This window comes from Mytilus trossulus, chromosome 4 (assembly GCF_036588685.1).
Source record: "Mytilus trossulus isolate FHL-02 chromosome 4, PNRI_Mtr1.1.1.hap1, whole genome shotgun sequence".
Taxonomy (NCBI): domain Eukaryota; kingdom Metazoa; phylum Mollusca; class Bivalvia; order Mytilida; family Mytilidae; genus Mytilus; species Mytilus trossulus.
The window spans coordinates 17,247,703-17,319,791 of NC_086376.1; the positions used below are offsets into that span (position 1 = coordinate 17,247,703).

The 72,089-nt window shown below is 32.0% G+C and overlaps 7 protein-coding genes across 8 annotated transcripts in view; 1 reads left to right on the forward strand and 6 right to left on the reverse strand.

The window, feature by feature from the left end:
• Positions 1 to 2,046, reverse strand: part of LOC134716459 (kielin/chordin-like protein) — a 7,275-nt gene extending 5,229 nt beyond the window's left edge. The window contains exons 1-2 of the mRNA XM_063579458.1: positions 1,751 to 2,046; positions 105 to 268 (exon numbers count right to left, since the gene is read on the reverse strand). Of these exons, the coding sequence (XP_063435528.1) occupies positions 105 to 268; positions 1,751 to 2,009 (423 nt within the window). The 5' untranslated portion in view covers positions 2,010 to 2,046. The remainder of the gene's footprint in view (positions 1 to 104; positions 269 to 1,750) is intronic.
• A 9,654-nt stretch (positions 2,047 to 11,700) lies between these two features.
• LOC134713768 (von Willebrand factor C domain-containing protein 2-like) lies at positions 11,701 to 13,350 on the reverse strand. The gene is made up of 2 exons (XM_063575055.1): positions 13,000 to 13,350; positions 11,701 to 11,890 (listed from the first exon to the last, which is right to left on the reverse strand). The coding sequence occupies exons 1-2, from the start codon at positions 13,256 to 13,258 to the stop codon at positions 11,724 to 11,726; spliced, it is 426 nt and encodes a 141-aa protein (XP_063431125.1). The 5' UTR covers positions 13,259 to 13,350; the 3' UTR covers positions 11,701 to 11,723.
• Positions 13,351 to 15,892: 2,542 nt separating this feature from the next.
• LOC134713769 (brorin-like) lies at positions 15,893 to 17,028 on the reverse strand. Its single transcript, XM_063575056.1, has 2 exons — positions 16,728 to 17,028; positions 15,893 to 16,079 (listed from the first exon to the last, which is right to left on the reverse strand). Exons 1-2 carry the CDS (start codon positions 16,978 to 16,980, stop codon positions 15,907 to 15,909), a joined length of 426 nt encoding a protein of 141 aa, XP_063431126.1. The 5' UTR covers positions 16,981 to 17,028; the 3' UTR covers positions 15,893 to 15,906.
• A 1,879-nt stretch (positions 17,029 to 18,907) lies between these two features.
• LOC134713770 (uncharacterized) lies at positions 18,908 to 37,447 on the reverse strand. Its single transcript, XM_063575058.1, has 6 exons — positions 37,326 to 37,447; positions 33,092 to 33,382; positions 31,898 to 31,978; positions 21,089 to 21,379; positions 19,910 to 19,990; positions 18,908 to 19,445 (listed from the first exon to the last, which is right to left on the reverse strand). The coding sequence occupies exons 1-6, from the start codon at positions 37,399 to 37,401 to the stop codon at positions 19,009 to 19,011; spliced, it is 1,257 nt and encodes a 418-aa protein (XP_063431128.1). The 5' UTR covers positions 37,402 to 37,447; the 3' UTR covers positions 18,908 to 19,008.
• A 1,127-nt stretch (positions 37,448 to 38,574) lies between these two features.
• On the reverse strand, positions 38,575 to 38,973 carry LOC134716460 (uncharacterized). Its single transcript, XM_063579460.1, has one exon. It carries the CDS (start codon positions 38,971 to 38,973, stop codon positions 38,575 to 38,577), a length of 399 nt encoding a protein of 132 aa, XP_063435530.1.
• Positions 38,974 to 44,698: 5,725 nt separating this feature from the next.
• LOC134714793 (uncharacterized) lies at positions 44,699 to 50,610 on the forward strand. Of its 2 annotated transcripts, none has more exons than XM_063576355.1 (5): positions 44,699 to 44,808; positions 45,505 to 45,575; positions 46,984 to 47,325; positions 47,649 to 47,810; positions 48,291 to 50,610. In XM_063576355.1, the coding sequence occupies exons 1-5, from the start codon at positions 44,777 to 44,779 to the stop codon at positions 48,341 to 48,343; spliced, it is 660 nt and encodes a 219-aa protein (XP_063432425.1). In that variant the 5' UTR covers positions 44,699 to 44,776; the 3' UTR covers positions 48,344 to 50,610. The 2 variants fall into 2 exon arrangements, with proteins under 2 accessions (XP_063432425.1, XP_063432426.1); XM_063576356.1 differs by lacking the exon at positions 44,699 to 44,808 and adding an exon at positions 45,113 to 45,298.
• A 12,539-nt stretch (positions 50,611 to 63,149) lies between these two features.
• On the reverse strand, positions 63,150 to 68,203 carry LOC134716461 (plasminogen-like). Its single transcript, XM_063579461.1, has 7 exons — positions 67,942 to 68,203; positions 67,092 to 67,118; positions 66,154 to 66,390; positions 65,664 to 65,752; positions 65,048 to 65,150; positions 64,363 to 64,579; positions 63,150 to 63,177 (listed from the first exon to the last, which is right to left on the reverse strand). Exons 1-7 carry the CDS (start codon positions 68,201 to 68,203, stop codon positions 63,150 to 63,152), a joined length of 963 nt encoding a protein of 320 aa, XP_063435531.1.
• Between the last annotated feature and the right edge of the window lie 3,886 nt (positions 68,204 to 72,089).

Here is a 72,089-nt window from a genome sequence, read left to right on the forward strand (position 1 = left end):
CTCGCTTCTTGATGCACTCGGTAGCTTATATACATCAGTGTGGTTTAATTACTATCCGACATGTTTGAAACAGAATAATTGTTGATAAATTTTAATCAGTTTACATTTACAACTTTAGCTGTAACGGTATTGACCCTGATTTCACACACAGCTCTTAGTGCGGTCATTCCAAATCCAAATCTGGTCGGACAGTGGCATGTGGTGTGGTCATCTATTTGTACAGACTTTCCTGCCTGAATAATTGTGTCTCCTGCGTAACAATTTCTACCTGCAATCACAAGAGTTAAGCTTGAGTAGAGACAATCAGTAGATTTAAATGTAAAAGGAAACGTACACAAAATAGCATACACAAGTAACTAGAGTTAAACAAGAAGAAAACAGATGAATGTCTATATACCCAAGCTGCAATATAATTAATTTTTGACAATGTAGTCCCTACAAATGTAATCAGACGACTATATAAACGTAACAGAACATGTAACGTTAGAAGAGCTCACAACGAGTAACTGAATATATAAAACGCACAGTCAAATGCATTGTTGCATTTATCTAATTTTAGTAAGGTGCTTTATCCATTGATACTATAAATAAATCATCTTATATTTTAACAAAATTGCTCATATATACATTACTATGACACATACATTACGTTACTGTAATCACATGTGAATTAATCAAATGTCTTTACAGTATCTAAAATTGAAATAAAATTTAGTCAAATCAAAAGAGTGAAACGAAAATTGTAAGGAATTGAGACAACATCCTAGGTAAGGTAAAAAAAAACCGGAACCTAACATGCTGTTGTTTATCATGCTGATGACTCAATGACAATGAGTTAACATTACAATCTTTTTAATATATAATATATCTTTGATTTCGTTATACTCATATGAGTTTCGTCGCAAGTTAGTAATTCGTATTATTTTATTTAGATTGTGCACATTTGATATCATACGTTATCACACTAAATCACAGGAATTAGATTCACAGAAATCACACGTAAGTATATATATACTGAATTTTGCAAAACTTTCATCGCAAGATTATTTTTGTGAAGCTCATCATTGATACACGTCTTGACACCAAATCAGACGTAGAATCGCACACAATATGGGCTTGTTCTGAAATGTATTTTTCAGTTATTTAAAACATTCTAATTAATTCATTTTACATAATTTTCACTACATTGAAGCTTCACTTTCTCATCTGATAACCTTTTAGTAACCTCAAGTACAACTTAATTGGAAAGCTTAGACCAAAGTATATAAATCATAGTCATGTGTGCTACCGTCAAAACATTATCATTTTCGTAGAACTGTTGTTTGACGTCAATAATCAAAATCTTACTGACATGAATACTTACATGATAAAGATTTGTAAAACCAAAACAATATCGCGAAGTCGTTAAAACCAACTGATTGAAATAAGTTTTAATATTAAATGGTATCCTTCATTTTTTGCTAATTTCTACAAACATCTAAATAATTTAAATCTTATTTAAATCTAAATTATTGATTTGATAGATAGTTAGAACCTAATAAAAAGATTTTTTAAACAATCGGTTGAAACTATGCACAGATAAATATTGCAATTACCCTGCTAAATAATGAACAAAAACTGTTTTAAACTGGTCTTGCATAGTACTGTATTTACCGTCGAAAGAAAGAAAACTAATAATAAATGAGCATGTATCTTCTGCAATGGTCATTTTAACTGTTGTTTTTCGGATGTATTAATGTTTGTAACTTACCATTTGGACAAACAGAGCAACATTTAGTAGGATCATGCACAGCGTCCACACACGTTGGCATGAAACAGTCTGCAATCGCGCATATTACTTTGCCTCCATTACAAAAGCAATGCTCGCATGGGGTTGGTTGGAAAGATTCGCCTTCTTTGTATAATTTACCATTCTTACTACATCCAGACGCGACACTAATAGACGGTAAAGGATCAACAGCATACACAAGTGGAAGAATAAGGACACTGATTAACAAGAAGTTCGCCATGTTCCCGAAAGGTTTCAATGTAATGTACTTGTGAAGTACGAACAGTCTTATCAGTTGAACGTGATCCACAATAAAGTTCTCTAGATACTATCTTTGTGATTTATTTGTTTTATTGGATATAAATATTAATTGTAATCGACAAATTGCTAAATGGCTTATTTTAAAAACAAAGAGTTCGTGGGGTTTACAGTTCGATTATTTTTTATTACTGGTTACTGATCCCCACAGCCCTTTCCTTGAATACTGATATCACAACAAAAGAAGGTCTGACAACACAAAAGAAAAGCTAGTGTTGTATGAAAACAAGACATAAAGTGTTGCAAATTATCGGGTCATGTCTCGCATAATCATAAAACTGCGATACGAACTATTTATGATGCCTGGTTTTTTTTTAATGTTCTGGTTTAACTTCTACCATCCTCTGTTACTACTTTGAAGGGTAAAACAGAAGGCAAATATGTGAAGGGACAATACAATAAAGAATTTCATTTTAAAGAAAAAATGTCATTTAAAAGAAGGCCACTTGAAAGATTTTAGTTATCATATACTTTGACTAAATAACATATAGTTTTTACCGTATGATAATAGCATTAAATTAAAGTATTTTCCATATTTTTCGAATTGGTGCTTAGCGGGCTGATATGAAAATTTTATCACATGCTTTGATTGTTATCACATGCTTTGATTGTTATCACATGCCTTTCCGTGACGTTATCACATGGCGTTCCGGTGATACTCGGCAAATTCCGGAAAATACACCTCAATGCTATGTTTTCAGTGAAAAACATTACAAAGTAGTGTACAAAACAATTATTTGAATACTGGAATGTATATTGTGAAAAATAATTAAATCAAATTAAAAAAAAATTTAAATTAAATAAATGCATTTTTTATAGTTTTTCTGAAACATGATTTAGAAAGTTACTTTAAAAAAGTTGACTTTTCCATACAATGTTCACTATGTATATTGTTGAATTATTTTGTGGTCGATTCGTCCATATAAAAATATGTTTTTTTTCTCTGTTGAGGAATATGATAGAAAGATTTCATATTGAATGTATCAAATTTTGGGTCCGACGTCCGTGAACTTTTTACTCTTTAAACTTCTTTTCGGGAACCTCGTAAAAGGATCAATATATGAATCTGTTATTGTTCCCTTCTGTTTAAGCATATGATAAAAAGATCATAACATGTCATTTTTCATATCACATATTATCAGCCCTCGGTCAATATCAGCCCTCGAGCCATGCGGCTCTTGGGCTGATATTGAACCGAGGGCTGATAATATATGCGATATGAAAAATGACATGTAATAATCTGATATTATCATATACTTATACTAAATAACATATGAATTTTACTGTATGATAATAGCATTAAATTAGCCTAAATTCCATATTTTTCGAAAGGGTGCTTAGTGAGCCAATATGAAAATGTTATCACATGCCTTTCCGTAACGTTATCGCATGGCATTCCTGTGATACTCGGCAAATTCCGGAAAATACACCTCAATGCTAAGTTTTATATGAAAACATTACAAAGTAGTGTACAAAAACAATAATTTGGATAAAGGAAAGTATATTGTGTAAAATAATAAAAAAAAAAACACTAAAAAAATTACAAACAAATTATCAAATGAATGCATTTTTAAAAGTTTCAAAAATAATTTAGAAAGCTACTTAAAAAAGTTGACTTTTTCAAACAGTGTTCTTTTGTATATTTTTGATACTGATGAGTCTTTTGTAGAATAAGCGCGCGTCTGGCGTACTACATTATAATCCTGGTACATTTGGTATCTATTTACACCACTGGGTCGATGCCACTGCTGGTGGACGTTTCCTCCCCGAGGGTATCACCAGCCCAGTAGTCAACACTTTGGTGTTGATATGACTATCAATAATGTGGTCATTTTAATAAATTTCCTCTAACAAAAATTAGAATTTTTCGAAAAAATAAGGATTTTCTTTTCCCAGGCATAGATTATCTAAGCCGTATTTGGAACAACATCTTGGAATTTCGGATCCTCAATGATCTTCAACTGTGTACTTATTTGGCTTTATAAATATTTTGATATGAACGTCCCTTATGAAACTTTTGTAGACGAAACGCGCGTCTGGCGTACTTAATTAAAATCCTGGTACTTTTGATAAATATTTGTCGATGTGTCCATGTTAAAATATGTTTCTTCTCTGTTGAGGCATATGATAAAAATATTTTATATCGAATGTTCTAATTTTGGGGTCCGACATCCATGAAGTTTTCACTCTTTTGAAATTCTATTTGGGAACCGCGTAAACGGATTTCCCATATGTAAATTTTCTCCATTGTTGAAGCCTATGATAAAAAGATCATAAGATGGCATTTTTCATATCGCATGTATTATCAGCCCTCGGTCAATATGAGCCCTCGAGCAATACAGCTCTTGGGCTGATATTGATCCTAGGGCTAATTCCGAGACCCCCATATCAGCTCGAGACGGAGCCATGATACCCAGGCTGATATGGAGAAGGCCATGTATTAATCGCTTTATCATATACTTATGATAGTTTTATGTAAGGCAAATAAACAAGTAATAACTAAAACAAGTCAAAAACTTTATAAAGAAGTTAAATTATGAATCAAATATACTAAAATTGTCCAACAACTGCATTACTACCTCCGTATATTTAGGTATGGTAACATTTCCTATAGAGGCATTTTGAAACATTGAAAATTTTGGAGAGTTTTATGACCATTATTACTCCCTGTGTGTTGTACTATAAAATGATTAATTGCCAATGGCATTTGTTACCAAGTACTAAACTATCCCCACAAAAGTTCCCGTTAATTTTGACGTCGTCATCAAAATATTTGACGTCACAATGGAAAAGTAAACAACTGATACCGGAAATACCGGAAGTAACTTGCACGAGAGGCACTATTATGGGTTTTGTGCACGAGATGCCCCGCATATTACATATTTCATATATGAACAAGGTGATTATATATAGCGGGATCCCAGTCTACTGATATGGGTTATAAGCCCGGTGGGAAATTATGGCTTGTGTACTTCCGCTCATTACACATATACAAAAGCTATTATATCAATGCTAAGTATATAATAAAAAACGCTGAATACGGGTATTTAAATCCAATAACAAAGCGGTCAGTTTGATAAAAGACATTAACCCTCTTGCTGCCGACCGTTTTTCAAGGTTGCATTTCATATGCCGGCAAATACGACAGCTCGACGTCTGTGACGTAACATGCCAAACAACGACGTCATTCGATATATGACGTCACGACATAATGACCGTTACTTTTGGCACAAATTGGAGAAAAACATATCACTGTTTAATCTTCCGTTTTTTAATTGAAAGAAATATAACATTGATGAGAAGCTTACATAAATTAAACCATGGACATATGTGTCTCTCCGGCTCATCTAGTAGTAAATATCTAGTAAACAAACTGCATTTACCCTTATACTGCCAACTGGCCGATCTGGACCAATTGACGTTACCTTTAACTGCCAATGGGCCGATCGGGCCGATCGGGCCGATTGACGTTGTCTTTAACTGCCAAAGGGCCGATTGGGCCGATTAAGTTGTTCTTAAACTGCCAATGGGCCGATATGGCCGATGGGTAAGGTTAATAAATACATATTGATTTTAAGCTAGAAAAGCGTAATATAATGATGTTCTGTCAATGCCATTTCATTCTCGTTTCATTTTTTCATGACGTCATTTAGCCATTTGTATGACGTAACAATGATGTCATATATATTTCGCTGTCATACCTTAATTTTGTTGTACGTTAATCAATCCGTTGTTTTTTTGTTGTTGTTGTTGTTTTAACTGTTTTACATTTTGTCATTTCGGATTCTTACTATACGATATGGGTTTTGCTCATCATTGTTGAAGGCCGTACGGTGGTTTACGATTTCATATTTCACGTCAATTGGTCTCGAAGAAGATATTTGGTAATTGCTACATTAGTAATCATACCATATCATACCTGGCCAATTGAAATATCCTAAAAATGTTAAATATTGGTAACAACATACTGAATTGATATAAAACATTTCCATATATTCGTTTTACCGCTTTCTGTAATGAACGCAATATAACCGATTAAAAATGAGACAACGATCAAATAGTAAATAAATGATATACTAATGGGGATGGCTAGAAGACAACATTGCGTTTAAGTAGCTGCAGTTGGAATCTCAGATGCCCCGGAAGAGTAAGCAGATCCTGCTCCACATGTGGCACCCGTCTTGTTGCTTATGTTATTACAAATCCAGATAAAAATTATAATTCGGTAGGTCACAGTCGTGAAAAGGAAATGGTATTGTTGTTACGACATAACAGTCGGAAACCAGGTTGTAATAGAACAAAAGAAACGAAGCTCTTTGTTAGAGAAGGCGATAATTGTTTAATGTATTGTTAACTATAGTGACAAAAGTTAATATAAACAAGCAAAATTACAATCTTCTTCTTAATTACGAGGTATTTTATGTTAAAACACCATTTGCATAAGTTTTCAATTTATCTAGTACATAGTTAAGGTTTATGTACCCTTCTGTACATATTTTTGTACGAATTTTTCAAACCTCAATTGTATCAAAACTACAGATATAATGAATAATAGAGATAGGCCATTTAGTACATATTCCAAGGGGAAACTTAATGCAAAGCATTATTTTTTTTTATTTCATTGCATTTGACAGAAAAAGAGGACTTTGTGGCAAATAAATCGAGATTTTTATAGAAAATCCATAGCCTTTGATACAGAGATTTTTGTTATAAAATTTGAAACATACATTACTCACTTGATTTTCTATGATGTGCTAGTGTCTATTTTTACAAAAAGTTCTAAGCAACCTGTAAAATCCAAAACACCTCGTGCTGAGTCACTAAAGTCGAGCGCACCCTAAAAGGTTTACTTGATTTTTGCCATATTTATATTTGTTATAACCAATAACTACATTTATAAAATTGTTTTAAGGAAATGAATGCTAGCACTGCATGCAATAATCCTATATCTATCAGTCATCAAATTGCCAACTATGAGCGTACAAGGATAAAGGCTGTGGATTTTCTATAAAAATCTTGATTTATTTGCCACAAAGTACTCTTTTTCTATTAAATGCAATGGAACAGTAAAACATAATGCTTTGCATCAATTTTCCCCGTGGAATATGTACAAAATGGCCTATCTCTATTATTCATTATATCTGTAGTTTTGATACAATTGAAGTTTGAAAAGTTCGTACAAAAATGGCTACAGAAGGGTACATAAACCTTAAGCAGAACAATTAAATATCAAGTCCACGACATGGGTATCTTTCAAGTTGGATGAAGAAAATGCATAACCTCTGTTTTAAAAAAAAAATGACCACGGACGGAAAACATATCAATCTATGAGTTCAGTTATTTTCGTGTCTGCCCTTCCATTATATGACTAAAACAAAATCCTCAAAATGGGTAACAAGTGTATCGAAAAGATAAAATCGAGTGCACCTTATTATGTTAGGGCGTGCTTGAGTTGAATATTTTGTCTTAAATATCGTACAAAGTAAGAATATTTCATACATCGTCTCGCTTCAGATTCTATCATTTTATATATTAAAGCTACAGGTTGATTTTATAACACAAAAAATCACAGTACTAAAAGATGAAATATATGGGTCAAGTGAAATACCTGTCTAATGAGTCAAAAAAAGAGAGAAGGTGTGTTCGAATAGCTTTTTTTTTACTGAAAGTATTTGACGACAGTCTTTCAAGTTGGATGATGAAAATGCATATCTTCGAAAAATTATTTATTTTCTGTGTATGATAACTAAGGTTTATAGTCTTCATACACTAAAAAATCTAGTCTGCCTTCCATGAAATATTTAATTAGATTTTTTTTCAATATTTATGAATTTTCGAAAATTCCACCTGACAACCGATTAGACAATAGTTTCAGGTTGAATCAATGCAGACAAGATCATTAACTGATGCTCATTAACTAGTTGATACATTTGTCTTTTTAAATACAACTGACATATAAGGATCGTAATGGTGCAATGTGGATAGATTTATCGGTTTCCAAGAGCAAAATTCGAAGGGCGTGTCATCCCTACAATGGCTTCCATTTCTACGATTGTGAAAATGAACTGGCGTAATGGGGAGATAGTTTTGAGGAAGTAGAATCCTGACTGGTATTGAATATATCTGATATCATCTATTAATTACCTGCAAGTTGATATATCTTACAAATATTGCATATTGGCCACACCATATAAATCAATTAAGAAACATTTTGATATAATCGTCCCATCGCTTCCTTAAAAAACACCCAAAAAGAATCATTAAAGATGAGACCACGACAACTTTATATTCAGATGAGTACGCAATAAAACAAAAAGGACGGTGAGTAGGCAACAATGTATACTTAGTATTCGATTTTTAATTTTAGTTTCTTGTGTATTCTAATCGGATTATTGTATGACGTCCAATATCACTGAATTTGTATACATACTTTTTTAGGGGCCAGCTGAAGGACGCCTCCGGGTGCCGGAATTTCTCGCAACATTGAAGACTACTTGGTGGCTTTCGGCTGTTGTCTGCTCTATGTTCTGGTTGTTGTCGCTTTGATACATTCCCCATTTCCTTTCTCAATTTTAAGTTGCTTGTAATTATAATTTAGCACAAAAGTATTTATCAATTATGTGTTTTGAGGTGAAAAAAATAAAATCACAAAAATACTGAACTCCGAGTAGAAAGCTCACACACACTGAAACGAATGGACAACAAATGTCATATTTCTAACTCGGTACAGGCATTTTTATAAACAAAAAATGATGGATCAAACCTCGTTTTAAAGCAACTAAACCTCTCAATTTTAGACAGTAGCATCAAATTTCATTATATTGACAACGGTGTGTGAACAAAACAAACAGACAAAATAGGTAAAAATGTCAAAATTAGAGGACTAGTAATAGATTGTTATATCTCACCTACTCTACCAGCTTTGATAAGTGTTTGGAATTACTATCATTTTTCAAATCTTCGTACTATGAACATCACAATTATTTCCTTTCTCTTTGTAAACTGTATATATGTTAGCGGCAATAAGTGAAATTAGGCATTAAGCTTAAATCATAGGCAATAAACTAACGCCTAGACAGTAAGTCTAGTGCCTAAATGATGTTAGGCTTCAGTCTTAAATTCTAGGATTTAAGATTAAATGTTCAGGCATTAAGCTTAATGCCTCAAATATAAATGGTAGTAAATGCAATGCATTTATTGATACAAATAAATATCTATTTGTTTCATAGTAGCACAATGAAAACTGAAGTTTAAAATGTCATCCATCGGATGACGGGATTGTGTTATGGAGCCTGTGAATGTCTGATTAACGTGTATCCCATATCTATTTAACTGTGTAATTAGTAATCTCTATTAGTTTATAAGATATCTCTATTAGTTTATAAGATATCTCTATAAGTTAATAAGATTTCTCTATTAATTAATAAGATATCTTATAAAGTATATAAGATATCTAACTTCTTTATAAAGATATCTTTTAAATACATACTTTATAAGATATCTTATTAATTAATAGAGATATCTTATAAACTAATAGAGATATCTTATCAACTTATGGAGATATCTTATATATTAAATAAGATATCTTTATAACCAATTTAATAAGATATATCTACAAGTTAATAAGATATCTCTAAAAGTTTATAAGATATCTCTATTAGTTTATAAAATATCTCTATAAGTTGATAAGATATCTCTATATGTTAATAAGATATCTCTAAAAATTTATAAGATATCTATATTAGTTTATAACATATCTCTATTAGTTAATAAGATATCTCTATTAATTAATAAGATATCTTATAAAGTATATAAGATATCTTACTTCTTTATAAAGATATCTTTTAAATACATACTTTATAAGATAGCTTATTAATTAATAGAGATATCTTATAAACTAATAGAGATATCTTATTAATTAATAGAGATATCTTATACACTAGTAGAGATATTTTATTAACTTATGGAGATATCTTATTAAGTAAATCAGATATCTCTATAATTAACTATATAAAAGATATCTTATAAATTAATAGAGATATCTTATATTTTAAATAAGATATCTTATATATTTAATAAGATATCTTTATAAACATTTTAATAAGATATCTTTATAAACATTTTAATAAGATATCTTATTTAATAAATAAGATATCTTATTTAATATATAAGATATCTTTTTTAATATATTAGATATCTTATTTAATATATAAGATATCTTATTTAATATATAAGATATCTTATTTAATATATAAGAAATCTTATTTAATAAATCAGATATCTCAATTAACATATAAGATATCTTATTTTGTTATTAAGATATCTCAATTAGTTTATTAGATATCTTATTTAACTTAAATAAATATAATAACGGCTTGCCATAGATATGTTCCTTACGTCGTAACTACAATTTCCTTCCCTCTCATGAATGTGATCTACAGAATTAGACTATTAACCGGGTTTTTAATAACATGAGCATCACGACGGGTGCCACATGTGGAGCAAGATCTGCTTTCCATTCCGGAGCATTTGAGCCACCCCCAGTTTTCGGTGGGGTTCTTGTTTCTTAGTCTTTAGTTTTCTATGTTTTGTCATGTGTAGTATTATTTGACTGCTTGTCTTTTTCATTTTTAGCCATGACTTTGTCAGTTTATTTTCGATTTTTTTAGTTTGTGCCTTTGGTATCTTTCGCCCCTCTTTTACACTTATTTAGTTATGCTGTTTCTTTTTAGGGTTCGGCTATGTATTATTGTTTGTGGTTTGAATTCTGTATGTGTGGTTATTTTACATATGTCATTATTGTTAGTATGGTCAAGCTAATTTACATTTTCCAGGATAAAGTATCGTGTTAGTCTTATAATTATATCGTGGCCACGAAATAAAATAAACTTTGAAACCTTCATATTTATGATTATAAATTAAACTAATATTCATTATTATGAAAATAATTGTGAATTTCTGAATTTCGTTTCATATCAATTTCAAGATTCACGTACATCACAACAAAACGTTAATGATTGTGATGTCCATTGCTGTCGTTAATGAAAGTCGTTGGTTGGTATTTTGCCGTTTACATGTTGTAATGTACTAATATATTATTTATTCATGCGTGTTAGTGCTTAGTTTTCATGAGTTTGTGTGTACTATATTCCTGTCATGTAGTATTGATATTTTATCGGTATATTTTTTTAACATTGCTATATATATGCGAGATTTTGCTAGCCATAAAACCAAGACTTTTGTAAAATATCATGTACCAAGTCAGGAATATGGCAGTGGTTATCAAATATACCATTTCTATATTTAATAGCGGTTGTTTTGTTGCACTTCAGTGTTTCTGTTGTTCCGTTGTCTTCCTCTTATAGTTGATGTGTTTTTTTTTCGGTTTTAGTTTGTAACCCGAATTTGTTTTCTCTACATCGCTCATGAATTTTGAACAGCGGTATATCAACGTTGCTCTTTTTAATTGCATTGTGAGTGCAGCTGGTAACAAGGGCTGTAACGCACGATTTCGGGAAAGATTGTATGGTCGACGAACGTTTCTTGATGCACTCTATAGTTAAATAAAGCTGTGTTGTTTAATCACTAGGCAAATTAATGAAACATAATAACTATTGATAAATCACAGCTATTTTAATCAGTTTACACTTTTAACAGTTACACTATCGACCCTGGTTGCACATACGGCTCTCTGTGCGGTCATTCCAAATCCAAATCTGGTTGGGCAGTGACATGTCGTGTGGTCATCTATTTTTACAGATTTTCCTGCCTGAATAATTGTGTTTCCTGCATAGCAATTTCTACCTGCAATCACAAGAGTTAAGTTTGAGGAAAGACATTGCGTTAACGTCGATGCTACAGCAATCGAAGAAAACATATCATACAAACAGGTTAACAGAGTACCTTTCGCATACATTCAAGAAACGCTACAGCTATAAAATGGAGAGTACGTCGAAGAACGCACTAAGGGATACCAAAAAGTAGCTGTTAGGTTTTTTTTTTGCAAAAAGCATGCATACCATGAAAAAGCAGTCTGTAACGTGATTTGAAAAGAATTAAGACAATAACAATCAAAACCAAGGAGTAAACAAAGACTCACAAAACTAAAAAACATTTACATCAGAAATTAATAAAAAGAAGCGTAAATTGTACAGTAAATTGAAGTGAGACCAGTCACCTAATAACTTAACCAGTGGACATCTATATTTTATTATCGTCATGCTGCTGATGCATAAATGACAACCCATCATACTCATACAATACGAAATATCTGTCTTTACTCAAATTCAGATTCAAAGTCGTCAAATCAATATAAATAGTTTTATAAAATGTACAAATTACTTTACAAGTGTTGTAGACCATTTTCTAAAAACTGTTGTATACTTGACTTCAGCATTTAATTATTTTATTGATTAAGATATTAACATGGTTAACATTGAAAGGGCATTAAAGTGTTTGGAAGAATTTCTTGTCTTTTGCATCAAAGGAAAGCTAGAACAAAAAGTTCAAAACTTTTATATCTTTTTTAATAAAAAGATTCTCAGACAGTTTAACCAATTTCCCTGTTTTTTTCACGAGCAACACGACGGTTACCACATGTGACACAAGAACTGTTCATCCTTCAATAACAATGAATTCAACCCGGTGTTTATTGGTGTTTATGTTGACCCCACGCTATGTCGTAGTTTTTAGATTTGTCTTTCTTTTTGGCGTTTTTTAATTTTTGCCATAGCGTTTTTTTTTATATATATTTGTGAGTTTTGAATGTCGCCATGATATCTCCAGTCACCTTTATAATATTATTTCAAATGTTTGAATTATTTGTATACAAGCTTAGAGTTATACGGTAGAACGAATGAAAAATAAACAAAATGATGATATGTACTTGATGTCATATGATGTTTGCAACTTACCATTTGGACAAACGGAACAACACTTTGTAGGATCACGCACAGCGTCTACGCACGATGGCATAGCACAGTCTGTTATTGCACATAATACTCTGCCTCCATTACAAAAGCAATGCTCACACGGGGTTGGTTGGAAAGATTCGCCTTCTTTGTATAATTTACCATCCTTACTGCAACCAGACACTACGGATATAGACGGTAAAGGATCAACACAATAAACAAGTGGAAGAATAAGAACACTGATTAATATAAAGTTCATCATGTTTTCGATAGATTCCGATGTTCGTCTATGTATTCGTGGAGTACGTATATATGCTTATCAGTTGAACGTGATCCACAGATAATATCGTTATATTATCTATCACAGTTACATCGGATTTAAATAATAATTGTAATCTACAAATTCGCTGAAATGGCTTATGTTGAATAAAGAGTCCATCGCGGGATAAAGTGCGATAAGTTTATAAGAAATTAAAAATAATTAAGCTTATTCTACAAAGGGGGTTTTGGAATACAAAAAAGTGTAAGAACAATACATGGTATTTAGACCTGATAACAATTTATCCACAATTACTGGAATTTACAGCCGTTCCTGGTAAATGTCACAACAAAAAATGTCGGATACCACAAAAGAAAAAGTCATTGTTGTATGACCACGCTGTCGCTAATGATCGGATCAGGTATCGCAAATTTCCAACGGAGTTCTGGCCTTACTCATAATAATTACAAGAAAATCTTGAATATTTATCAAATATGAAATTTCAAATTATGAAAATGAGACATACAAATTACAAATAAAAACTGATATCATTAACCCAAATGAATAGGACCTCCACTATGAAGGGTCATGTTTCAAACAACAATGTCAATCGATCGTATATATATATATACAGATGAGTACACACAGTGTACAGTTACGCCAACCAAGTATAGAGTCTTCACTATAAAGATTCATAATTCGAACAGCACTGTCATATGCGCAATCGTGTATCCAAGATGTACATTTACATTAATCAAGTATTGTCGTCACTGTATAGTTTCATGATCGTAACATCAATGCTAATATTAAACGTCAATCAAGTAGGAAATTCGATTTCTTCATTACAAGGTTTTATATTTCAAACTGTTTATACACGAAATATACTTTTATATATGCTATCACTTCTGTGTTCACTAGAAAAAAAACTCTGTTTACCAAAACAATTACCATGGTGCAAAAGTGTAAAACATTCAGACAGTTGTCTAAAATTTTATTTCATTGGCACCAATTACCCGTTTTCCATACGTTCAGCATTTTAATCCTATCTAAGTTTCGTTTTGCCTGATGTCAAATTTGATGAAAAAAGTGTTATCTTTAATATTAGAGTAAGTTAAGTTTGAGCGTTTCTGATGAAGGTAAACGAAGAAAATAGATTTGGACGCTAAGTGTTTTTTTACAGCATTATATCGATACTGTTGCTATTGAACTATTAGCATATATGGTATATTCAGGTCAAAAGTCACTGCTTTTATACTGAAATGATGTACAAGAAATCGATCTTAAATTGTGTCTACTCCATCGGAAAAGTTTCTTTAGACGGATTTGATTATTCTTTTTACTTCTTTTGTGGTCATATAGCTCTTCGACTGTTTCGGTTCTCGTTTAACCTATGGCTTCTAAAAGAGGAACGAAAGATACCAGAAGGACAGTCAAACTCATAAATCGAAAATAAACTGACAACGCCATGGCTTAAAATGAAAAAGACAAACAGACAAACAATAGTACACATGACACAACATAGACAACTAAAGAATAAGCAACACGAACCCCACCACAAACTAGGGGTGATTTAACACTCGGCTTTGGGTATTCATCCCCAGAAAGGAGCCTCGGACGCATGTAACTTGTAAAGTGTTGTTTTCATTTTTATATAGTGACTAGTGGCATTTCAATCAGAATTTGTATTTGATAGAAAAGAAAATATATGGTCATTCTTTCATTCTACAAAATCTTTACAACCTATTGACGAAACAAATACAAAACTGCTGTTATCGTTGTCTCCATCTTAAATTCACAGTGTTCAATGCTTGTTTAAAAGAGGGACGAAATATACCAGGGAGACAGTCAAACTCATAAATCGAAAATAAACTGACAACGCCATGGAAAGGACAAACAAACAAACACCATGACACATGACATAACATAGAAAACTAAAGAATAAACAACACGAACCCAACCAAAAACTAGACGATGTCTACCATCAATTGGAGTTTAATTCTTAACTAAATATCGAGCCTCGTCAATACAATTGTGTACAAAAGCATCTTGTCTAAATGCTACGATCATGATATTTGTATGAACTGTATGAATTATCAAAGCATTTTGAGTTTTTGAGAAAAAAAAATAATTAAAAAAAATTCCAAATTAAATACCAAGAAATCTTTATATTATGAAACAGCAAAAGAGGTCGGACCAATATCAATTATGTATAGTCGTTTATAGTGAAATTCAAGTATGTTTTGGTACTTTCGATTTTTTTGCTCAATAGTTATTTGAATTCAGAAGAAGTATATCTTTCATCTACATTTGTGCAACACGGTTACATACATCATTGGTTTAGCTGTACTCACGGTTTGTCGTCCGTCATACCGATATAAGAGTACAGTGCTTATCTAAACTGATTTTTAACGAATGCACTTTGCTATTCCACTGATCGTGGTAAAAACAGAAAGGCTAGAATTAAAAATAAATTCGAGACCATGATGGATATGTTTTGTTATACCAACAAAAAGTCGATGATCGGCAACATGACCCTGACATTAAAATATGACCAAAATAAAACAGTTATACATATGCAACCAATTAAAAAAAACTGTCCTGATAATGACTGATAAAACAAATATACGAAGACATAAATTAAGTTTTTATTTTTATTTCCCAACAACCTTGTGAATAGGAAGACTGTCAACTGTTTGATAACAAGTTGCCACCAACACTGTCATGTCGAGCGATATTCTGTCTGGACACTGACATATTGTATGCTCATTCAGGTAAACCTTCCTACCAGCTGGTATGATTCTATCTCGCGCCAAACAATTACGTCCTGGAATTAAAGATACATATAATAGTTTACAGAATCCTTACGAGTTTGTTGATAAAACTACTCATATGAAAGTATTTTTTCTGATGTTTTTACAAAATTGATAATTTTAGGTACTATTTAAACTTAAATTCCATCATGTAACTGTATTAAACCGCATTGTAGTATGTTATTTTAACCTATCCCCAAGTGTGAACTTATAGGTTCTTCCAACACTACCGAAGCACATGATATTACCCCCGGTTTTGTTGGGTTTCTTCTGGCTCAGTGTTTAGTTGTCTAAGTTGTGTTTTGCAGAATGAAGTTTGTCTTATGGTTATTTAGTGTTATTTTTTTGCTATGACGTTGCCAGTTTGTTGGACTTATGAGTTTCAATACCCTTTTGGTATCTATGCATCTCCAGTTTTTATTTTGAAAAGAAAATTCTTGATGGAAGAAAACAGTCCAGGTAGGTTCGCTTTATACTATATAATAAACAAGAGAAGTTCTTGTATACTTTCGGGTGCTAGATTTATTCATATATCTTACCTTCTTCCGCAATTATAAAAAATCAAGTACCCTGTACTAAATGGTAAATAAAATTTTGAAACTACAACTACCAAGGCACTTCTTAACCATATATACGTTGACACACATAAGGAATACACTTACCGTTCGGACACACAGGACAGCACATGTTCGGGTCATTAATTGGATCAACACAAAGTGTCACCAAACACTCAGCTACGGTACAACTAACGTTTCCTTGGTTACAGCTACAATGTTCACATGGTCTGGGTTGAAAATTGGATCCGTCTTGGTAATATTTTCCATCCTTAAAACATCCCGAAGTTTGTGGTATAGCATTCACGATTAGTACAGGAATTATACAACAAGACGTTAGAATGAAGAAATACTTCAACATTTTGTCTAAATGTAGTTCATTAGATATAGGTAACGAAAGATAAGAATAACCAATAATTGTATAACACTACTGTTGACTTATTATGAGAAATTTATCCCAATCTTTAGAATAAACGAAAGAAAACAAATTGTATGTAGTTCTTAATTAACACGTGTATGTATGATACATATGAATAAAACAAACTGTTCATAATGAATATATTTTTTTAATGATTAAAAGCGGATCGGAATAAAAATTAATACAACACCGTTAATTAAATTTCATGCGAACTTTGCGGTTATCATGAATTATGGTAAATTTAGTTATATGAATAAAATCATAGTTGGGTCAATATGACAGAAACACAACAGATCAACATACAGTTTTCCACAAAAGACATGTGACTATACTATAAAGCATACTCTAAATTGCCAAGAAACTACATGTAGAAGTGAACAAATTTACAAAGTTTGTAAAATATTTATTGTTTATACCAGATACTCAAAATAGTAATAATTACACAGAAATGTCGAAAGATGAACAAAGCCCATTTAGCATAGTCCTCTATAAAAGACAACGATATAACAATGTAAAACAATTCAAACGAGAAAACTAACGGCCTTTTTTATATAAAAAATGAACGAAAAACAAATATGTAACACATACACAAACGACAACCACTGAATTATAGGCTCCTGACTTACATAAATAATGTGGCGGGGTTAAACCTGTAACACCATATACAGTAATTAAATAAGACATCATGACATAAATACAACACCCAGAATTTCAAAATATTTGCAGAAAAACAAGCCACCGACTTAACAAGAAGTTATATCGTTCAATAATACATAAGAAAAGTGTAAATCTAATTAAAAATAATATATATACATTTGATTGCGTTATTATTCAATAAGTAAGCAAATTGCTATAGAACTGTCCGAAATAATCAGTTTGGAAAAGTGGGAAGACACCAATTGACGGACAAGGGGATTCGTATTCGGGATACAATAAATTCAAGTATAAACATTTAATTCAATATCATTAAAAACCAGAGGCTCTTAAGAGCCGGTGTCATTAACCTTGGTCTTTGCGCATATTAAACAAAGGACACAAATGGATTAATGACAAAATTGTGTTTTGGTGATGGTGATGTGTTTGTAGATCTTATTTTACTGAACATTCTTGCTGCTTATAATTATCTCTATCTATAATGAACTCGGTCAAGTAGTTACAGTGGAAAAATTTACAAAAATTTACAAAATTTATGAATTTTGTTAAACATTGACTATTATGGCAATTACTCCTTAAGGGGTCAATTGACCATTTTGATCGTTCGACTTATTTGTAGGTCTTACTTTGCTGTACATTATTTCTGTTTACAATTTATCTCTATCTATACTAATATTCAAGATAATAACCAAAAGCTGCCAAATTTTCATAAAATTACCAATTCAGGGGCAGCAACCCAACACCGGATTGCCAGATTGGTCTGAAAATTTTAGGCCAGATAGATCTTACCTAATGAACAATTTTATCCTGTAAGATTTGCTCTAAATGCTTTGGTTTTTAAAAAAATGAGCCAAAAACTGCATTTTACCCTACATACTATTTTTTAGCCATGTCGGCCATCTTGGTTTGTGGGCGGGGTCATCTGACACATTTTTAAAGATACCCTAATGATGATTGTGGACATGTTTGGTTTAATTTGGCTCAGTCGTTTCAGAGGAGAAGAGTTTTGTAAAAGTTAACAGACGACGCCGGACGACGACGACGACGGACGCAAAAAGATGAGGAAAGCTCACTTGGTCCTTCGGGCCAGGTGAGTTAAAAAGGAAAGAGATTACATTGTTGAACGTTATTCGTCCTTGATCCATGATTTTGATTTTAAGAGGTCATGAATAATACAATAAACACTAACAATTGTAACAAGTACTTGAAAAACAAGTAAATTTAATAATTTTAATCAACTAAAAGGAAGAAACAAATATATAACAAAACAACAATGAAAACATTATTTAGTACAAACAGTTTAAAAGTGTATGTAGATTATGTACACATGCTATAATGATTTGGTTCCGCCAGTCGGGTGTCTTGTAATAGTAGGTACGAATTCCCGGTACCATCCTGATTTACATTAACACTTCTCATTGGTAACATTACATTGTCTGGTGTCATTTCTAAGTATTCCTTGACCTTGGTATTGTCAGCGATCACTGTAGTGTCAACAGTGGTGTCATTTAATTTCTTTTCGGCTCTGTTTTCTACGTCTTGGTTTGTAACGGTGGAAACATTTCTTTCAATAAGCTCATAAGCACCTATTCTGTTGTCGCTATTTTCTTCGCTGTAATTATTTGACATCTTTAAGAAATATTTTCTTGTATGCCTTTTTGTAACGCCAAGATGTATGACTGTTGCGATGAATATCACCAAAATAATTACACTTATAAATGTCACATATGCCAAAATTGTACCAAGCGTTATATCTGAAAACAAAATTATCGAGAAGCATTACCGTGAAATATGGTTACGCCGTGTAATTTTTGCAAATATCGTGAAGTCTTAGAAAAAAAAAAGTTTATTCCATTTTTTTTCTAATTTCGCAGACAAGTAAGGAATAAAAAATATTGATATCAACACGAGGTAATGTGGTGTGGTATGGTTGCCAATGAAACAACTACAATGTATCAACAAAACGGACTAACTATTATAGGCCAGCGTACGTAACAATGAGTAAACCGTATAGTTAGAAGCTATAAAAGGCTTTAATGGATTAAGTCTGATTTTATTCAATTTTTTACATTTCATCGCAATCTTGTATATTTGATGAATGTTTTTTTTCAAAATTGCCTAGCTGTGTTTCTAGATAACATTCGAATTCATAATCAATCAAATGTAATTTAGTTTAGAAAAACACGCCCTATTCATAAAACCTAAAGAATATCACTACCTGCATCAATATGGGATTCTGTTGATGATGTTTCTGTAACAGTATACAGTGTGTTTTTGTCTGTCCCGACACCCATGCCATCTATTAAAACAATGGCAAAATAATCATTATAAAATTATGATAATTTTCATATTTCAATGCAATTGACATAACTCCCAGTTTTTGTTGGTGGTCGTGTTGCTAGTTCTATATACTGTTCAATGAAGATATACATATTTTAGTCGAACTTATATTTTGACCATAACGTTGTCAGTTTCTCTCGACTAATGAGTTTGGAACATTCGAATTGTAAAACTCTTTTTTTTTTATTACACTCTCTACCTAGGAGAAACATTTGATAAACAAAATCTGAATTCAAGATTTTATTGTATTTTTTTACGTTTAAAAAGAGCAACACCTTTAACATGTTTAAGCCAGAAACATTTTTGCTTTTTCTTTAGTCTTTTTTATTTTTATCACGCCACAGTTTTTAAGTTTACAGTATAAAACTTCATGGTCAAGGTCGATGTTCGTTCGTATCCATTGACAATTCTAAAAGTCCCGTTAAAATATTGTCATAATGTACCGAAGACGTGGTAGTTTCTGCGATTAGAAGAATGGGAAAACGAACTAAAGTTGCAATTTGATGTCCCAAATCTTTCTGAAAATTAAGATTTTTGCTATGAAAAATGAACCCTGGATTTAAGTATTTAAAAGTTGACAGAGTTTTGTTTTATAACAATAGGGTCAGTAACAGAGGGTATAGTATCAAGAACTAAACAAAATAGAGAAAAAACTCATACAATGCTTTTTTTCTCAAAAATAAGACTCACATTCAAAGTGGTAATTTTCGCACAAAGACGAAATACTCGCAGAATTATGCTTCTTTGTATCAGTAGACATATATCTTTTATAGTATGGTGTTGACAATTTGTTTTTAATGTAAGCAATTTAGTATTTTAACAGTAATATATTGTTTGTTTATTTACAACTTATGTCGATAACAACATTTTTTACATTTGTAGTAAAACATACCAATAATTATGACAAGCATTCATCATATAACGAGACAGAAACTGATGTGAATTCAAGTGCAACGCAATTGTTAAAGGCATATGTAAATGTATGTATAACTTTCACATTAAACAATGCATTAGTACTTTCAAATAAAAACAAATCAAAATATGCATATATACAAACCAACGATATTTAAAAGGACTTCGGTAGTATTAACTTTTCCATCTATAGTTTTGATACATTTGTATACTCCTGCGTCTGCCCTTGAAACATTCTCTATCTGCAAATTGTATTCTCCCCTTTGTATGTTACCCACTATCTTTAACTTGTGTTTGTGAGGTAAATTGATATTAATAATGCCTCGATCACCGTAAACTGTATTCTCCCGTATCCATTGACTTCGGTTCTCGAACGTCTGACAATGTAAGATAACTGTTTCTCCCACTCGTCCTATGATTTCTGTCATTGCATGCACTAGTAATAAGAAAAATGAAAGATTTCAAATATGTGTGAAAAAAAAGGAAAATCACAAAAATACTGAATATTCAAGACTGAAAGTTCAACTCAAATAGCAAAATCAAAAGTTGAAACACAACAAACGAATAAAATAACAACTGTTACATTTCCAACTTTGTACAGATATTTTCTAATGTAGAAAATGGTGGATTAAACCTGGTTTTAAAGCGTTTAGCCTCATCTTGTTTGACAGTCGCAAACTAAAATATACAACTCGTTTCATACACAATCAGAATATGCCGATTTGTCACCCACACAAATAAGGTAATTGTCTTTAATATCAAAAGTTTAGATAAATGAGATTTTCATATCATATAAATTCTGAGGAAGAGTTGTCAATGGCAGTAAACTATTGGATAAAAACTTGACTCATATCTAAGTACCCGGCCACGTCCACTTGCATTTTTGTCCATCTGATGAGTTAAGCCTTTTTCAACTGATTTTTATAGTTCGTTCTTATGTTGTTTTGTTATATCAATGTCCCAGGTTAGTGGGAGGGTTGGGATCCCGCTGATATTTTTTACCCCGCCACATTATTTATGTATTTGCCTGTCCAAAATCAGGAGTCTGTAAATTCAGTGGTAGTCGTGTAGTAGTGTCATTTTTACGCCTATAAAATAATAGTAAAAATATCTTTAAAATTCTTTAATTAATTGCATTTATTATAACGTTTAAATCTAGAATTTTGATAAAGGAATATTATTATTTAAATCAAATCTACACTTTACTTTTTATATTGAGTTCATGAATATTCAAAAGGTTCTTACTTTAAATTACGTATTTGATTGGTCATTGTGATTTCGCGGTCAATTTATATTTTGTATTGACCAGGTATAATTTGCACGGGAACTTGACAATTACAGTCGCATTATATTGTATCCCGATTTATATAACTGTGTTATGGTTTTAATTCATTGTGGACACAACATATTACATATTGATGTAAGTTAACTTCTTTATTGTATAATTAGTATTTTTCACATGTAAATGATAAATTTAGCAAAGTTTCTATTGTATGACTTCGTTCTCCTCGTAAAGTTTGGTTATTACATAAGTATGATAGATGTACCCGAGAATCTTTTATTTAGCTTCGTGCTACATGTATTTTATTATCTACCGTTAATTTGTCACGGTAGAACTAGATAGTTGCTTAGCTATTTGATTATTGACACAGATAATTTATATTTCATAAATGGCGGCATATTAGACAAAATAAGGAAAAGAGATAAAGTTGATATTTATTTGTACATTTATATTATACATTGTAATGATAGAAGTATAACTATAAATGAACTTGAGTTATTTTGTCATATCGTATGTTTTAATATTTTATGAGTCCGAATGTTTATGATTGCATTTTGGTTTTAGGACTCCATTGATGTAATTATATACAGAATATACATTGTGAACTGTGCCTTGTCCTTGCCAGTAAAAACTCACTCCACAAGTGGTAAGAGTCAATCTATTTTTAACTATGTAATGTTGTAAACAAGACGTTATGAATTATTTCCCTTTAAATATGCGGTTTTAAGCATATTTAATATATTGGCTTAATTAGTCTTTATGAAAATAGTATTTACAATTCGACGATTGTTGTAACGTAATTGTATGTAAAGAACAAACAATATATTATGTTCCGATCAGTTAAATGTTATATTTGCAGTTTTAACTTTAGTTTTGTACCGTACACATAGTAAACCAGTAAACACTATATAGTACATTATTTACGATAATGGGTTACATTCTTGTGTAGTGTTTCACAATGAGAAATGAAAGTACATGTAACATCAGCTCACTGATAGTCTATAATATGTAATAGCTGTTTAGTACACAGTATTAAAGTGCATTGTATTTTACCATAACTATATGTGATAATGTATAACTTAGGGTACTTGAGTTTTATAATAGATCTGTTATTTATAATTGTGATATTGTTATTTCAGAGTTTATTTGTATACTACTGGTATAATAAATAATCCGAACCCTAAACAGAGTTTGTTATATCTTTATCCAAGAATCGAACCTGTTACAAAATGGCGCCCAACGTAGTTTAATGGATTGATGGCACAGTCGAATTAGGGTACCAGTGTGTGTGTGTGTGTGTGATCACCGAAGCAGACGACAGACGAGACCACGTGATGTTTGTTTACCAACAATGCGCAGATGTCCGAAGATGCACGTGCCAGTGTTTACATCCGTTGATGTCCACATGTGTTTATTTACATTAACATTTTATACCGTGTTCCAGTTATGAAGATTTGTGAAACCGGAAGTTACTTTTAGTAACTTAGACTTTTAGATTTTCTTAATTGAAAATAGAACTTTTGTTGTTTAAATTAATTCTTATTTTTGTGATTGGAATTGGAAAAGTAACTTAGCTTTATAAGGTAGGCTTTTTACTTATATATATATTATAATTGTATACTGAAATAGTTTGCTTACACACTTTGAAAAAACATTTTACACATACATTAATTTGTTTACATAAAGAAGACTTTAATTAGATAGCATACATTGGTCCATTACTATATCGTATTGCAACATCAACACTTATTACAGCAACATACATTGATAGATAGCATACATACATACATACATGTAGTGTTATTGGTATACCACAGTTCAACTTGAACTTAGTCACACTTAAACATTTTTTACACATTGACATTGTTCATTCATTCATACACTTTTGGACTTTGAATTTTTTTTGTTAACGTCCTACATATTGACCTTTCATACTTAAACATTTTACATTCGAACATTATTTTTTTTTATTTTTGTTTATTGAACATTAGCATCACTTGGTGATTGATTGTTTACATTTAAAGGAGAGTGCAGATGTACTTGTAGAATTTATTGACTTATATTTTTACACATTAAAAGTACATTTTATACAGAAAGCAACACTATCGTATACAGTTATAGTATATAGTACCTTTACTCTGTGTTGAACTTAGACAGAGTTTGAAAAATCTATAGTTTGATTAAATAGATTTAAAATAAGTGACTGTTGAATTATTTTAATTTATTCAATTACAAATATAATTTGATTGAGGTGCACTCATTTGCATATGAGGCTAAATCATTTTAATATTTGGTAGTACTTATTTATCAATGCATACTCATGTGTATTTGATATAATTTGTTTGTATTTTAGTAATTGTAGAATTGAGTATTAGTTATTGATTAAAATTTACCATTTTGATTAACTGTAATTATGATACTCTAGTGTGGTGGTTATGTAGTTTATAGTTGTATTACATAATTTTTGTTTTGAAACACCTTTGATAGACATAGGCTTTTGGAAGTGAAAGTATTTTGTTTTTCATTTTCGGTTTTGTTGTTGGCATTTATTAAGTAAGGGGCTACTACATTCTTCCAATTAGTCATGGAACAGTATGGTCCAAAGAAGAAACGCCATCGTCGTAGACGTAGACAACGACCCTACTGGGACAACGACTTTGACAACCAAGCCAACCAAAACTACTCACCTACTGCAACTCCTATTCCAAAAGATCCTATTGTATGTTATAGATGCGGAGGACTTGATCACATAGCCATTGGTTGCCGTATACGATTAGACCATTCACGACAAGCCTTTAACTTCCAGCAGATCAACACTGAAGATAGAACATATGCATACCAACAGCAACAGTCAACACAAGATGTCACTGACCAACTAATAGGTAACACCAACGAAGTCACTGTTAAGATACATGGTATTCCAGCTACAGCTTTATTAGACACAGGTTCCACAGTTAGCACTGTCAGCGAGTCATTTCATCGAAAATACTTACCTGATCATACTATACAGACACTTAACCGTATTTTACACATTGAATGTGCTGATGGAGAGAACTTACCGTATCATGGTTACATCACTGTCGACTTAGAATTACCTGGAGCATCACCATCAGATTTACCACAACCTTGCTTACTACTAGTAGTTCCTGATAGCAACTACAACAAGGCCGTGCCTTTGCTACTTGGTACCAACGTATTGCATAGAGCTATGGATGATGTGAAACAACGTTTTGGTCATCGGTTTTTGCAAAACGCCAACTTGATTACACCATGGTATATGACGTTTCGATGCCTTTTACTCAGAGAGAAAGAACTCAACAAGAGAAACAACAGGTTAGCATTGATTAAATGCGCAGAGGGAAAGACTGTTCGCATTCCACCGAATAAAGATGTTATGCTTCAAGGCTATATGGACCATGAGTTGCCGTACCACCCTGTATGTGGAATACTTCAACCAACACATAAGGCAGCAGTACCTGAAGACTTAGACATAGCTCCAACTCTTGTCAACTACCAATACAGAGATAACAGATTAGTACCTGTACATATCAGCAATGTTACAACGAGAACCATAACAGTTTCACCGAACGCTATCCTATGTGAGCTGCAACCTGTCTCAATTGCTGATATAGAAACACCAGATGGTACAGATTATGATGTTTTGAATGACGTTCACTTACCAACAGACGTACTCAGTGATGAACAGTTAGAGAAAGGTAAACAACTACTTAGACAGTATAGAGATGTTTTTAGTATGTCAGACACCGACATTGGTCATACAGATGCAGTTCGTCATAGAATTGATCTCACTGATGATACACCGTTCAAGCAGAGACATAGGCGTATACCACCAGCCATGTTTGATGAAGTTCGTACACATCTACAACAACTACTTACAGCTGGAATAATACGACGTTCACACTCACCTTGGTCATCTAATGTGGTACTTTGTCGAAAGAAGGATGGGAAACTCAGAATGTGTATTGATTACAGACAACTTAATCAAAGGTCCGTGAAGGATTCCTACGCTTTGCCACGCAGCGAGGAGATACTAGACGCTCTTGGAGGTAATACGCTATATACTGTACTGGATATGAAGAGCGGGTACCATCAGGTAGAGGTAGAAGAGTCCCATAAGCAGAGAACAGCTTTCACTGTCGGTCCACTAGGTTTTTATGAATTTAACCGCTTGCCGTTTGGATTAGTCAACAGTCCAGCGACATATCAGAGACTAATGGAAGAGATACTAGGAGACCTACATCTTGATATCTGCTTCATCTATTTAGACGATCTAATCATATTCTCCGATACGTATGAGGAACATCTAGTAAGATTAGAGAAAGTATTACAGAGATTAAGAGAAAGCAACCTGAAATTATCGCCAAAGAAATGCTCATTCCTTCAAGAGAAAGTCAAATATATAGGTCATATCGTCTCCAAAGATGGAATACAACCAGATCCTGCAAAGATAGACAAGGTAACTAACTGGCCACGTCCAACAACACCAGAAGAAGTCCGTCGTTTCCTTGGTTTTGTAGGATACTACCGAAAGTTTGTTAAAGATTTTTCTAAAATAGCAAGACCACTCACCGACTTAATGCCTCCACCGAAAAGCTCGTCAAAGAAACGCAAGCCAAAACCTCGAGATCCAAACAGTCAATCATGGATATGGGGAGATCTTCAAGAACAAGCTTTCCAGACACTCAAAACAGCACTTGCTTCACCACCTATACTTGGTTTTCCACGGTACAACAAACAGTTTGAGTTACACACTGATGCATCCATGCAAGGTTTAGGAGCTGTATTATATCAAGAACAGGAAAACAAGAAGCGTGTCATTGCTTACGCCAGTAGAGGACTCAGTAAGACCGAGCGAAATTACCCTGTACATAAATTAGAATTTTTGGCATTAAAATGGGCTGTCACCGAGAAATTCCACGACTACTTATATGGAAACACCTTTACAGTATTGACAGACAATAATCCTCTTACATACGTGCTAACATCAGCCAAACTAGATGCAACTGGACACCGTTGGATTGCAGCATTAGCATCGTACAACTTTAACATCATGTACAGACCAGGTTCCAAGAATGCCGATGCTGATTCTTTATCAAGATTGCCCGAGTTACTTGGACGTTCACCATCCAACTTAGAGGCTACTTCTGTCAAAGCCATCTGCAATCTACAGCATACTCAACCTTTCGTCGATACTTTGTCGATGAATACTCTTGCAACTGTTGATGATACATCGTTACCAGCACAGCATTTGGTTGACATCAAATCAGAACAAAAGAGCGATTACAGAATTAAAGAATGGATTTATTGGGTCTCCGAACACCGCAAACCAAACAAGGAACAACTAGAAAGATCAGCAGAGAATACATGGTTCATTAACAACTTCGACAAGTTACAACTGAAAGATGGTATTCTATTCAGAGAAGCTACATTTGATTGCCAGACAGTTAAGCAATTTGTTTTACCAGAAACTTGCGTTCCGAAAGTCATGAAAGCACTTCACGATGACATGGGCCACCAAGGACGAGACAAGACATTGTCACTTATAAGAGATAGATTTGTATGGTATGGGATGACAAGAGATGTAGATCAGTGGATTACACAATGCAACAGATGCATAAGACGAAAAACACCAACTAACGAAAGAGCACCACTAGTTAGTATTGAAACATACCAACCACTTGAACTAGTATGCATGGACTACTTATCACTGGAAAGATCCAAAGGAGGGTTTGAAAATGTTCTTGTCATTACCGATCACTTTACCCGGTATGCCTTGGCAATTCCAACGAAGAACCAAACAGCAAAGACTACCGCCGAAGCATTTTTCAACCACTTTGTAGTACATTACGGATTGCCAGAACGTATTCACAGTGACCAAGGTGCCAACTTTGAATCGAACATCATTAAAGAACTATGTAACATCACAGGCATGCAGAAATCACGTACTACACCTTACCATCCTATGGGCAACGGTACTACAGAGCGTTTCAATCGAACATTACTGAGTATGTTAGGTACATTGGAAACAACACAGAAGAAAGATTGGAAAGCACATATTGCTGGATTGGTACATGCTTACAACTGCACTAGACAGACAACTACCAGATACTCACCTTACTTCCTTATGTTTGGTAGAGAACCAAGATTACCGATTGACATCGCCTTCAACCTTCCTGGTAATGAACAGAAGCAACCAGCAGTGACGAAGTATATTGAAACTGTACAGAAAAGATTGAAAGAAGCATACGAGTTGGCAACAAAACACTCGAGAATAGGGAAAGATAGACAGAAATACAACTACAACAAGAAAGCTAGATCAGCCATCTTACAAACCGGCGACAGAGTCTTAGTAAAGATCTTGGCCTTCGACGGGAAACATAAGCTAGCTGACAAGTGGGAAGAAGATCCATACCAGATTGTTAATCAGCCTAACAAAGAGATACCTGTGTATGAGGTCAAGAAAGAAAACGGAACTGGAAGGAAGAAGACACTTCATCGCAATCTTCTACTTCCAATTGGATTTCTGCCAAAGACTGTTGAGTCTGAGATAGCTCCTGCACCTAGACAGAGGCGTAAACCGCTGAGGTCTGGACGACCACCGACGAAGTCTTTTGGGAACAGCATTGAAAAGATGTCTGCATCGGAATCAGATGAGGAGTCGGAGCAGGGGTATTGGATAATAGAGACAGGGAGGAGTACACCTAGCAACACTGACAGTGAAGCAGATATGGTGGAAAGACTTAGGGTAGATGATGTAACTATCAGCGACACGGGTGACGATCTTGATGCCGTTGGTAGTAGCCAGGTTAATGGTTTAGTAGAGGACGCTTTACCTTCAGATATAGTAAATGCTGAAGAACCTAACCCTGGAACAGAGGATGTTGAACCTGCAGCGACTGGTCAAAATATTGAAGATGACACTTTAGAATCAGATAATGGCAGTGCGTTGACGGAGGATCCATCTCTAGATGAAATGGCAGATGAACCCACACATGATGAAACTACAAGAGTACAACCAGTAAGAGAAAGAAGACGTAGATACTTACCTACACCACCACGGCACATACCAGAACCTACCACACTTGCTAGACCTCAGAGAAATCGAAAACCACCGAAGTACCTGCAAGATTATGTAACTACAACAAAGCAGGCTACAACTAAACCAGATTGGTTAGCTAAAGTACATTGGTTAGAAAGTCAGGCAGAAACAGGACGTTTTAGAGGTCTAGAGATTGAACTATCGAGGGCTATCATCAAGATTATTGAGAACAGTTGAAATGTAAACAGCTTGACGAGGACGACAAGGTCATAAGAGGGGAGAAAGACACAATGACATGGAAGTCATTTTCTTCAACAGAGGGGAGAATGTAGTAGTGTCATTTTTACGCCTATAAAATAATAGTAAAAATATCTTTAAAATTCTTTAATTAATTGCATTTATTATAACGTTTAAATCTAGAATTTTGATAAAGGAATATTATTATTTAAATCAAATCTACACTTTACTTTTTATATTGAGTTCATGAATATTCAAAAGGTTCTTACTTTAAATTACGTATTTGATTGGTCATTGTGATTTCGCGGTCAATTTATATTTTGTATTGACCAGGTATAATTTGCACGGGAACTTGACAATTACAGTCGCATTATATTGTATCCCGATTTATATAACTGTGTTATGGTTTTAATTCATTGTGGACACAACATATTACATATTGATGTAAGTTAACTTCTTTATTGTATAATTAGTATTTTTCACATGTAAATGATAAATTTAGCAAAGTTTCTATTGTATGACTTCGTTCTCCTCGTAAAGTTTGGTTATTACATAAGTATGATAGATGTACCCGAGAATCTTTTATTTAGCTTCGTGCTACATGTATTTTATTATCTACCGTTAATTTGTCACGGTAGAACTAGATAGTTGCTTAGCTATTTGATTATTGACACAGATAATTTATATTTCATAAATGGCGGCATATTAGACAAAATAAGGAAAAGAGATAAAGTTGATATTTATTTGTACATTTATATTATACATTGTAATGATAGAAGTATAACTATAAATGAACTTGAGTTATTTTGTCATATCGTATGTTTTAATATTTTATGAGTCCGAATGTTTATGATTGCATTTTGGTTTTAGGACTCCATTGATGTAATTATATACAGAATATACATTGTGAACTGTGCCTTGTCCTTGCCAGTAAAAACTCACTCCACAAGTGGTAAGAGTCAATCTATTTTTAACTATGTAATGTTGTAAACAAGACGTTATGAATTATTTCCCTTTAAATATGCGGTTTTAAGCATATTTAATATATATTGGCTTAATTAGTCTTTATGAAAATAGTATTTACAATTCGACGATTGTTGTAACGTAATTGTATGTAAAGAACAAACAATATATTATGTTCCGATCAGTTAAATGTTATATTTGCAGTTTTAACTTTAGTTTTGTACCGTACACATAGTAAACCAGTAAACACTATATAGTACATTATTTACGATAATGGGTTACATTCTTGTGTAGTGTTTCACAATGAGAAATGAAAGTACATGTAACATCAGCTCACTGATAGTCTATAATATGTAATAGCTGTTTAGTACACAGTATTAAAGTGCATTGTATTTTACCATAACTATATGTGATAATGTATAACTTAGGGTACTTGAGTTTTATAATAGATCTGTTATTTATAATTGTGATATTGTTATTTCAGAGTTTATTTGTATACTACTGGTATAATAAATAATCCGAACCCTAAACAGAGTTTGTTATATCTTTATCCAAGAATCGAACCTGTTACAGTCGTTTGTTTATGTGTTACATATTTGTTTTTCGTTCATTTTTTTTTATATAAATAAGGCCGTTAGTTTTCTCGTTTGAATTGTTTTACATTGTCTTATCGGGGCCTTTTATAGCTGACTATGCGGCATGGGCTTTGCTCATTGTTGAAGGCCTTACGGTGACCTATAGTTGTTAATGACTGTGTCATTTTAGTCATAAGCTCATATAAACACATATTCTGTTGTCTCTATTTTCTTCGCTGTAATTGTTTGACATCTTCAAGAAATATTTTCTGGTATGCCTTTTTGTAACACAAAGATGTATGACTGCTGCGATAAATATCACCAAAATAATTACACTTATAAATGTCACATATGCCAAAATTGTACTAAGCGTTATATCTGAAAACAAAAGTATCGAGAAGCATTACTGTGAAATATTGTTACGCCGTGTAAGTTTTGCAAATATCGTGTGAAGTCTTAGAAAAAAAAGATTATTCCATTTTTTTTCCTAACTTCGTAAACAAGTAAGTAATAAAAAATATTGATATCAATACGAGATAATGTGGTGTGATATGGTCGCCAATGAAACAACTATCAACAAAACGGACTAACTATTATGGGCCAGCGTACGTAACAATGAGTAAAACCGTATAGTAAGAAGCTATAAAGGGCTTTAATGGATAAAGTCTGATTTATTCAATTTTTAACATTTCATCACAATCTTGCATATTTGATGAATATGTTTTCAAAATTGCCCAGCTATGTTTCTAGAGACACATTCGAATTCATAATCCATTAAAAAGTAATTTAGTTTAGAAAAACACGCCCTATGCATAGAAACCTAAAGAATATCTTTACCTGCATCAATATGTGTTTCTGTTGATGATCTTTCTGTAACAGTATAAAGATTTTTTTTGTCTGTCGCACCACCCATGCCATCTATTAAAACAATGGTAAAATAGTCATTATAAAATTATTATGATTTTCATATTCTAAAGCATATGATATAACTCTCAGTTTTTATTGGTGGTTGTGTTTCTTATTCTTTAGTTCTATATAAAGTCTGATGACGATATATATTCATCTTTTAGTCAAACTTATATTTTGGACATAACGTTGTCAGTTTCTCTCGACTAATGAGTTTAGAATGTTCGAATTGTTCCCCCCCCTCCTTTTTGTGATTGCACTCTCTATCTAGGAGAAAACATCTTGTTTCAATTTTTTATTATATTTTTTTACGTTTTTGTAACGACCATTCCAAAAGCAGCAACTTGAACATGGTTATATCTCCCATGAAGTGAATACGACACTCCATTTAAGAATTAGAGTAACACCTTTAAGCCAGAAACATTTCTGCTTTTTCTTTTGTTTTTTGTTTTTATCACGCCACAGTTTTTAAGTTTACAGTATAAAACTTTATGGTCAAGGTCGATGTTCATCCATAACCATTGACAGCCATAAAATTCTAAAAGACCCTATAAATTATTTTCATAATGTACCGGAGACTAAACAGTTTCTGAAATTAGAAAAATGGAACACGAACCAAAGTTGCAATTTGATGTCCTAAATCTTTCTGAAAATTGACATTTTCGCTACGAAAAAAGAACCCCGAACTTAAGTATTTTAAGGTTGACACAGTTGTTTTTATAATAATACGGTCAGCAATAGCAAGGTAGACAAAAACCTAAATAACTCATACAATGCTTTTTAAAAAAAAAATAAGGCTCACATTCAAGATGGTTATTTCGCACAAAGACGAAATACTTATTTGTATCAGTATACATATATCTTTTAAAGTATGTGTTTTTTTAAGAACTTTAGTATTTTCACAGCTTTATATAATTGGTTTATTTATAACTTATGCCGCTTAAAGTTTTATTTCGCATTTTTAATAAAACATATCAATAATCAATCATATACACGGAAATAGACTGACGTGAATTCAAGTTCAACGCAATTGTTCAATGCATATGCACATATATATATATGTTTCACATAAAACGATGAATTAGTACTTCAAATCAAAGCAAATCAGAGTATGCATATACAAACCCACGATGTTCAAAAGCACTTCGGTAGTATTAACGTTTCCATCTATAGTTTTGAAACATTTGTATACTCCTGCGTCTGACCTTGAAACATTCTCTATCTGCAAATTGTATTCTCCCCTTTGTATGTTACCCACTATCTTTAACTTGTCTTTGTGAGGTAAATTGATATTAATAATGCCTCGATCACCGTAAACTGTATTCTCCCGTATCCATTGACTTCGGTTCTCGAACGTCTGACATTGTAAGATAACTGTTTCTCCCACTAGTCCAATGATTTCTGTCAATGCATGCACTAGTAATAAGAAAAATGAAAGATTTCAAATATGTATGAAAAAAATAAAATCACAAAAATACTGAATATTCAAGACCAAAATCAAAAGCTCAAAGTCAACAAACGAATGAGATAACAACTGTTATATTTTCAACTTTGTACAGATATTTTCTTATGTAGAAAATGATGGATTAAACCTGGGTTTAAAGCGCTAAGCATCACCTTGTTTTATAGTCGCAAACTAAAATATACAACTCGTTTCATACACGACCTAAAAATGCCGATTTGGCACCAACAAAAATATGGTAATGGTCTTTAATATCAAAAGTTTAGATAAATGAGATTTTCATATCATAAAAAATTCTGAGGAAGAGTTGTCAATGGCAGTAATCTATTGGGTAAAACCTTGACTCATATCTAAGTATACCAAACAATAAGCAAAAAGGCCAATTTTGTCATATTTAACAATTTCCGTACTGTGTTTCTGATATTATAAATGACATTTCAAACCAAATTTTCCAGATAATTCCTTCCCATTCATTTATCAACAAATAAACCAAAATTCTGAAGGAGTGAATCCTTATTTCATTTCAGTGTATTTATCTTTAGGAATTAGTAACCTAACAAAACAATGGGAGACTTTTTGCATTTCATCATCTATAATACGTTATTTAAACAATATGAAAATAAAGATATGTAGTATATGCTTGCCAATGAGACAATTATCCATCAAAGTTCAAATGAAGTGAACGTTAGCAATTATAAGCAATCGCACGGCCTGCAACAATTAGAAATACCCATTTAGTATAGTTGTCTATATAAGACTCCGACATGACAAGTATGAATTAGTTCAATTGTGAAAGCATCCGGCCTAGTTTATAACAAAATAATTCAGGGAAACCAAATACGACAGATATGAAACAACGACATTAATAGTTATCAAAGGTACCAGGATTATAATTTAGTTCGCCAGACGCGCGCTTCGTCTTCACAAGACCCACCAGTGACGCTCATATCAAAATATTTATAAAGCCAAACTAGTACAAAGTTAAAGAGCTTGAGGATCCAAAATTCCAAAAAGTTGTGCCAAATACGGCTAAGGTAATCTATGCATGGGATAAGAAAATCCTTACTTTTTCGAAACATACCAAATTTTGTAAACAGGAAGAAATGTATCTTTTTTTTTGGTGAAATTAATTATTGATATAGTATTTTTATATTATATCGACATTGCTTGAAAGATCGTCAATATCGGATGACGAATTTATATCTTCTACTTGATTTTTTTCTACAAGTAACGGAAGTAACGGCTCAAAATGATACGGTCGAATATCTAAAGTTAGAGAGTTGCCTTGAAAACTGATGCTAACACTGTCCATTGTTTAATTATGAAGAAATATGATCGACTTCGTCCTCATTGAGACATTTTCTCGGCTTGTATCCACTGACGTCATCACGATCACGTGACCGGTATCTCATTAAAAATCAAAGATTACGACAAGCGCTGGATTCTTTGACCATTTAAAGGCCGTTAAATGATGTTTTGACAAGAAAAATTTATTACAATATATTTTTTTTACCAATATTTATTAACTAATAAAAAAAAATAAAAAAATGTGTCACGTCTCCAACAGCTACTACATGTTCCTCTTTTGGGACAGACACATAAATAAGGTTGCCGGGCTAAACATGTTTGTGAGCACTCAACCCTCCCCAACCTTAGACAATAGTTCACAGCACAATATAAGAATAAAAAGTAAAATCACAAAAATACTGAACTCAGAGAAAAATCAATTCGGAAAGTCCGTTATCATCAGATCGGTGCAAAACATAAAAAAAAATAAAAAAATAAAACAAATTCACAGATCAAAAGTTGCAGGGTATATCTACATCCCTGACAAAAAAAAGACAAAGAGAACATATATGAGATGACTCGCAGTTACCCGACAGCTAGTTCAAAGACAATACCAAATAATACAGGAAATCATGTATTCAGGACTAGAATATTAATCAGGAAACGCAACATCCGAAGGATTTAGCATAAAAACTTCATTTACCGTCAGCGAAAAAAACCGACTCTGTGCCATGCAAAAATAAAGGTATCGACAGAATGTAGTGTAGTAGTGCATATTAAGTGTATACTAATTATATTTAATATAGTTTTAATTCACTGATAATAAAATCAATACTTATTGATGCATGATTTTTTTATTAGTTGTTAGTGGCTTGGAACTAGCTATCAGATAGCTGCGAGTACTCTCAGATCTGTTCATTGTGTCTTTTTGTGTCTTGTATTTTTGTCCATCTGATGAGTAAAGCCCTTTTTAACTGATTATTATAGTTCGTTCTTATGTTTTACTGTTATACCACTGTCCCAGGTTAGGGGGAGGGTTGGGATCCCGCTAATATGTTTAACCCCGCCACATTATTTATGTTTGTGCCTGTCCCAAGTCAGGAGCCTGTTATTCAGTGGTTGTCGTTTGTTTATGTGTTTCATATTTGTTTTTCGTTAATTTTTTTTATATATATAAAGGCCGTTAGTTTTCTCGTTTGTATTGTTTTACATTGTATAATCGGGGCCTTTTATAGCTGACTATGCGATATTGGCTTTGCTCATTGTTGAAGGCCGTAGGGTGACCTATAGTTGTTAATGTCTGGGTCATTTTGGTCTCTTGTGGACAGTTGTCTCTTTGGAAATCATACCACATCTTTTACATATTATACCAATAAAGACAATATTCAAAGATCTAATTTGAATTGGTAACTTTTTTCGAATAAATGTATTCAAAGGATAGATAAGTTTATCAAAACCGTATATAAATATCTGGGTTTTGGAACAACGTCTACGTTAAACTTAGAATGTGCTAATATATTTGAAATTCGCTTTTTATAGGTACAATCAAACTTGCAAACCTAATCTTTGTATCTATAAAAGTAAAGGTTAAAAGTTTTTTTGGGGAAACGAAATCCCTGACTTAATAATTTACCAGTGATACCTTATAATAGATTACGCTCATTGAAATCCCAAATCGTGACTACAGACTACAACAGTGAAAAGTGAATAGTGCACATACTTCAGCCCGGACGTGTTATTTTATCCTTAAGGACTACAGTGAAGTATTTACGTCATACCACCACCACAATGGTGAGCGTTTTGTCGGCCGCTATAAACACAGAACTCTTAACTTTCAAGTACTTTTGTTTTTAGTTCTATAGAGATGGGCGTTCTAATTACATTTTGTTTTATTTCTAAACTATTTTTGAAATGTAATTTGGAATCAATTGACCTTTTTTTGTCAGATTTCTCACATTTACATCGAGTTCTTTAAACATCTAGGATTTTTTATTTTAAATATTTGCCTAATTTTTATTCTCAATTGTGATCACTTATACGGAACTTTGTAAGTAACTGCATGGCTAAGTATGAAAGTTTTTCTATTAATATTTGATCGTCTAGTTTTATTTTGTAGTTTACTGTAAAGAAATAGTTTAAAACTAAAACGTTTTCTTCCCGTGAAAGAGACGCTGTTAAAGAATTGCTGAAAAGTATGAATGATTATAAAAATCGACATAAATTTCTTTGTCGAATTTTAATCAAGCAATTATAACAATAGCAAAAGTGAACATTCATTTCAATTACCTTCCTTACTTATTATATTGAACTGACAGTATTTGAACTTTATTTCCCAAAAAGAAAAATATCAATAACTTAAACACGATTTCGAATAAAAACAAAACAAAACAAACAAAAATTAAAAAGAAAATCCATAAAACAAAAATTAAAAAAATAATAAAAAAACACCAAAAAACATTACCACTCTGGGATCATTTTACTTTCTATAATGATTCACTCATCTCCCAAAAAGTTTGTTCAAAATAAATTCAAGGAAGCATTTGCTTTTAACATGTAATTTGTATGATAAATTAATAAATACAAGCCTTATATGCCATGTATACTACTTACCTTGAGAAGATAATGTCATATACAACAAAACAGTTAAATTAGCTAGTTTGTACATTTCCACAAAAATTAACAACATAAGACTGTATGTACCAATTTTTCTAACATTCCTATAAATAATATAAAAATCGTGTCAAGGAAATATTTAATGTTGCATCAAGTACATCACATTATTGTAGCAAATAGTGACACATATAAGAACAGAAACACTTATTATTCTTCAAATAAATAAACATATATGGTCGAGTTGTTGTCATTTTGACACATTCCCCATTTCCATTTTCAATTTTCTATAAAAGACAACTCAAGAAATTCAAGCATATTTTAAGGGTTAAGATAACGGTGTCTTCCTGGAATGTCTACGTTTAACAAATATCTATAGGTCTTTTTTTTGTAGGGCACGCTTTTGTCGCCCTCTTAACAAAACAAATGTAATACAAAAAGTTAAGGCAGGGGCTTATCTCGCCCTTTATTTATATGTATTCAAATACAAATTATTCTGTTCTGCCGTCTTTTTTATATCTTTCACTCGTTGCTCTGAGTATAGAAAGTTCTGATATCTAATCACTGGTCGCGGCATCTCTGACATCTCTGATCCTCGACATCTAGAGAAAGCCTGACCTAGTGACGATTATTCTACCTACCTGGATTCTACCTGGATTATTGCAACGATCATTAAGTTGAACACTTTTTTTGCCACCTCATAATTTAATTTATATTAAAATTACTTATTTTAACTATAAGCTGTGGGCATAAATAGAACGAATAATTATTCTGTACTGGTATACATGTTGTACAATGGTTTCCACAATGTTTTAAATACTTGTCGCATACATTTATATACTGCTGCATTTATATTAAAATGTTATCTAATGTTGTGTAGGATTAAACTTCTTCCCATTCCAATGTTCATCATTTATAATATGATTGTTAACAAATATTGACAGATTCTGCACAAACTTTTACTATATATATGTTAAGACTATTCCATTATGTAGGATTAAACTTCTTCCCATTCCAATGTTCATCATTAATATGATTTTTAAAACATATTTTCAGATTCTGCACAAACTGTTACTGTTGAAAGACTATTCCATTCATCAATCATGATCCTTTGTGAAAATGAATGGAGATGAATTACACCGCTTTTTACTTAATTTCTAAGGATGTCCTCTAGTAGAATTTGTAGATAACTCAAACATATTTTGCCATTTAATATCACCTATCCCATATAAAGCTTATTAAACTTGTATCATTGTATCATATCATAACGATCTCTTCTGTATTCAAGTGTTGGAAGGCCCAAGGCTCTCAATCTTTCAACATATCTTAACATTTTTATACTAGGCACTAATTTGGAAGCTCGACGCTGGATCTTTTCAATTCTCCTTATATCTTTCTTTAAATATGGTGACCACACTGGGGTGAAGTTTTCCAACAAGGGACGTATGATTGATGTATTTAAAATAATAAACATATCTTTTTCCAAATAGTCAAAGGAAATACGGATTAATGCCAAGACTCTCTTGGCTTTATTCATACATTTAGTAATATGTTTATCAAACTTAAGGTTAGGCTCAAAAGTTATTCCTAAGTCTTTTTCTTCAGTAACAGGATTAACCTGGACATAATCATCTTCATTTTCTAGCATTGTGTATCTAGACAAGTTATTATTTTGACCAAAATGCATTACTTTACATTTACTTGCATTAAATGATAATTTCCTTTTTCTGGACCAATCACATAGTCTATATAAATCAGCTTGCAAGTCCTGGTGTTGTTGCTCCTTAACTCCAGATACATAAATTTTGTGTCGACTGCAAAAACCTTAATCAACCCAGCAACTGCATCCGGCATATCATTAATAAACACCAAAAATAATACGGGCCCAAGTACACTGCCCTGGGGTACGCCACTTATCACATCAGCTCTAGACGAGTATATATTATTAAGTCTAACTCGCTGGGATCTATTTGTTAATTTTTTTTTATCCAATCCAAAACTTTTGCTTTAATTCCTAGATTTGCCAATAAGACGCTCATGAGACACAGTGTCGAAAGCACGACTAAAATGTAAATAAATTGTATCCACTGAACAAAAATTATCCACTAACGATGACCAATGGTCAAGTACTTGAACAGGAACGTCCAGGTCTAAAACCATACTGACAATCTGACAACAGATTATTCTCTAATAAATACTTCATTATAAAAAAGAAGATGTGGTATGATTGCGAATGAGACAACTATCCACAAAAGACCAAATGACCTAGATATTAACAACTATAGGTCACCGTACGGTCTTCAACAATGAGCAAAGCCCATACCGCATAGTCAGCTTTAAAAGGCCCCGATAAGACAATGTAAAACAATTCAAACGAGAAAACTAACGGCCTTATTTATGTAAAAAAAATAACGAAAAACGAATATGTAACACATAAACAAACGACAACCCCTCAATTACAGGCTCCTGACTTGGGACAGGCACATCAATAAATAATGTGGCGGGGTTAAACATGTTAGCGGGATCCCAACCCTCCCCTAACCTGGGACAATGGTATAACAGTACAACATACGAACGAACTATATAAATCAGTTGAAAAAGGCTTAACTCATCAGATGGACAAAAATTTAATAGGACGTGGCCGGGTACTTATAGATCCCGACACAAAAGACACAATGAACACAATTTCCGTACAAATGAGGATGTGCTATCCCGTTTGAAATAAGTTTTCTACAGGTACATCCAAACTTCAAAACCAAATCTTTATATCTATGGAAAAATTTAGTAAAGGTTTAAAGTAATTTATGGTAACGATATCCCTGGTTTAATAATTAACCAGTAATACATAGGTTGCGTTCTTTAAAATCAAAAACGTCACAACAGACACGGGCATAGCGAACAAGTTGTGAAATATAAACACCGTAAGATGGTGCCAAAGGAACATCACCATCTAAAAATTGAAAATTAACAATAGAGAACGAAAAATCGTCTCTTTTGTCGTAAATTTTAGTGTGGAGTTTCCCGTTTAAAACCGAAATATCAAAAAGGGGAAAGGACAGTTATTACCAAATAAATTTGATTTATTTAAAGTAAGTTTCTTGGGGTAAATTTCAGCAGTATATTGAGAAAATTCTTGATTATTTAACGAAAATAATATCATCCAGATAACGGTAAGTGTTGTTGAATTTATCAATTAAAAGCAATTTCGACGGGTCTTTACTGAGTTTAGTCATAAACTGTGATTCGTAACAGTACAAAAACAAGTCTGCTATTAAAGGGACACAATTAGTGCCCATTGGGATACCTACAACCTGTCGATAAACTTTGTTGCCGAAACGTACATACATATTATCAAGGAAAAATTTAACAGCTTCAATCATCTCATCACACCTCCATTAATTATATCTAGCATATTTATCTTTCTCGTTAGAGAATAATGCTTTAAATGAGTTGCAGCAAATATACATTCACCTTTACAAAACGAACATTTAATTTAATAGGAAACCTTTTGTTTAATAAGATAGTGTGGAAGTGTAGTGTAAAGAGTAGAAAAATCAAAACTATTAACAGAATCAAAAGGACCATCAAAAGCCAGTAATTTATCTAAAACATCCAAAGATTTTTTACACTCCAAAAATGGTTTATACCACTATGTTCATATATGTTATTACAAAATTTTATGATAAGCTCTTTAATAGTAGTTAATGAACTAGTTAAGAGCACTGACAGATTAGTTGTAGAACACTTACTAGAGACCGAGATGAAACGATATTTAAATGTTTTTTTGTGTAGTTTAGGTAGGCAATACATAGACAATGTAAATCAAATGTCCAGAAGAAGCCTTACGCTTTGATGTGGTTGTTATATGCTTGTTTACTATATGACTCTCTGTGAAGCTGATGGACTTGAATGTAGATGAATTTAAAATTTCATTCTTAAGAACGTCCGTGTAGTATTTACGGCATACCACCACCACAATGTTGGCTGCTTTGTCGGCTGGTAATTTGTCTCTAATAAGTGATTCGCACACTTTACAAATAACGCATGTTAAACTTACTGGACGATAATTACATGGCTGTTGTTTATCACCTTTATTTTTAAAAATAGGTGAAAGTATTACATTTTTCCATTCTTCTGGTAAAACACCTTCTGATAAGGATTTATCAAAAATTATACATAACGTATAACTTATAGATTGTCTCACTTCATATAAAACTTTAGAATGAAGGTTGTCGGACCCTGCTTACTTGTATACATATAAATTGTTCAGCTTTTTTAAAACATCAACAGTAACTGAGATATCTAAAAGTATCTCTTCCATATCTTTCACATTAGATTGTTCATTTAAATCTTTTGGATGTGTAAATACACTACTAAAGAAAGTATTAAGTACGTTTACGTTTTCAGTGTCATTAATAGCTAAAGAGCCATCAGACTTCATTATGTTACCCACACCAGTTATTGTTTTCAATTTAGATTTGACATATTTTCAGAACGACTAACAGTTAGTTTTAGACTCTAATGCTACCTTCAGTGGATGTTTGTGGTGGGGGCACTAAATATTTCTTAGAAACTTGCTCAGACGGTGACCCGTCGCCGAATCTGGCTTTTTATTTAGATTGAGCGATAATGCCTATAGTTCATCAGGGTTTGAAGAGTCGTTGTTTAAATTTAGAGCTGGAGGTGCAATCTCTGCAAATGACTCGGAATGTTTGGCCAAAAATAACCTTAGTCTGTGGTTATTCCTTACAGAACGGGACTTTGGTGACTTCTTTAAAGGTACATTGTATAGTTTGATTACATTCTAGCGATACTTGTACACATGAGAATGTTGATATTGTAATATTACATAAAATCAATATTTACTTAACAAGGAGCCTTTAATCTTTAAAAATAATTGATCGGACTAATTTTTGAACTCTTCTAAGACATTGAGGATATAAATCTACATGCATAATATAAATATCATAGAAAAACCTGCCAACATGAGAACGCTTATAAGACAAATTTCTATATAATTAATATTTCCAAGTGACATAGGTATTTTAGAAATTACTGATCGTCACTAATTTTCGAACTTGTCAAAGACTTTCTTAAATAAACCTATAATTTAAGTTTCATAGAATTGTGGCAAGAATTGTACATATGACAGCACAAATAATGCAATTTTCCACAAATTTAATATTTCGAAGGGACATCACTCCTTTAAAGATAATTGATCAGCACTGATTTTCAAACTTGTCCAAAACTTTGTTGATTTAAATCAATATTGTAAGTTTTATGAAAATCTAGCAAGAATTGTACAAGAACAAGTGCTAACAAAACAATACAAACGGACGCACAGACGGAAGGACGGCGTTTCTATATCCCCCGCAACGCATTGCAAGGGGAAATTTATTGGGAAAAATTATAACAATTTGGTGTAATTTTTTGACAAATATCTAAATATTACGATAGACAGATAGAAACTTATTGACATGAATATCAATTATATGGTCCTTTTATAAATTTTCTGGTTACAAAACTTTGAATTTTTCGAAAAACTAAGGTTTTTCTTACCCCAGGAGTAGATAACCTTAGCCGTATTTGGCACAACTTTTTGGAATTTTGGATCCTCAATGCTCTTCAACTTTGTATTTATTTGGCTTTTTAACTATTTTGATCTGAGCGTCACTGATGAGTCTTATATATGTAGACGAAACGCGCGTCTGGCGTATAAAATTATAATCCTGGTACTTTTGATAACTAATTATTACCATAACAAAAATTCATCGAAAAATCAAGATCTACAAATGAGTTAATTAGTCATAATAGTCACCAACTCCTTATTACTATAGTTATTGACCTTTAAAGGCGATTTTTTCAGGTTCTAAGTTTTAATATTTTTGCATATTATCTTGAAAACTATACAGGATAAATAGACTCTTTGAATTGCAGAATTATCTAAAACAAGTTGAATCTATCCAAATCGTTCGAAGAAACTTTATACCTCTGGAATGATTGCCCTAAAATGAAGATCTTGTTTACCATGTTTACTCTATTGGACAAAAAACTAAAAATAGAAAGAAACTTTACACCGAGCAGTTAAAAATCTCGAATAACATTTTCACGAATTCTACTTCAGTCTATGATGTTGGAGATTGTCCATTGTTGAAGATGCAAATATACCAAGGTGAGCGACACGCGCAGGTTCTTTAGAGCCTGTAGCTATTATATTACAATTTAGTTTGTAACGCTACTGGTGGACTATAAATCATCCATGGTACCATTAAAGTTCTGGAATTAATATTGCATACTTCATACAAAGTCAATGAATTTCATTCCGACCGGATAAAATCATGCAATGTAATGTTTTAATGGCTTTCCACTGGTCATTTTACGGACACTTTATAGTTTGATGTTCGGTGTAAGCCAAGGCTCCCTGTTGAAAACCGTACTTTGACCTAAAATGGTTTATTTTTTACCATGTTTACTCTATTGGACAAAAAACTAAAAATAGAAAGAAACTTTACACCGAGCAGTTAAAAATCTCGAATAACAAGATATCACCATAATGGATAGATGTATAAAGACAAGGGCATCTAAAAAATAAGATCAGCAGCAACCAAGGCAAAGAACAACATCTTCTCAGCTAGGTTTTTAAATTAAAATTAAACTATTAAAATCTTCCTACTTTTACGGCAGAACTCTTAATTGTTTAATCAGCATATTACATAGAAGCGACAAATGCCGATTATATATGTCAAGTCTGTTGAAATTGGTTAAACTTCCCAATTTTTATAATAAAACAGGTTTTCCTGCACGTCATCCCAAATGATATGCACTATACTCTCCATGGTTAAATTAAAGACGTTCTCAAGTCAATTTCTTTTATTCCTTCTATGCACATTTAAGAATTTAAGTTCCAAAAATTTAGTATTAAAGATTATTTAACATGCGTAGAAATTATGGGGAAAGTATACAAGTTTTAAATCCATTTATTTCGTGACTTCAATGGCAGAAAATAGAGAATGGAAATGGGGAATGTGTCAAAGAGACAACTAACAGACCATGCATAGAGCAGACAACAGTCGAATGTTTTGTAAATGCAGCGAGAAACTCGCATCAGGAGGCGTCCTTCAGCCCTTAACAAATATGTATACTAGTTCAGTAATTATGAACGTCATACTAAACTCCGAATTATAAACAAGAAACTAAAATAAAAAATGATACAAGATCTATTAATAATATGCCAAGCTTCTTGAATAAATAGTTACTATGCATCGACGTTTTTCCAGATTTGAAAAATTTCCAGTTCATAAAGTCCGAAAACTGGAAATTTTCTCTCTCGTGATCGTCATGTGTTTGTGTAAACCAATCACAATAACAATATTTACATATAATAATTTGTTTGCTGCTAAATACTGGAACATGTTCTTTGAAATCATCCAAGTGCTGCAATATCAAACAAAATGGTTAATATCGATTGGTTGCTTCCTATAAGGTAGGGACAATTTTATAATTGCATTTAAAACCAGCTCTTTAAAACGCGAAATAAAATCTCATTCTGGAAACATGTGATATATTATATATAATAGATAAAAACCACGTTTGATTTGCAGATTAAAGTTGATAAAATTAAATTATAAAATAAATTCATACTATTTTATGTTGTAACATTTACCATACTGATGTTAAGTTTTATTTAAATGTTAATATTGCACCTCTGGAATTATTTCTTCCAATTGTCAAGTGGAGCGTGTCACTGTTTACACACAAAACCACGTGTCCCCAACAAGGAAGTAAGATTATAGCACAAGAGATTATTGTTAATCATAAAGGAAAGTAAATATGTTATACACCTTAAATTCGAAATTGCTTTTAGACGTAGCAACCTCGAGATGAGTCACTTATCTTGTTCCTGTAGTTAGTGGCCTAGCTTCATTGTAACATGCATGTTGTTGACATGAAAAGGAGCTACAATATACTTGATTGTAAGTTATTTTTATTAATATTTATACAGATTTGGCTACATTTAAGTTTTGGTTTGATCATCGGATCAACGTTTGTATGAAGTTTGGATTTTTAAATGTCTTAGTCTCAAACATCGCCGAAGAGACATAGGCTTATCTAGTGCAGTAAAATTAGCACAGTGTATGTTAACAAATTTAAATATAACGCTTCTATTTCTGTTTCGCAGGTATCATGCTGTCTTTGAGATTTACAGCATCTTGCTGTGGTGGCAGATTTCAATCCAAAAGATCGGCTGTGGTAAGTGTTGTAGTATTTTCCACAAGCGTTTTAGTGAGAAAAAAAATGCTTTTAAAATATTAAATTTTCTATTTTTGTACCATCTATCCATAATAACTGCGCATGTCTAACCTAGATTCGAGTGAATTTACTTACTCTGATACACCCCCTCATTTTACTATTACGGTCACGGTTTGTACTTAACAAGAGTTCAAAGGCAAATCTCCTCATAGATACGGCGTACTTGAATTATTACATTACGGAAAATATACGCTTGGTGAATGTATCCCCGATTTATGAATCTGTTTGTTTGTTAATTGTTAATTTTTATCAAATAAATGTTCTTTAATATTCCAACCTATGTTCATGTATTTATATATAAAATGTCCCTCGATATATTCTCATTTTCTACGTACATGTATAAGAATAAAAAATAAGGAATTAAATTGTTTATTATGGTGTCACATATTGAATGAAACAGGGCATTCACACAATATTCATATACACACAAACAACGATCAATATCCAGCCAAAAAATGACTTGAGAGACACTGATCCTTAAAACTAAAATATATACAAAAATGTACTATTGAAACTAAATTCTGAGTAAAAATTTAAATATTTAGAAAAAGGGGTTCTATGTACGCCTGTTTTACGAACGACGTGATAATTTTTACTTGCGTATAATATCAATGTCACCCAAATTTAGATGGATTCTCATAAATTCTATGTATAACTTTTGGACTAGTTTGAATCTCGGTCTATTTCTGTAATTTATTCTTACATACTTTTGATTTTTTAACCCTGTATGCGTACATTGCCTATGTAAATTTTAAAATTGTTTGTATGCACATTGACGTATATAATTTTTCTGACATCAGACACTCAAATCAATCCATGTGTTCGTAGATAGTAGATGTTTTTGTGTCCTGTTAAATTGTTCCTTTTAAAATTGTTATACGATGATGACTGATGTACCCATATTTTGACTATTTTATTAATTGTGACTGTTTATTTAACGCATCATGTAAATGTAGCGGAATTTGATGAGACTGTTATTAAAGTGAGAGGGTTAGCGCTATAGAACCAGGTTTAATCCACCATTTTCTACATTTGAAAATGCCTGTACCAAGTCAGGAATATGACAGTTCTTGTCCATTCGTTTTTGATGCGTTTTGTTTTTTGATTTTGCCATGTGATTATGGACTTTCCAAATTGATTTTCCTCTGAGTTCAGTATTTTTGTGATTTTACTTTTTATAATTGTCCCTGAGCGGTCTATTGCTATTTCTTTTCTTTTTTTAAAATTTAAAAATGCTCCCTACTGCCTCCGTCAAACTATTAAATGTTGATAGTACATGAAATGTAAAAGATAGATGTGCTATATCAAATAAAAGGCCAGAACAAGGATACATTTCTTTTCATTGTAGATGCGTTATGCTGCAGGCTAGAAATTATGCCGAGTCCGTTATTTGGAGAAGATATGAATATAACAGCATATGTATCAGAAGTCACTCATGATATTGGAATTCGTTGGACTAGGAGGGACTTTAATACTGAACGTCACAATGAAGATCAAAGTTTGATGTTCTATGGGTTACCTTTTAAGAGCGAGTTTAAACATAAATTCACAGAGCTGATAGGATCACATACCTTCACTTTCACCATACACAATCTGACACATACAGATGTAAATAAGACGTACAAATTGTCGTATGGAATTGATACTTGTGAAGTGAATCTTACTTTTGTTCATGAACCTATCATAAATGGTAAATTCAATTGTTAACTTTAATAGGTTTATCAGTTAGATGTCCAAACTATTCAAAAAATAAACACATTGTTATCAAATATCATTGTATGGAAACATTAAAAGGGTATGAATATTTTCATATTACATTTCATGTTTATATATTAGGAAATTGGTAAACTGGTAATGTTACAGTAATTATATTTTAGTTCAGTAAACATGTTTTAATTGATCAGTTAGTAAGGATGTTATAAACACGTATTTTATTATGAAATATAAAAAAACCTTTTTTTTTATAACTTAAATACAAGAAGTTATGACAAGTATATACTATTTAATTTCCAGACCAGTCTGCTGAAAGGAGTAGACCATTCAAAGTTACAATGATTGCTGGTATCATAGCAACTACTGGAACAGTTTTGTGCTCAGTTTTGGTATTGTTTGTAATCGTGAAAATCTGTAGAAGAAAAAGGCACGAAAGACGTAGACGAATGAGCAAAATAGATGGTAATTGGCATATTCCTACTAATTGGAAGATAACTGTATTGTATTTTAAGTTTGGCCTTCGTAAAACGTCGATTTTACTGTCGCAAATTGAGTTTACCTAAAATATTTGTCAACGTCTAATGAAAATTATCGTTACAAACTAATTGCATTATAATTGCATTTTACTGAGTTAATATTGATAGACAGTTAATTGAAATTCATAATTAACAAACATGTTTCAAATAAACACTGGAAATTTGTAGTGCCTCTATTGATCTTGGGTGTCCAAACTGAAGAATGCAGACCCATTACGTTATATAGAGTACCGTTTTGCCCTTGGTAAATCGTATGTTTTATTTTACATAACTTGCTTAGTAAATATCGTTGTTATAGAATGATTAGAAAAAAGACGTTGTATAATGACTTTAAATAGTATTTGTTTTTTAATATTTGTGTTATCATTCATGATAATTTCTAATTTATTTTATCATTTTTTTTAAGATCCACTTACTGAGAATGTATCTGTACATACAACAATGATAACAGAAACGTAGCATCGACTTATTTCATCGCCTTGGCCAGTTTGTAAGAAGACCACAAAGTGTTCAAGTAAAATCCCAGAGACACATGCACATGATGATTTCTGCTTTGGGACATGCATGTGCATTCAACGTTATATTGAACATTTGTATATGTAAATAATCACGTGAAGTAGAATGTACAATGCCTAATATATAACGTTGGTATTTTACTGATTTTGTTATGCCATTGAACTATATAAAACTATAAGACTATTGTTAAGTTAATCTGTCTACTATCGTACTGCTTTATGCATAATTTACTTTTAAATGAACGATATCAAATCAAAATTTGAGGTATAATATGTGCTGGATCTATAATTGTTATTTTTTATACATTTTAACTTGGATAGAGCGTTGTCTTATTCTCATACCCCATCTTCTTATTTATAATGACATGTCGGGCATATATATTTTTATATATTTTAGATTTTTTGGAATGCATTTTTAAAAGGCATTTTATCAGTTATCTGTTTATTTATTTATCTGACCAATCAATCAATCAATCAATCAATCAATCAATCAGTTGTCTCCTTTTTGTTATAGCTAAATATTGTCACATTAATGACATAAAACATGTTAGTCATGAGAGATTTTGGTATCTTTAGAATAGTTCAGGGAATATTAGTTTCATTTCAAGTGAAAACTTCCATACATTGCTTGTAAAATTTCTGCAGTACTTTTGAAGAACTACTTATATCTGAATATTATTTTTTTTTTATTTGTATGACAGGTCATGTACAATATATCAAAACGCATTTTGTAAAGATCTGAAAATACCAGACTTTGTAATTTGTATACTGGAATTCAAACTATATCTTAACGAACAAATTTTCCAAATTTCTATAATACGTAGGAAGTAGAAATAAGGAATATAGTTTCAGGTTTTAAATTTGGATTTATTGTAAACTTTCAAAACATGTAGCATTTAATTATACATTGTTTACAGATTCATAAGAAATTGATATGTTAACGTAATTGAGTTTAGCTTTACAAACGTCTTTTTTTTAAGGTTTACATAATGACTTATATTAGTATTTATTTTGAGTGGTTTTAAATGAACTAGTCAGTTTGTATATGTCAGCTGGTCTTAGACAGCTCACTCAAACAGATTCAGCATAGACATTGAAAAAATATGCTAGTTTTACAGTCTGTTCAGTATTATGCCCCCCCCCCCCCTAAGCGGAGGCGGCATAACATTTGATCCCTTGTCAGTTCGTACGTCCCGAAACTGGTTTCCGTTCTGGTAATAGTTTGCCTCAACCAAATGTTATGAAATGTATGCACAATGCTTGTTACCACAACACAAAAATCAGATCAAGTGCAAATCTGTGTAGCATTTCATTTACCGTCCTTTAGTTATATGAATGCGGAGGTATCATATGTGTCCCATGTTCACGTTCCCCGTTTATTTGCTATTGTTGGCTGAGTTTTATTTCTTTAACATGAGTTCCAATTTATCCCCGAAATACATATACACACATTCCTATTATATTTCATCTATTGATAGTTGAGTTTATGATTATGTCCGTTTTATTCAAGTAATAAATCTCAGGTATATTGACTCTTGTTTCCTGTAACCAACTTAGTTCCCGCTTTAAGAATATTGTTAATATGCAAATTTTGTAAACGATATCAATTCCAATACTTTACATAAACATATTGCATTAATAAACGCCCAAGGGTCCTCAAGACATTGCTTTAGAGATCTGAATTTGTGTGTTTTTAATAAGCAAGATGTGGGTTCGTAAAAATCAACACTGCCATTCTGCGATGTAGTTAGGTTTTGGAAGTTAAGAACATTAAGTGAAACCTTAATTTATAAAAAATGTCAAACAGACTTCGTTTCGACCCATAAGATGTTATTGATACTGCCGACAGCTCAAAAAATATTTTTTGTTATGTGTTTCTTTCAATTTTCCTTTTTTATTGTTAATATTATGTCGCATGAATTTATGCATGCTCATATCATTATATGTAATTTATATTGTAGTCTTCATTTTCTTCTTGTGTATTAACTATGGTAATAAAATATACCAAATAAAGTATGTGTATACTAGTTCATCTTCAACCATATGCATTTATAAGGATATGGTATCTTTGATAGTAATTTAAATGTAATCATTTATTTATGATCAGGATTAATTTGTATTTCATCAGCATTTAATGGACATTATTGTCGAGTTAATGTACACAAAAATAAGCATGTTTCTGTTGCTAAAATTTTGCGCTTCACTGGTAAAATGGCCTTTTAATTTGCTTTAATTTGTTTATTTTTCTTTTTTTTATATATTTTTAAAAAATTACTGATTTTAGCTTTTTCAAAAATTAACTTATATAACTATTAAAATCATGCAGGTAAGCAAAAAGTCAGGTTCCTCGTCAGATTTTACCATTACCGTTAGATATAATATGTTGTTATTTGAAGTCTATTTTTGACGATATCTGTTATTCTTTATATGTATTATTCATTTAAGAGAACGATAAATTCGTGTAATTTATATAGCTTGTATTTAGCAAAATAGATTTATTTCTTGAAATTCGTCAGTTTTGACTTTTGAAGGATAGTGTTATCTTAGGTGTATATACATTTATAAAATGTTGTCCATTATTTTCCATTATTTCAAATTGACTGAGACATCAATACGTTGTTACTTTTATCTTCCATAAACATAGAGTTGCGAGTATAATCATTCGTTTGGTATGTTTTCTTATGCATTATTGTAAGTTGTAATGAGAAGCATGTACATTCATTAAGAATGCATTTAACTGAGGAACACGAAAGTGTCAAAAGAACACGGATGCCCCACTTGCACTATCATTTTCTATGTTAATTGGACCGTGAGAAAAATCTCTAATATGGCATTCAGATAAGAAAGATCATATCAAAGGGAACATGTATACCAAGTTTTTAGTTGATAGGACTTCAACATCATTAAAATCAACATTTACCAAAAGCTTTAACCTCAAACGGGACACACGAACGAACGGACGGGTGCACAGAAAAAATATTATCAAAGGTACCAGGATTATAATTCAATACTTCAGACGCTCGCTTAGTCTTCATTTTTTTCGAAATTTTAAAAAGTTGTGCCAAATACGGCTAAGGTAATTTATTCCTAGGATAAGAAAATCCTTAGTTTTTCGAAAAATTCAAAGTTTTGTAACAGGAAATTTATAAAAATGACCATATAATTGATATTCATATCAACAGAGAAGTTCTGACTAACAAAAACATAATGCCCCTCTACTATCGTAGGTGGGTCACAAAAATTGAAATGTCTAGTGAATCACAGTACGATTTCTTATGTAGCACACATGTTTGTAATTTAATTATTTTAATGAAAACAGTATTGTCAATTCGTCGTAAGCTCCATATGTTATATTTGTATGAAGTCTTTGATACCCAGCTTATGGATAACCATCTACTCCACTACAATGTTCCAAACAGTTACATGCAAACTTTTGCCATGCACACCTGGAATCACCTACAGGTTCACATATACCTATTGAAAACAACAATGACATATAAGTGAATAATGAAGTGTTCATTTTGCAAATGTATCCACATACAAGATACCTCCGATTAACCATTAAATCAAGTATTATTTTGTTTTAATTTACATACAACACAGGTATACAAAACAATTTTTTTTCAGCAGTCATGAAACTAATAAAAAAAATCAATCAGCTATAGGTGCAAAAACATACAACACATCTGTGCCATACATTAGTTTTAGAATATAATGAACCCTTAAAATAGCAGTAGATAGGTATTGTAAAGAAAGATGACGACCGGGCGGAAGCGCGTGAAATTTGAATAACCACTTAAAAAGTGTCAGTATGTTTGATAATGAGATAAGTTTTGCCATGTAACAAGACATACTTTCCGTGTGATAAAATATATTTGAATAAGATATGTAAGACCGTATTCAAACAAACAAATAAACACATTTGTATTTTAATAGACCTTTGAAATGATGTGCATTACGCCCTGTTTATTTTTGTAATTTCATTTGTCATGTGCAACTAAATCTGATTTTTCGTGTGTCTGAAATACGTATAAAAGAAGAAACCACTACCTGGATGACCAATGGCATGGCCTGCCGGTGTTTGTCCAGGTTGCCAAGTACAATTAGGATCCCCGAGTTCTTCACCATTTGACTTTCCGTCTTTATCGGAATCCATTTTGCAAAACGCTTCATTCCATACATATCCATTCGCTCTAAACCCCTACGATAAAATACGTTTATGATGTAGGATACTGCGTATCCCCTCATTAAAAGCTGTTCCTAAACACTTTTAAGTAGCGTCTTATATTATACGGACACGTAATTGATACAATTATATCATCGGGTCCAAGCTTTTATGGTTATTCTGATTAGGTCACTTGATAATAAATTACTTGTAAATGGAATTTTTTTATTTTGCTTTACAGAAGAATCTAAAATTGACAATTCATTTCTGGAAAAGTAATCAAAAATGTAACACAATATTTGATACTTTATGGTCATTGATTGACTACTTTTGTTAAAGTGTCTGACTTAATAGAGTTGGGAAAGGAAATGGGGAATGTGGCAAAACGACAACAACCCGACCATAGAATAAATTAACTATATTTTCTGTGGTAAGGTTTAAAATCAGTTTTTTTGCTAATCAAATTGTAAATTAGTACAGCTTTAAAGTTGAAGAGGGAGATATAACATCGAAGACAAGCAAAATTTCACAAATACGACGCTAGAAACCAAGTAATTACACTACGGGTGCACTAATGATCATCAGTTTCTGCATTTTTATTGAAATTCCTTTGTGTAATGCCTGTCAAAATTCAACATATAATACATCGATAACTGATTATAAGACAACATACAATAGCTAATTTTAAGGCAACAGCAGTATACCACTTTTCAAAAGTTATAAATCGATTGAAATCAAATCCGGGTTACAAATTAAAACCGAGGATAACACATCAACTATAAGAGAAAATCAATGGAACAACAGAAACACTGATCATGAATGCAACAAAATTGCAAACTCAAATATACATAAAAAACTCGGACTATAATTTTTTATATTAACTGCCATATTCCTGACTTCGTACAGGATATTTTAAGAAAAACAAATGGGGCTTGAGCTTAGTTTTGTGGGTAGCTTAACCTCTCGCTCATATGGGAATGTTTAAAATCTCGTTAAAATGACAAAATTACGCGACAGGGTACAAACAAGCACAAGAACACTCAACGCAGAGAACGCATACATGAATATTGAGCACAGTTCTGTGTTAGCCTGCAATATATATTTTTTTACACAACCCATAAAAGTAAAATACAGGAATAAAAATGACGTAAAAGCATTACAACAACTAAACAGATACGGGTTGAATTCGATGCATTGAACATCTGAGCAGTTATAACTATAGTTTTTCATATGACCAACATGATCATTTTTTTTATCACCAAGTAGTGTTTTTGGGGTACTTTTATACGTGTTTTTATCTTTTCACCGAAAAAGAGTTAATATGTATGTAATGCTTGTTTAGTTGTGAATGGTTATCACTCTTATAATTAATAATTTGAAGCTTTAAAATGTCTAGTACTGAGAAATTCAACAAATTGTTTTACGAAAAAAATATAGGATGACGTGAATCAGACACTTACATCACTTATTTTAAGAATACAAGAACATTTTCATAACGTATTGTAAATGATACTTACATTACCAAAGATATTTTTTAACTGTGTGTGGTGAAATGGATTGAGATGTCCTACTGCATTCCAATATTGCGATGTTCCACATGAGTTTGGTACGGAGTGACCGTTGGGTATCTTGTCTCGGTATGTGCTATGGGCAGATATTACACCGGCAATAGTGATGATGATTATAATTTTATTCATCATCCTTATTCACGTCTTATGTTTTCAGCAAAGTATAATGTTCTATTTTGATAAAAAAAAAATCTATAGATTATCAAAACTTACAAATGATAACAAAGTCAGACAATACATACCTGTAAATAAGGAGGAGAATAGCATTTGAAAAAAGCGAGTGTTACTTTTTTATCAGTTTAAAAGCACTGAAGTATAGCTAGTGATACCAACAGCGTATCTACAAAGTGGTAGCGAGCAATACACACGATATCAAATTTTGGTTTTAAGCATTATATATCCGTTCTCATACGATACGACTCGCCAGCGGTACTCAAAATCATTAATACCTCCTTTTAGTACTCTCGGTTTTGTAATTATCACTAAAATCTATTTTTCTATGTGTCTGATATGTCTTAAAATGTCTGGCTAGCTATTATGTTCAAATAATGCATATGTCACTTGGTTTTTAAATTTGAATTGGTAGTTTTGATTTTTCGACCTCCCATATTATCATGGAAGGATAACCTTTGGTTGATTCAAAATATATGTTGGTTTTTGAGTTCAAAAGGCCCCGAAAGTGACTTTATCATAACTTCTAAGATATGAGCATTATCCTAAAAAGATATTTTTCTACGAAATTTAACGCTATAGAACCAGGTTTAATCCACCATTTTTTACATTTAAAAATGCCTGTACCAAGTCAGGAGTATGACAGTTCTTGTCCATTCGTTTTTGATGCGTATTGGTATTTGATTTTGCCATTTGAATATGGATTTTCCGAATTGATTTTCCTCTAAGTTCAGTATTTTTGTGATTTTACTTTTTATGAAGCTTGTAATATGTGTAAAATATCAATTAAGGTAATATTCTGCTTATATGAATTATGCAAGTAATAAACTAAAAAAGCCGTTGGATTTTCTTTCAAATAAAGAGCCCAATCTTTGGAAAACAAATGAACAATCAGTTAAAGTTATTAGTGCTTAACTTGCAGGTGGCTGTCAGTCGTGGGAATGTAACATGTAACAAATATTAAACTATTTTTGTCCTGGTACTTTGATAATTATTATGTGTATATACTTAATTTAATACTAAGTGATATGGAAAGGTACTTTTTTGTTACAACTATAAGCAGAGTATAAAAATAATAATGACCCTTGTAAATAACCTTGTAGATCTTAAATTGGTTGACGAACTCTACTGTTTTTAAAACAAATCTTTACAGATTTTATTTTCCCATTTTAGATTTTAAGTACATATAAGCTAAATATGAAACCACACAAGTGCATAAATTTACCAATTACTAATTCCGAATAGTGTTTTGATTCGGGACTTTCCGTTTTGAATTTTCCTCTGAGTTCAGTATTTTTGTGTTTTTCCTTTGTTTTATGTTTTTGTTGAGATAAGCAAAGCCGGAAAAATATTTATTTTTGCTAACAAAATTTAACAAAGAACTCTTAAGTTAGTATTTATTTTATTGAGAAGAAGAAGAAGAAGAAGAAGAAGAAGAAGAAGAAGAAGAAGAAGAAGAAGAAGAAGAAGAAGAAGAACACTGATTTTGCCATGTTCAATGGAAAAGCAGACGGTTAAGGGAAAAGCTTACACAAATTTAAAACGAAAATAAGTTCAACTACAAAGTACTTCAACAAAAGCGAAAAACATTATAATGTCCGAAACAAGGGGTGTTTGCATCAAATGATAAATTTGTCGTGTGCTTACATTAATCGATTTCCATTTATGACGATTTCAGGCAGAAATCACTTGAACATGTTTCAAAGGTGCACAGATTAAAATGGTCCTTAAAATTTCACCACATTTAAAAACATACTTAATACAATTTCTATCAATAAGACTTTTTCGTCGATTTGTACCCAAAATGTAGTTGAATAACAAAATTTAATATTTGAAGGCTTCACTCATTTAGAACTTTTTTTTCAAATTGTATGATAGTTATATGGACTGATATTTACGTTGTTGCAATAAACAAAAGCTAGTTGTTTCCATGAAAATGTTCACATTTAGTTGATATCAATGCTTTACTGTTTCGTCTCTTTATTATGACAAAAAACATTCAACGGAACGTAGTATAAAATTATACATGTACATTTGTTTTAATATGTTGTGAGTATGAACATTTACCAAAATAACTATCAATTTCCTAATTATGTACAATATTATGTTCTCTTAAGCATATAATTTGAAATAAATGATGAAAAAAAAAAGATTTACCTTACGTAAGAAGTGCAAATTTCGAAATGAGATAGTTAAACGAAATCACAATGATAATAAAACTTGTCCCAAAACTTAACATATGATTGTAATAAGTTAAGATAACATCTGATCTTATAATCGATGCGCCCTAACATATACCTGTATGTTAAGATTTATTTAAGACAATTCACACGAAACGTAGATCATGTGAGCGTTGTTCATCTTTTACAGAAAGTCTGTCGGGTTCTTACATGATTTAGTATTTAGAATACATTCTATATGAAATTGCTGTTGCATCTAAAAGAACAATAAACATTATATATTAACATTATATATGTGCCTGTTCTACATTAAGTCAGGAGCCTATAATTAGGTGGTTGTCGTTTGTTTATGTGTTACATATTTGTTTTTCGATCATTTTTTTTATATAAATAAGGCTGTTATTTTCTGCGTTTGAATTGTTTTACATTGTCATTTCTGGCCCTTTCATGGCTGACTATGCAGTATGGCCTTTGTTTATGGTTAAAGGCCGTACGGTGACCTATAGTTGTTAATTTCTGTGTCATTTTGATCTCTTGTGGAGTGTTGTCTCATGGACAATCATGCCACATCTGATTTTTTTATACGATATAATATTGATTTACTTAAATCTTACAAAAAGGACTTTCTTACAATATGCTGTTTGATCATCGTAATCTATGTTAAAAATATATGGTTTTGTATGTTCTGGGTCTAAAAAGTACATATTAAGTACATGTTAACAATTTTACATTGATAACGTAAATGCAGAAAAAATAGTGTTAGTATATATCCATTAAAGTATGTTTCCACATTTCAATTGATATGCAAATATGAAGAAAAAAAACCATAGAACAATTCTAATACAAGGTGAAACAAGCTTCTATAACTATTTGGCTTTTGAAACATTAAGGCCCAATAATTGTTCTTTTACCCAATGTGAACAAATAATGTGTCTACTAAGACAACATACCTCACTTCTAACTGTATCTATATATTAGTAAGATATTTTTTTTTACATTTTCATAAAACTAATATAAGACATTAGGAGTATCAAGAAAGAGTAATTTACAAATGACAAACAGTATGAGGCGAATCAAATAAACAACTTGATTTATACAAGCAGATGTCTTTTATGTATGTGTGCACAGTAAATATAATTTTTTTACAATTTGTTAAACTTTTCGTTATTTTCACTTTACTTTCACATTCAAATCTATTTGATGTTTGTCTTGCTATTGAAACAAATAAAAGATTAAAAAAAGTGAAGTTATAACCATCTTATTTGTATAAATGTCAAATTTCTCTGATCAATCGTTTCGGGCTTTCATGCCTCAATTAATACATTAGTGCGTTTGCATGTGTACATATATGTACTTGATTATCAGACATCTTATCTAGCATGATAGTTAGAGTCTGAGAACGCAGTTATCAAGGTTTTACAATAACTAGCACAAGATTGAAACAATAGCTCACAAGACACATGTTTTCGTAATGATATATATTACAATAGGAGACAACGCAACTGTGTTTTACATTTAGCAATTGTGTCATATTGTCTCTTGTGACTGCTTGAGAGGTTAAAACCTGACGGGTATTTGTTACCATAGATATTGATTTTTTTAAAATCTTGATACGCATTTACATCGATTTTAAGGATATTGTGGCAAGGTGAAATCTCCAACAGTTTTCTTTTAATGTGTTTTGTTTGACTGATGTTTATTTTTTCCTGAGGAAAAAAAAATAATTGTTAATGTTTATTGAATTGTCACCCTTTGTACGTATCACTAGTGTAATCGTTCAGATGTTAATCAAGATAAGCTTTTTACCGATGTATTTGTCATGATGCTATGTTAATGGTAACTCAAAGTTGTTACAATTTTTCTCTTGTAATTTCATGATGCATGAACTATTGTTTCTAATAGTTTGGCTGTAATATCGGATTTCTCCCCTGGATATATGTCATCATTGATAAGTTTATAACTAAGTATAAATGTCTTTGTAGCTACTCTACAAAATTGTTTCAAAATGGCTTATCTGTAGTTCTCTCCTCCATAGCCGTATGTTATCTTTTTTCATTTCGAATTATGGTGTTGTCATCCAATTTTGGGACTATCACTTTGTCTCTCAAATGATACGGTATTCCCGTGCTTACATTTCCTACCATGATGTTCTTGATAGAGGGTTGCTGCTCACAAGGAAGCTATTAAACGAAGAGTTCAAAATGGTGAAGTTGAAATCATCCCTTCTTAACTTTTACGGACGCCATCGCGAGTTGGTTGACAATTATAGAATAACTGTTTCACAAATGATATCGGATATGTTCCTTACGTCGTAACTACAATCCCCTTCCCTTTCATCAATTTGACCTACCGATTTAAACTATATACCAGATTTTTGTTATCACATAAGCAACACAACTGGTGGCAAATGTGGAGCAAGATCTGCTTACCCTTCCGGAGCACTTGGGATCGCCCCTAGTTTTTGAAGGGGTTCGGGTGGTTTATTCTTTAGTTTTCTATGTTGTGTCATGTGTACTATTGTTTGTCTGTTTGTCCTTTTCATTTTAGCCATGTTGTTGCCAGTTTATATTCGATTTATGAGTTTGACTGTCTCTCTGGTATCTTTTGTCCATATTTTGTAATTCTGTACCAACATCAATATGTCATTCTATTGGTATCTCAGGATAAATTGTTTTAAACAAATTAAGCGCTCTACAAAGTTTACAATTACATGTACTAAAACTTATGTCTCCAATTTTTCAAAGTATAAATATTTTATTCTGTTCTATAAAGTATATGAACTGGTATGATAGTTGAATAATCTTAATGCTCGCGTCACATTGTCCCGATTTTTACGTCGATGGCAACACGATTATAGAAATTTTCAAAATCGAAAGTGATCGTATCCAGATCGGGCTATTCGTAGTACCATCTCTAACCATCGTAGAACCATCGGCCACTTTTTCTAGCCTTCGCGGACAACTTCGGGAACGGTTCTAAACTTTTTAACATGTTAAAAAATCCCCGAATGTGCGTCCGATGTTGAGGGTTCGTACTGAGTTCGTATCACCATCCTCACCATCGTAATGTCACCGGGAATGCATCTATTAACATCGTATTGCATTCGTGTTTCCATCGTTTCCATCGGGCAGTTTTGACATTATGATGTCTACACGAATGAATCACGAAGCTACCCGAGGGTCTTACGATGGCAACACGACTTCGCGAAGACCTCGTAATCCCGTCTTTTGCCATCGAATAAAAGTACGAAGGCAACAAGATGGAACTACGACGGCAATAAATTCAGCTAAATGTAAGTTAGTTTTCGCGCTAAAATACATTTAAGTGCTATGCGTGATATGCACTGGTCAGTCTAATACGACAGTTAAGAAAGACGTTCACAAAACATGGAGCTCATATCATATGATTCTATGAAAACAAGAAATGACAGCGTTGTTTCTATTAATTCAAATGGAACAAGAAGAGCAGATATTACAGGCTCAGGATTTACTTTTACAAGTAAAATATTATTTTTTGTCAATTTTTCATATCAAGTAACATAATGAAAATCATAAATGCCAACACCAACACTACAGGTACACGTATATGATAAAACCAACTTTTTTTCATTATTCTGATTTTTTATGTATCGTCTGAGTTGTTGTCACACGAATATTTACTCCATAACCATTTTGTTTTCTATATGTCATAGTTTGCCACATTTGTTGCTTTCCCCATATCCTTACCATTTGTCTATATTATTATGATATTCTCCTGAAAAAAGCTCTTTTTGAATAAAAGGGACCAACGAACCCATTGCCTTACCTTTAAGATAGATCAGTAAACATGGGCATAATTATGGGTGATTATCCAGACTAGTGCACACATTTTACAGTTCAAACACGGCAGTGCCGAGCATGGCATCCCCTCGTATGTAACATATTGGGCACAAATATGGACACTTTATTTGTTTATGACATCGTATGGACATCGCGCCACCATCATAATCCATCGTGTAGCCTTCGTAATCCATCGTGTAGCCTTCGTGATCCATCGTATAGGCTTCGGTTGAGATATGAAGCTTAAATAACTCTCTTCAGTTAACCTTCGTGTGTCCATCTTTTACAATCGTATATAATTTCGGCACCATCGTATAGACTTCTTTCTTCATCGTACTTGCTTCGGTCACTTTTTCACTTTTTAACGAGATCGGGACCAACTTCGTACGAACTTACAATTTTCACATTCGGGTGTCCATCCTATGCAATTCGGATGGATTGTTTGACATGAAAAGAAAGTAGTTTAAGTTTAAAGTTGAAAAATTTGATGTCAGTATTAAGATAAGATTCTAATGTTCTTTTCACTTTACTGAAAAAAATAATGTATTTGCCTTAAATTCGATTTCTTTTTGTTATCGCAGGTTGATTACTTTTACCCTTATAGAAATTTGACAGTCTTGACTTCCTTTATACCTCAGGCCGGATTGTTTGACATGACAGAGAAGTAATTTAAGTTTAACTTTGAAAAAAATGGTGTCGGTATCAAGATAAGATAGCCACTATTTTCACTTTTCTTAGAATACAATTGACATCAAATTTGATTTATAATGGTATCTCAGAAAGACAGGTTTAACACACAAAGCGTCTTTGAGTCTATGGCTATTAAATATATGTGGATAAGACAACACGTGCCATTGTTTCTTATTCTTATGATATTTATGCACTGGCAATTAAATACTCTTCTATACTGTGATGAATTATTTGAAATATAAGGGAAGGAGGCTAAGTTTAAAATTGCTATATTATTAAAATTGAGAATGGAAATCGAAAATGTGTCAAAAGACAACAAACATCTCTATCAGGTGCAAATATTTTCCCTTTTGTTAGAATGATTTGTAGCGGAATTAAAATTCTGTTTTTATGGTTATACTGGATGGAATGTTTTACTTAAATACAGAGCTCTATAATTTACGGTTACTTAAACGTTTGTCGACAATGATAAACAGTTTATTTTTTGAAATAATATTCAATTACTTTATTAATAATCATCTCAGGATTGCTTGTTTGATCCAAATGTGAAGGAATTAAAGTTTCAAATTGTTATATTCGTTGTAACCATCTATATAATTTGACAATATTTTTTTATTGTTATGTACCGATATGATACCCCAGGATAGATAGTTTTGCACTTATTGGAAAAAAACTCTTGAGTCTACTATTACCGATACTTATAATGTGAACAATTAACAGTGCCAAAAAATGCCTTTTGCATAATGTTTTTACAATTGTCAGATAACTGAGTACGTATGTATCTGAACACTGACTGATTGACATAATAGCGAAGGAATTTAAGTTTCAAATTGCCTTATTTGTTGTATTTCAATATAAAAAAAGAAGCGAAAGATACCAAAGGACATTTAAAATGTTAAATTAAAATTAAAGTGCGACGACATGGCAAACAAGAAAATGACCCAAAACACAAAACAGCACACACAACAGAACATAGAAAGACACCGAAATACGACAGGGATCACAAGTGCCCCGGGAAAATATGTAGATCCTGATTCACATGTGACACCTTCAAATAGTGAGTGCCAATATTTCCTTCTTTTTATAATAATTATTATATAAAAAAGCCTGATAGCTGCATATTGTTTGTATCTCAAATTAGATTTTGTTACATAAAAGTGAATGATTTTTGTTTTACTGTTCTGTAACGGGGTCAAAGTTCTATTCCTTTCGAATCTCATGACGATATTTGTACACAAATTTAGAGTTCTATAAGTCTACCACTACAAACATTTATTTCAACAGCGATAAAAAGTAACAATACTCATTCTTGTTATAATATTAATTTGCCTACCTGATAGTTGAGTAGGGTTATACCTTATGAGGGATTGTTTGACATGAACAGGAAAGGAATATAAGTTTGATATTTCAAAATTTGTCGTTGGTATCAATAAAGGTGCTAATATTTTTCCTTTTGTTCGAATATTATGTTAAAACATTAAATTCTGTTCTTTTCTACGTTAAGATGGATAGGTTAAAACTAAATGAGAGCTCTTTAATATTCTTGTAATAACATGATTATGCAGTATTTATTGTACCACAATATTGATTGTTTTACATAAAAGTACAGTAACTGTCTATGTATGCAAGAAAATGGTTATTAATCTAGAAATTAAACATGGTATAATAAAATTCAGTTAATTTTCAGAAATAAACGTATCAATAGCATTTTGACACGGAAGGGTATATTCACAAAAATACTGAACGTCATAGTAAACCACTGATTAGTGATACTTTCAATATTAGATTACAATGATCTGGTTCGACTGTGGATGAGCCAGGGCTCTCTTTTAGTCATTGTAATGTATGTTGTTGGTCAAAAGATTGAGTGTTACTTGTGTAAATTATCACTCCTTTCAATTCTTGGAAAATCTTCAGGTAACTTTTCTATATATTCAAAAAGTAAAATCACAAAAATCATAAACTCTGACGGAAATTTAAAACGAAAAGTCCCTATTCAAATGGTAAAATCAAACGCGTAAACACATCAAACGAATGAAAAACAACTGTAATATTATATGTAATAATACATGTGATAGGGACATGCTATTAAAATAACGAAAAACAAACTCTGTTCAATATATTTATTTTGCTGAAGACACATCTGTCATTTGGTATCCTATTCTCCACAACCTAAAGGTCCAGCACTGTAAATATACATAAATGGGTTAACACACAAGGCTAAGTTATTTAAACAATTCATATGAATTGTCTGCATTCGTTTATTTGCAAAAGGAAGACGGTTGTTAACGTAAAAATTGTGCCTTGTGATATTTTCTTCATTTAAAGTCTTTTCAGGAAAAAGAATCCATTGCGTAATACCGAATGTGATGAATTCTATTATCTTACAAAAGTGCCCATGGTTACTCTCGGCATATGTACTCTTTATGTCTAAATTTGACTTCTGACATAAGTTTAAGAATGAATTTCAGTTGATACTTGTAAAGCTGGAATTGATTTTAAGATTTTCATGTCAATCAAACATTACTTTACAGTCCTTTGTAGTGCTATTTTTATTGCAGGTAATCAATCCAGACCATGATGAATATTCAGGCAAACATATTGTTTTGAAAAATATGTATGTTGACTGTTTCTGTTTTATCTTTGCTGATTGTCAATGTCGCAGCGACTGGTCAAAAGATGATAAATGGTAGACGATTGCTTATTTTTTTAATTCAAACCTGATGCGTTGACCCAATAAGGTCATCGTGGTTCTGGCTACCGTTGTGTTTAAAGGTTCAAATTAAGAATTTATATCACAAGATATGGTATAGTGGTAAAACGCAAATGAAGTGCTACAAAAGGTCTTTTAATGAAACATAGTTAATTTCCGTATAACAACCATCGTCCTGATTTATTACAAAACACGAACAACATATGTGACTGACAATAACCTACGACAATCACTGTATAACAGGCTTCTTACTTTCTTATCCCAGGCATACATTAGTTTGGCCGTATTTGGCACATCTTTTTGGAATTTTGCTTCCTCAATGCTCTTCATTGTTTTACTTGTTTGGATTTATAAATATTTGTTTTGAGCGTCATTGATGAGTCTTATTTGGACGAAACGCGCGCCTGGCGTATACAATTACAATCCTGGTACATTTGATAAGTATTTCAACAGACACATACAGAATATGTCAGCGTGCATCGTGAGTAACAATCGATATATGAGTTTCGAATAACGGTTTAATACTGTTGCCTTTATTTGGAGTTGAGAAATGAATTAGAACATACGCATATTATGTCAGAAATAAATCAATATTGTTTTAACTCAATATTTTCTTTTTCTTTCATTCCAACTTCACAGAGATCAATTTTTGAATTACCTTTTCTCACAGACAAAGAAGTTCCATGTGTAAAATGGCTTAGAGTTCCAATGAAGTTTACCATCTCCATACAAGTGAGTGGATAGACAGCGCTCATTATTACTGTTCGGTTCTCCCGGTCCCCAATCGGTAAAATCCAATTCGGCGGAGCTATTGTTCCAGATGAAACGTCCTTCGACTTTAAAATTATTTGCACCAAGCCAAATCTCTATATCCTCTGAAGTAAATAGGTTTTGATAAATATGGTTAATTATTGTGGATGAAATTACATTTACTTCATGTAAGAAAGAGACCATAACCCCTGGTGTGTTAACATGATTACGGAAACAGAAAGGAAAATACACTTACAAACACGACATCAGCAGTATCCTTTCATGAAGGCGATACCCTGTGCCAGGGCAGCTTCGATTAGACGAATGAGTTTCTTTGAATCGGTTGATATCAAATATATGTGATTTATTGCTACGTTACTATGACCAATAAACATTAAAACAAGCGATAACAAAGGTCTTAGTTTTGAGAGGCGAAAATTGTTTGTTCAGAACATCTACTGTCGATTCCAAATTATATTAATGTGCCGACAGTTTCAGTAAAATACATATTGTATTTCATTTTCAGTCTGTGTTTTGAAGAGAAGTTTACTTTTGCTTAATCATGATCACTCAATATCAATCAAATTACTTACCGCCTTTTACTGTTGTTTTTGGAAGGAGATTCATTAAGAAATCGTTTTCTCCAGCTGTTGTAATTTCTGCCAAATATGCATTTAGGTTGTCTTGACAGAATACCTTTAAAATAAAATCACTTTAAGAAAGCTTTTTCTTCTTTTTTTTTTTTTTTTTTTTTTTAAATTAGAGGCTCTTTTGGTAGACATTTGTTTAAATTCAAGGCTCCTTTCATTGTCTGTGTATCAATGAATCATTTCAAGTACCTAAAACAGTGACCCCTGTATTACTGCTAACACATACATGACTGTATTTATCGTTCCAGTTTCTCATGAATACTATGTAGATACACTATTTTTTTCCCCATTTACACCCTTAATTTCTACTGATCAGCAGGTTATTTTCGCCATATATATCCATTTAAAAATTTAGAAAAACAATATACATATGTTCCGAATTAATTATGAGAAACTATGCATAGATAGATGATCATATCGGTATTCAAATAAAAAACAAATAAGGATAATTAAGTAGAATCTACAAAATAGGATAAACAGAAAGAGATAATGACACGCTTTGGTAAACAAGGGAGACATAACTACATAATAATTGAGACAAACTATAGCAAATACATACTTTAGCCTCATCCCAAGTTGTTTCTGTGTACTGGATTGAATAACACGAATCCTCAAATTTTTGCCATCCATGTTTCCAATGGTCCTTCCCTAAATAATTGTAAATGCGACGAAGTAAAGATTTTGATATAATAACAGGAATACGAATAACCATTTGTATACAATTAATCACGACTTTTTTCTGTACGTTTTAAATAGCATCGTCTGGTATATCTGGATATTTAGTAATGCCATTACAAATAAAGTCCTTGCAATTCGTTTTTTGCCTTTTATACCTTATACGTGCAATCAATCAAATAGTTTGAGTCAAGTTAGATATTAAGGACACAAATTAAAATACTACAACACATGATAGAAAAACATTAAATTTGTATTTTTATTTATATTAATGTTTGAATACTTCCTGTATGTTTTGTGTGTAGCAAAATATAATAGCTATTCTGAGATGCTGGTTTTTTTTGCATAATAAAGAAGTCAATTAAATAACACACTACAATAAGGTATATCACACAATTCCCATTTCGTATCTGGATCAGTTGTATAACACCATGGACCATATTCCTCATTGTCTGGATTGCGGCAGTAGTTTTCCTGGTCGGCCATTTTTATCGAGTAACGATGCTGGTTTGGAACTAATGACGACCAGGCTTGACACTTTTGACCCAATATTGTTTTGCTGATTGTTCCAGTATAATTCTTTCCCTGCTGATCCATTCGACAATCTTGGTCTAAAATAACCATTTTAAAACTGTATATGATACATACTTTTGACTTTCGTCATGTTTAACAACTAATGTCCTCATAAAAATCGAACTACTGCTAGTCTGTTGCCAATGTGATTTGTCACCTTATTTTCGAAGAAAAATTTATTTAACACATTTAGTCAATTTTTCCCCCGTAATAAACAGCATTATAAATATTTCTTTTCATCAGATAACTTTATTGTTTCAAGATTTTTATTTATTTGATATTGTATGTTGTGTTGTAAAATATTTTTTTCATTTTGCAATTCATGTTGTCTCCAGAATGAAGAATGGAACCGGGCCAGGTTTTACATAGACAACAACCCGACACAGAGCAAGCAAACAAGCAACAAAAAGAAAGCAAACAGTTAAAGGCATAAATAAACACTGAAAAAGCGAAAAACCTGAAAAATTATTTTCGGTTCAAGTAGAAATATATAAAAATTACATATTTCTAAAAAAAACCGAATCAACGGTAATTTACATCTTAAAGAATCGCAAAGTCATATTAATCATCAAGCATTGCAAAAGACTTTTTAAATCTATATATTCATACAAAATCTCTGAATTTTGATATTTGATACTAAGAAATTGACATGAACCAACATAAGATAAAAGAAAACCAATCTACACGAAGACCAATGTCATTATAGACATATCTATCAAATAACATTTGCAAGTCTTACCTGGTTTTGCAGAGATCTCAAAGCCATCTTGAAAAAAAAGAGAATACGATAGATTTTGTCTGTTACAGATATTGGAAATGTATCAAAACAATCTATTTGGTATGATAGAATCCGATAAAAAGAAACGATAAATCAATTAAAACTTTCTTGTTGAAGTCAACAATGAACACGATCATGTCCTGATATTTTTTTTTATATATAAAAGAGACTGTTATTTAAACCATTAAAACCAACACTTATATTTCGGCTTGTTTGCATTTTCCTGACTATTTCATATTGATGGAAGGTCAACAAGAAGAAAGAAACTGTCGACCATGTTGGAAAGTCTTGTTTTTAAGACTATAGTTAATAACTTTCCAATAATTTTATACACAGTGTCAAACGTAATTGATTTAATTTGGTCAATTTCCCAGATTGATTAAAAAATAAAAATAAATGATATACTCTATGAATGTCATCTAATAAAATATAGATAAGGCAAAACTGTAGAACCCATTCATATAATTAAAAGTATAAACTCAGCTAACAAGGTATAATTAACAGAAATAAAACTACTTTTTTGTAGGTATAAATTTACTACACATGTCTTATATATTGTTGAATTATACCATCAAGCAAAGTTTTCACTATTTGTGTCAATTGATATACTTGGGTATTTTCTTGCATGGTGTTTTTATCTTATACCTTTACTGCTACTTTCACATATCGGGGTTTGTAAACAGCATTGCATTTGCATGTCATTGAACAAGAACCATTGCACTATTTTTTAAATGATTTGTGCGAAACTGTTTGAACAATAAAAGACATTACCAAAATAACGAATCTAATAACATATCAGTGTGGAACATACCACAAAAAGGAACAGTGCAATATTCCCATCTGATATTGGGGTCCGTTGTATAACACCAAGGTCCATATGGTTGACTATCTGGATTTCGACAATAGTTTTGATCATCTGCTAGCTTTTCTGGTAAATGATGAGAATGTGGATACGAATCTGACCAAGCTTGACAGGTTCTTCCAGTGTCGGTTGTATTAACATATCCAGTATAGTCGATACCCAGCTGATTCTGTATACATTCTATTGCTTTAAAGGACACAAATGCAATCATTATTCATAAAGGTTTAGTTGAACAGTTGGTATTTGTAAGTGTTTAAACATGCTATATGTTGCATATAGACAATGATAGTGCATTGACTTGACATTTCAACGATATAAGGATGAGTCGTAGAAACTTGGAAATGCGAGACTTTGCAGAGCTATTTCCCCGTTTCGGGTCGAATACATAATGATTTTTAGGATGCAAACAAAAAATATTAACAAAAAAATATGTTTTTCCAAGGATTGCAAAAGAAACAAGCCTGCGTCATGAGAAAAAGTGATATCGGGTCAGTGGCTGTATATGCCATAGAAATATACAGTTAACGTGTTTTGACTGCTCAAATAGAACGAGCACAGTATAAAATAAAAGAACAGACGCCTCAACAGCATGTTCATGAGTATAGACAAACAAATCTGAAAGCTTTCAATTTACAATACTCCGTGAATAAATATAAGTTACGGATGAAACATTAATTAAGAAGATAACATCACAAGTTAAAAAAATTTGAGTGCAGACTCTTTATGTTAGGCAGTGATTTCGTCTAGTTAAAATCATAGACCAGGTGCAATTTTTCTAATTTGAATTTATTGTCTGAAAGAAATGCACTTCAACTTTAATGTGTTCGCGGGTCATTTAAGTTATACATTCATACCGGTATGCTGAGAAGTGCGCGCTTAAAATAAGGAAACACGAAAGACGTAGTTCACTGATTATTTAAATGGTTTTTCATTATGCTTATGTAGGTCATATGGGATGATAAATATAACGGTACTTCTTACAATTATAATGAAGAAAACTACACTTAAGCCCGCCAAATTGAATTATGTTTAACAATTATGTTTAAAAACTAAAAACATGTTTTTGATTCAGAAGTATCTGCGAGTAGCACAAATACCCCCTTTTTGGCAGTCAAACCAGGCAGAAATTGTATAGCAAAAAAAAAATTTACACAAGCATGCTGGAATCATAAGGAATAGTGTTAACTGGAGAAGTGTGATATGTTGATTACTAAAACAAAAACAATTTAAATAGGCTGTGCCTTTCAGTCATGATCAAACATAACATACATAACAGACATTTTGTGAGGCCAAACTTATATTACATACCTGGTTCAGGATTTCAATACTCCAGACGCTCTATTTATCTTCATACGACACTTATGCCTCGCAAGAGTTACCAACACAGTAAAAAAATATTTATTTACAGACATAGTAAAGTATAATAAATTTGTTTTAACACTCTAACCTGGTTTTGGTGAGATATCAATGTCATCTAAAAAAAGAAAAAAAAGAAGCTATTGAAGTTAATTCTTTATAATTAATATATTGCAAATGTGAAGGGGTTAATAAATATGTCATTATATTTTGTATGCATTACACATAAATATGTATTATATAATGGTTAACTTTTATAAATTAATATTTTGATGGAGAGTTGTCTCATTGGCACTCGCATCACATCTTCCTATATCTATCATACTTGAATACGTTGTATCTTTATGACGATTATGTTGGAGGCCTTATCCATTAATATATTGTATTCATTAACATGAATAAGTTGTATTCATTAACATGAATATGTTGTATTCATTAACATGAATATGCTGTATTCATTAACATGAATATGTTGTTTTCATTAACATGAAAATGTTGTACTCATTAACATGAATATGTTGTATTCATTAACATGAATATGTTGTATTCATTAACATGAATATGTTGTATTCATTAACATGAATATGTTGTATGCAATAACATGAATATGTTGTATTCAATAACATGAATATGTTGTATGAAGTAACATGGATATGTTGTATGAAGTAACATGGATATGTTGTATGCAGTAACATGAATATGCATTATTTAGGAATATGTTGTATTTATTATACTTGAATATGTTGTATCATTATATGATGATTATGTTGTACGGCTTATATATGAATATGTTGTATGCATTAACACGAATATGGTATATGCAGTATACATGAATATGATGTATCCATTTTATGTGAATGGCCTGTATCCGTTATACTTATATGTTGTATGCATTCTACATGAAACTGTTGTATGTATTATACATGAATATATTATATACATTATACAAGAATATATTGAATGAATAAAGGCAACAGTAGTATACCGCTGTTCGAAACTGATAAATCGATAGAAAAAAGATCAAATCCGGGATACTAACTAAAACTGAAGGAAACGCATTAAATATAACCGGAGAACAACGACCCAACATTAGAATGTAACACACAAATAAATGAACTAATCATTAGACAAAATCCGACGAATAATAGCTAACAAAAGGCAACAGGTTTTGAATTTTGAAGTTTGTTAAATAACTTCTGATGCAAAGCTTTATACTCAAGAATTTGTATACAAGGTGCAATAATTTTAAAGCTAACGCCAACTATTAAGATTCTGATACATTCTTGGTTGTCAAATATTCCGATTTGAGCCTTCCAGATGAAGATGCATCCTGTATAGGGATTTGGGCGCATGAAATGTATAATGTGTTGTTTTGATTTTTTATAGTTTTAACCCCGCTGCATTTTTGTGCCTGTCAGGAGCCTCTGGCCTTTGTTAGTCTTGTATGCATTTTAATTCTAGTTTCTTTATTATATTTCGGAGTAACATTTGTAAGTATGACGTCTATTTTAACTGAAGAAATATACATTTTTGTTTCGGGGCCAGCTAAAGCAAGGCTTTGGGTGCGGGATTTTCTCGCTGCATTGAAGACCAACTGGTGGCTTTTGGTTGTTATCTGTTCTCTGATCGGGTTGTTGTTACTTTGTATTCTTTTTAGATACACTTTGTACAATAATTAATATTTCAAATCATTCTACACGTAGTATGAATTCAATTAATATAAAGTAGTAATAGTGAATTTTTTTTTCAAAACCACCTTTACGTAGCCTACCAATCTTCATTTCCACCTTGAACTTGGAATGTTGCACGTTCATTGGCTAAATTAATTATGCGGTTTGCAGTGCTTGTATATGCTTGCCTCATTGACATTAAAACCTAAATAGCATAATTTCTAAAATGGTCTTGCTATGTTGTGATGATTTAATAAATCAACAATATTTTTACTGTAAAATTCCAATTGCCGAGATTTTTTTAACATTTAATCGTATAAATAGATGTGTAGTGGAAAATAGAAACTTTCAGTATGTGCATTTTAAAGTGTTATACTCTTAAATGGATCTCATCGCCAATGTTACCCGTTTAATATAAGCCCTATTGATGATAAACAATATTGTGCCCGGGTATATACATGTAAGCCATAAACTGTCTTAAATCATTATTGGATGTGCTCCTCATTAGAAGTTACAGAAAAGAAGAAGAAGTAGTATTTAAGTTTTTAACAGTCAATAACAGGAAGAGAAAGCAACAAACAAAATAAAAGATATGCATAAAACATACCACATAAAGGAATGGTGCAATACCCGAAATCTGTATATGATGTAAAACACCAAGGTCCCTGTAAGTCACCATCAGGATTTCGACAATAGTTATGTTGATCTGTTCGACTTTCATAACCATATATTTTGGACCAATCCTGGCATTTAAGTCCAGTACGTGAAGTATTAACGGTTCCAGTATAATCTAGGCCCTCAGTATTTTGTATGCACTCTTTTGCTTAATTGTAACAAATAAAATTGAATCAGTATTCAAATCATTTTGATTAAATTGTGATACTTTTAAGTTTATATATTTAAACATGTTGTAAAATCAATTTCCTTTAATTAGCCACCATATGCCTCTTATGTTAAGATGCGATTTACCCACTGTTTAATGAACATCTAAGAATTATCACAATGCACGTCCAGTGATGACATTTTATTTCTGGCTACATTACAAGCGAAGTTATGTATAGTGTTAAACAT

Coding starts and splice junctions, on each gene's coding strand:
- LOC134713769 (XM_063575056.1), bottom strand. CDS start 16,980: ATGTTGAAGTATTTCTTCATTCTAACGTCTTGTTGTATAATTCCTGTA. Junction 16,080..16,727: donor CTGTCCTGTGTGTCCGAACG/GTAAGTGTATTC, acceptor CTTTAATTCCAG/GACGTAATTGTTTGGCGCGA.
- LOC134714793 (XM_063576355.1), top strand. CDS start 44,777: ATGGTTAATATCGATTGGTTGCTTCCTATAAG. Junction 45,576..46,983: donor AATCCAAAAGATCGGCTGTG/GTAAGTGTTGTA, acceptor TTTTCATTGTAG/ATGCGTTATGCTGCAGGCTA. Junction 47,326..47,648: donor TCATGAACCTATCATAAATG/GTAAATTCAATT, acceptor TTTAATTTCCAG/ACCAGTCTGCTGAAAGGAGT.
- LOC134713768 (XM_063575055.1), bottom strand. CDS start 13,258: ATGATGAACTTTATATTAATCAGTGTTCTTATTCTTCCACTTGTTTAT. Junction 11,891..12,999: donor TTGTTCCGTTTGTCCAAATG/GTAAGTTGCAAA, acceptor TTGTGATTGCAG/GTAGAAATTGCTATGCAGGA.
- LOC134713770 (XM_063575058.1), bottom strand. CDS start 37,401: ATGTTGTTAATTTTTGTGGAAATGTACAAACTAGCTAATTTAACTGTT. Junction 33,383..37,325: donor TATGACATTATCTTCTCAAG/GTAAGTAGTATA, acceptor TCTTATTACTAG/TGCATGCATTGACAGAAATC. Junction 21,380..31,897: donor AGAAACACATATTGATGCAG/GTAAAGATATTC, acceptor TCTTATTACTAG/TGCATGCAATGACAGAAATC.
- LOC134716461 (XM_063579461.1), bottom strand. CDS start 68,203: ATGATTGCATTTGTGTCCTTTAAAGCAATAGAATGTATACAGAATCAG. Junction 65,151..65,663: donor CAACTTGGGATGAGGCTAAA/GTATGTATTTGC, acceptor TTTATTTTAAAG/GTATTCTGTCAAGACAACCT. Junction 64,580..65,047: donor AAAAACAACAGTAAAAGGCG/GTAAGTAATTTG, acceptor TATTTACTTCAG/AGGATATAGAGATTTGGCTT.
- LOC134716460 (XM_063579460.1), bottom strand. CDS start 38,973: ATGCTAGAAAATGAAGATGATTATGTCCAGGTTAATCCTGTTACTGAA.